At 38.5% G+C, this 72,089-nt stretch overlaps 1 protein-coding gene across 1 annotated transcript; it reads right to left on the reverse strand.

Annotated features, from left to right (window-relative positions):
• Nucleotides 1-7,282: 7,282 nt before the first annotated feature.
• LOC140233901 (scavenger receptor cysteine-rich domain superfamily protein-like) lies at nt 7,283-40,644 on the reverse strand. Its single transcript, XM_072313988.1, has 21 exons — nt 40,632-40,644; nt 39,835-39,964; nt 37,861-38,045; nt 33,920-34,228; nt 30,155-30,278; nt 29,524-29,753; nt 28,240-28,545; nt 27,043-27,155; nt 26,087-26,282; nt 25,444-25,573; nt 24,849-25,015; nt 24,154-24,266; nt 23,320-23,515; nt 22,439-22,602; nt 20,553-20,700; nt 18,791-18,808; nt 11,520-11,828; nt 9,935-10,111; nt 9,237-9,296; nt 8,213-8,324; nt 7,283-7,601 (listed from the first exon to the last, which is right to left on the reverse strand). Exons 1-21 carry the CDS (start codon nt 40,642-40,644, stop codon nt 7,484-7,486), a joined length of 3,318 nt encoding a protein of 1,105 aa, XP_072170089.1. The 3' UTR covers nt 7,283-7,483.
• Nucleotides 40,645-72,089: the final 31,445 nt, after the last annotated feature.

The raw sequence follows: 72,089 nt of genomic DNA on the forward strand, positions 1-72,089 counted from the left end.
ACAAAATCACTAGACAGAGGACAGGGTGCCCGAATATTTTGTGTGTTCTTTAAATTAATTGTTGGCGTTGACATCATGATACATTTCTGGAGTTCTGCTCTATTGCTGAAAATTTTATTTGACCAACACGTGGACAGCGAATTACTTAGCACACACACAAACACACACACACACACACACATATATATATATATATATATATATATATATATATATATATATATATATATATAGTATATAGTATATATCTAAAAACACATGTATAGATTCTTGCCATCTGATTGGATGAATGCGGGTCACAGGACATTCGGAAGGATCAGTCGTCCCACGCTCGGGTGATCACTCTCAATATGCAGTGCAATATAGATCGTAGACATGCCAACTTGATGCATACGCGCACCCATTTCAAGACCTAGAGCAAGATCTAGATCTATAGGCCTAACTGTTAGTCCTCCTCCTAGATAGGATTAACTTTAGATCTATTTTGGTTTACGCCAGGCATATATCGTGTGTGGTAATAACACAAATATTCAAGGTCTTATCATTCATGCGACGGTTTGAATATTACATTCAGTGCAATTTTACCAATTCTATATTCAACCCCGCTTCGCGTCGCCGAATAGAACGATTAAACTTGCACGCTCATGTAATATTCGGAACCAGCGCACTCACAAACACTGAATATTTGTAAAATATAAAACATACATCTAATCGAAAAATATTACAACTGAATATATAGAAGATAAAGCAACAACATTCTTCTCCCGCTACAACCCATCAATGCGAGGTTATCATACCAAAGCAAGAAGAAAAACAGTGTTCTTGTGCATGTTTTTTTCTATATATTAGGTATATAAGGAAAATAAATGGAGACATTGATTGTTCGTCAGCTACAAACTTTTGAGGCCGTGAAACATCATGTAGTCGGCATGTGTGCTTACTACTATCTAAATATCACCGTTTTGTGAAAACATGTAAAACTGAAATTCAGTAACTTTTTGTTATCTCCTGTCCCATTTCAAACAACTTCTGCTTGATCTGTTGATATATCACTCCATTAAATATCTTATAAAGCCAACTTGGGGATAGCAACGAATTGGAATTTGAGAAATGAAAGACACCCAAACAATTCAAAGTGGTTAAGATGTGCCAATAGAAATATCGAAACGTTTTATTTGAAGAACAAAAAAGCTGAACATACATATACATCTGCGATTCGAAGGTAATACAAATAGATAATATATACAAAATATAATTTGACATCGTCATAAGAGACATTATTATTAATGGTGTATATCAATCCATTATCAAGTACAATTAATGTTGCTTCCTCAGTATACTTTAATGTATCAATCATTTCCTAAATTGTTAATTTCTCCATCCTTCATTTAAATGCAAAAAAAAAAACAATACATTCACAATGAAAAGTAGTAAAAAAAGGACACACAAGTGGCGCTCCATTGTGGTAATCCGCCATTAACCCTGTCGATATAACCTCCAAACCTCCGCATATTCTCGCAGACTATTATCCAAAGAGAAACTAGCATATTTGGGGAACATACACAATCAGTGTCATCTGTTCTAATTGGCTTTTATGCATAGATAGCCAATCAACATGATTGTGATATTCATAACGTGTCTCTCACAATTTGAATCCATTTACAATTAATCTACTTACCAATCTACCAACTACGTCACTTCAACTTTCTCTCTAGTCGTCTATCGGGTTATCTAATGGACTCTCCTTTCTTGCTATGTCTACAATAGAGTAGCCTTAAGATGCGTCTAATCATGGTTTATTTACACCGTATGTCGTTTTGTTCTTACGCTTGCAAGCGAATAATACTGTAGTCATGGAATTCAAAGCACGAATATCATTCTGAAAGCATTCCCAGCTCGTTGACATTGACGTCATAGCAATGTGATAATCTGCACAAAATGAAAGACCGCACAGTATTGAAAGGCCATTATAACAGAAAACAAAACAAAACAAAACAACAAACATGAGATGCAGATGGCTCATATTTCCTTTAAACAGAAACCAAAACAAAACAAAAGTAACTGCATCAATACATCAACAAGTAATTTCACTACAGGAAGATGTCATAATAATCAGTCCACATGTCTTTCTTGCCACATTTCCATATTTGCCCTAGGCCCGGGCCGATACTGCAACACTCCAACCTAACAATGAATCTAATCTCGTTCAATCTACTCTGATTTTATCGAATCTAGTCACTCTAATGTAAATCCTTTTCAGAGTGGAGCCTTTAAAGGAGACCTCCGGATGATTTTCAGATTTTTACATTTGAATAACTATAAATTAGTTATACTGAGGACAGAGTTTCTGAATTTGTGATGATTGGGATGAAGAATAAGAATATTTTCAAAATTTAGAAGAAATTGCAATGAACAAGCATGATGACATGGCAGAGTCACCAAAAGAATGCATGAGTTGGGGCTCAAGGAAGCAGAACAAAAGAAGAAGGCATGCATAGATTATACACAGGTGAACTCGCAAGCAAGCGGTATTGTAATGGAATTACACTGCTACATTTCTGAAATATGTGAACCTCCTATGTCATCATCCTTGTTCAGTGTAATTTGTTTGAGATTTTTCAAAATATTGTTTCTCTGTTCAAGAACCAAAATGAATTCCAGAGATTTATGCATGGAGTTGTCGATTTTTGTACTACATGATGTGAAATTATGAAAATCGTCTGGAATGTCCCTTTAATCCTAAAAGGGCCGGGAGGGGGGAGGAATCCGCCCCCCCCCCCCTCGACGTTTCGCGCTATAATTCTGTAACGCGAGAAGGCCTCATCGCGAGGCTTCTTGACTTTCTTCGTTCAAGTCTCGCGCAACTTTTGAGACCAAATTTGCAACGTCCGCGCATACTTTTGCGAAGCCACGCCCATTTTTGTAACGGAATGTCGCTCCAAAACGGGCACAATTTTGTGATTTTGTGTACATTTCCTATGGAAAACAGTGCTCTGTCATGAAAGGCATAAAAACCTGATTATTTTTACAATTAATCACTTTCATTGATTAATTTTGTGCTAATTATGGTAGAAAAGTGGTCAGTGACAATTTCCAATGAAAAAACAAAGAAAAAACAAAAGTTGAAAAACAAAGAAATACATAAGAAATTCTGAAAACAATAAAATACATAAGAATTGAAATGAGTTTTGGAAGTTTTTGTGATGTACAATTGTTGAATATGCTAAAACAGATTTACAGATCAAAAATTAGACTCTCAATGCTTTTAATTAAGCTAAAATATCACCTTGAGCTTAATTTGCATAATTAATTAATTAAAATTAGAAATTGATTGTTTCAAAAAATCTTATGACACAATCTTGTAGATTATGACGCGGGTCTCACGCATGCAAAATTTCATCGCGATCGCACCACCGATGGCCGAGATCTCAGGGGGGGGGGGGCGGAATCCGCCCCCCCCCCCCCCCCCCCCCCCGGTCTGAGCATAGCCAAAAAAGCCCGGCCCCTTTAGGGTTAATATTACTGCAGCACTCACAATACATTCCTTCAGTATACAAAGTGCAGCCATGATACCCGACAGGGTCTTAAATACTGTTTAAATTCGATCCTTTCCCTTTTTTTTTCACCTCCGTACTTCCGCCTTATCTTATTTATCATTGTTGTTGTTGTTGGCAGTATAGTTTCCTACATTCAGATTTTAAAATGTGCATCATACAGGCAACTCCCCTTATAACGAAGTCCTCCAGACAGGCAGTTCTCTTTCATTGTATCGAAATTCCGTTACAGACGCACAATAAACTTATTCTCCATTGATCATAATATGGAGACCTGAATTTGCACTTTGTTGTAACAAGATTTTCGTTATGACAGTGTTCGTTATAACAGGAGTGCACTCAATAAATTGGTTGGCACCAATAATGTTATGCAACAAATCTACCTTCGAGACATTATTTTCGATTTGAAAATAACATTTAGTCTGATCTGCATGCTTCTACTTGGTAACAAGGTCTCTGATTCGAAAGTCTTTACCCGACGAAGAATAACAGAGTAAATCTTGATAAAAGAGTGAAGTCTGAATCAAGAGCATGATGATTATCAGATCCAGAAACTTTTTGAACAGCATACCTGCACATACACATATCAAAATGTATTAAAATGAGCCATTTTAACCTGAAAACAAACAACAAAAAAACAAAACAAAACATAGACACCTGCACTCCATCATTTTAAATGAATGATGAATGACTTTCAAATCACTATACAAAGGAACCTCAATAAAACGAGGCACTAAAAACTACAAAATTTTACATCAGAGGGCTTAGTTATATCCAAACTCTTCATAACGAGGTTAATGCTCAGTGAGTGTTTGATTAGCTTACACTGGAGTACAAATTGTGTCCACTACAAATGCAACTCAAATTTAAAAAAAAAAATGACAAAAAAAATACACTGAAGAAATAATATTCTAATGGCATACTTGCAAAAATTTGCCTTACTGAAATACAGGTAGGTCTCAAACATATACACATCTCTCGATTAAGAAAAAAAAAATATCTCCAGTTAAGTACAGATATAATCTGGCCATAAATACAGTAATTTGTCTCCATAGTCTACAATTGCTTTGGTGTTCCACTTATATAGTGCATTCAGCTAATACTTTTTAATGGTGTGTTGCTCTATAAACTGACTGCATGTGAAGATTTCATTCATTACAGAAATCAAAACAAAGGCACATACACCTCCTACTTGACTGCCCATAAAATGTACTGATAATCTTCAGAAATATATATATATATACAGTGTAATGTATAAATATATGATTTACTTGGTTGTGCTGGCAAACTAGGCAGCATATTTGAACATTGTATTACACAAAATCTTATCACCTAGCCACATGAGGAAAGCTGCATGTCATGACCGAGATATGCTATGGTCCATTCAAACACATGCACTCACATTTGTATGTGGCTGAGGCAAATAGTATTATACTGCAAGGTTGAAGTGACTACTACCCAGCTAAAGTTTCATCGTGTCTGCAATTCCTTCTGCCATTGTCACCACGTACTAGCTCCATCCCCCCCCCCCCCCTCACAAAAAGGTGAAAATGTACTAGACATTCTCAAATATCATAGTGTATTCTAAATGGAACTCACACATGCATGCACAAACACACACACACACACACAACAAATCTTTAAATGCCTGTAACAAATGCAAACTCAACATTTCCATGGTTACATAACAAATTAAGTCGGAACATTAGGATTTTCTCTGCCACATACTGATAACAGAGTAACAGCAAAAACTATAAAGTGAGGTATATAAAATGAAGTACCAGGTATATGAAAAATGGGTGAAACACAAACCTAAAATACACTGAACAAACGAGAAAAGAAAACTTGTTGAGTTGAAATTGTGTACACATACTCACGATATGAGCACTGTAAATCAATCTGTAGCATCTTCATAATTGATTTAACATCCATTATTAAATAGCAATATCATCGAGTTAGTCAAAACAGCTGGCTGCAAATTAAAAATGTACAGGCTTAGTCATCCGATCTACCACTGCTTTGAGACTACAAAATCTGTGAAACACATATAAACATAGAAATGCACACACAGACTCACATTTAAAGGCACACTCTGGCAAAGACAAAATGACACGCAGACTCACAAACAATGATTAATCTATTTAGAGTTATCTCATACAGAGGTAATAACAGGGGGTGCACTAATCATATGTTTGGAGTAACAATGGCAGCTTTCAGTAGCTAAGCGGACGGGCAGGAGCGCTGTGAATGGTTTATGTTGTGCTTCCCAGCGGCAAGTTTGCAGCACACCCAATTTACAACATGACACATCATGATACAAAACATGTGTAACTTTTGTTCTAAAGATTACACCATACAGTCTGATGACGCTGTTTGTTGGGAGGAGTCACAGCGAATCTTTGAGCTGAAGTCTGGTGCGCAGTTGTAGGATGCCTGCCACGCCCAACAGACCAGTCACTACCCCTGAACGAGATTCCTCCACCGAGCGCTGGTGCCAGACTCCACGGCCTTCTACCAAGCTCTGTCTTCTGTCCAAACTCTGACAACTGAAGTGATGAAGTATGCACATGTTGGAGAAGTGTCATTCAAGTATCTCAACACTCATGCAATGCCTCTACGCTTCTTTCATGCAGCAACATGTTGCACAGGGATGCCAGCCTGATGGCTATGCTGTTCACACTGATATTCCTCTCTGTGCAATTTTTTACGTTGTCGCAACTGCTAGCTGGCGGTGAGATGATTCCATTCGCTGCTATGAGGGAAAAAGTGTCACTTAACCTGTTGAGGATGAGTCCCAAGTATACTCAGGCAAGTGTCTATGGGAAATGTGTGTTGTAGCAAAATCAGTCCGTCCTAAATGGGTTAGGGGCATTGAGCTCAAAAAACTTGGCCTCCAGGGTACCAGTGACACAACTACACTACAGTAGTACATCTTTCACCGGACAAATTTGAACTCACTCTGAAGTTAACACTCAAATTGTCCACCCCCAGAGGTTTATCACTTTTCTCTTTGGCTCTCCTTCTTCCCTTTTCTCTTGTTATTTTGTTTGTTTGCTGGATTTGTTTGTTGTTATTATCTCTTTTTTTTTTCCTGTGCACCATTTGCATCCAAAGCATTCTTAACAACTATGTTTAACAAGTAAATCTTATGCCCCAGAGGTCTTCACATTTTAATTCTTTTTTTTTTAGAGTTCAGAGATAAAAGTGGCACATTACACAAACTGCAGCTGATAGAGAAATCATTGCATCACATACATTATGCAGAAAATGAAAGGAGAATAAAAAAAAATTGAAATATGTTATTACAAATCCACAAGAACAGCAAAAACGTAATTTACAATAATTGAGGATTGCATACAATGCACGCCAGCCATGATCATCAACCTCTCCTCCATGGATCCTTGTAGTTTTCACTATGACAGACAGCAACCTCACATCGAGGGTCATCTGTCTGCTTCAGTCCAAACACTGTGCACCATCGAGAAGGCAGTGAAATCAATCCAAAGTCGACAATCAGAAAAACACATCTGTCGGGTCTCTTTCGTAGTTTGATCATGGTTCCTTGAATCCAGATGATTCGCTTTTTGGTTCTACCCTCGTCCTATTAGCACATCAATCCTCTTGGCTGCAGAAGCCCTTTGTCCAATCTAAGCATCACACACACACACACACACACACACACACACACACACACACACACACACATCCAAAACAGAGCACCCCTGGTGTAGCAAAAACGTAATTCTGCACATATTCAGTTCACCACAGGACAAAATCCCAACCAGCATAATATTGCAGGTGTTTTCGCCGTGTCCACATCTTGATCGGCAATACATCGAGTCTACCACGAGCAGGTGCAGGAGAGAGGAGCTCTTCCAATTCCAATTTGGGGCGGGGTCCAGTTTCTCCTGCACCGCATCACCGCTGCATCACATGGCCTCACCCATCTCCTCATGGTCATTGTTCATGGAGGAGAAAAGAACTGGTTGTTCCATCTCGTCATTTTTGCCGCGTGGCCTGAAGATGTTACCCGCTCTCAATTGTGTCCTGTGCACAGAATGCAAACACACACACACACACACACACAAAGAAAATACACATAATGATAAGGACAGGCTCAAATTTTTATGTTTGATATTCAAAATTGAGTTAGGAAGTCTTTTACCCATTGAGGACGAGTCCCGAGCATACTCGGGCAAGTGTCTATGGAAAGTGCGTGTTGTAGCAAAATCAGCCCATCCTCAACGGCTTAATACAACTTTGAATATGGCCATTGAGATAAGAGGTCTTGCCATCCCAGGGACAATATATGTGTGAATTTACATTAAGTGAATATTTTCTGTAGCTTTCGAGAAAAAGACAGGTGGAAAAGGCAACAAGATTACCTGCCCATCTATCATCGTTTTTTGTTTGTATCCTTTCATTAAAGAAAAATGGTGTGACACTCCTCGATTTAGTGTTCCAGCAGAAACAACAATATTCATTAGGGAACACTTCACATCAATCAAGCAGAATTTTTGAAGGTGCAGGAGGTCGTTGCCTTCTAACCACCAAATCTAGTGAGCGTTTCATTACTGCCTCTTATTCAATACATAGATGACATCCATGGCAGTGACAGTATTGGGACAGATAATACAGTGATGACCACTTGAACGTACCCATTTTTGTGACCGGACTCCCGCTTGATGCACCAAATTAATCCCCCAGCGATTACCACGACGAGAACGCCTACCAGCAGGCCGATGAAGAAAATACCAGCTGGATGGATGCCTGCAAATAGAGTCACATATCAACAACTGATTATAAAGTCCTGTGCAATATTTTCAAAGGAAAGCAATGAGGAATTACTCCAAGAAACCATTTTAGCTGTAGAAATTATTAAACTCTCTGTGTGCTTATTCTATTTCCTGCCCATAGCTATGTGCGTGAAATTCATGCACATTATTTTTTTCATTGGCACAGAAAGGGCTAAAGTCTCTTCGTTGCTAAATACTGTAAAACGCAATATTTTCACGGCATGAAATTTTTATGCATTGGAGCAGACAGCCTTTTTTTTGTGGCATGAATTTTTCGCAAGTTGCCTCTAACATTCAATGCATATAGTGTAGACAAGATCTTTAGCATGCATTTTAATTTCGCAAAACTCGGCTCTCGGGAAATTCATGAAAATAAAATGCACACGAATATTCCTCGTTTTACAGTATTGACAAACAGAAATAACACAGAATAGAATAGACTCGAATAAGATGAAATACAAAAGAATAGAATAGAATAGAATAGAATAGAATAGAATAGAATAGAATAGAATAGAATGTCAACGTTTCTGCAGACCCTTATTAATTTATTTTCATAGAAAGAAAACCATAGACTTTGTGATTTTTCTAGTCACATCTACTCTCTCTCTCTCTCTCTCTCTCTCTGCAACATCGGATATATGTGATAGAAGTATATAATTGTATTGAAATTTAGGCATAGAATAAGAATCCACTTGATAACTGAAGTCAGAGACATATTTTTTTCTGTCAAATGGATGTTCATTTCCTTATAAGAGTAAAAGAAAAAATTAAAGGAAAAGCTGCATTTATCTTAAAACACAGACTGGCAAAAGCATAGTTGGTGTTGAAAGGGGCCAAACATGACAGCCTGACAAGTAAAAACCACACAAAAGAGGGAATTTCTTACCACTGCCAGGACTGCCTCCCGTGTGCTCATCAGTTGTTCCACCTCCTGTGTTTGAAGACTCTGAGGTAAATAAAGAGAAGGAAACATGATGCTTTAAGGTAGAAGATTTCCCTCTTTAAAACATCCCCCAGAATTACATAATGTAGTTAAGAACAATACTTATCTCCACCAAGGAGCTTATGTTTTTACAGGCATTGGTTTGTCTATCTGTCTGGGTTTGTTTGTTTTTTCTGTTATTGTTGTTTTGCAAAATAACTCAGAAAGTTGTGAATGGCTTTGGATGAAATTGAGAAGACAAGTTGATAATGGCACAAGAAATCAGATGATTAAATTTTGGTAGTGATCCGGATCACCATCTGGATCCAAAATTTGCTTAAAATTCTATGAACTCAGACGTGCTGTGCAGAAGTACTGACAAAATGTATTCTATTTCCCAGTGAGAGCAGTGCATGTCCAAAATAATTGGTTCTGAAAAACTACTAATATCTCAATAGCGGTTCTGTTTTAAGCCGGCAAATTTTGACAGTACGGTAGAAAAAAAAAAAGAATATTACTCTCCCAGGTAAGTCAAACTTTACAAATTTTGAGTTCACCAACCCAAATGACTTAATTGGGTCCACTACAGAGAATTCGAATCTGCAACTTTTTTGTGGGTTTTGAGGTGGGCAGTCACATAATTATAAAACCTTTTCACGTACTTTCACACTTTGGCTCGGCAGATCCCCACTCGCAGACACTGAGGCAGCTCAGCGTGCGGGAACCGTTGAGCTCGTAGCCCTCGTCACAGCGGAATGTGATCTTGCTGCCGAGTTCGTACTGCGACCTCCGAGGGGACCACGTTCCGTGCGAGATGAAGTCAGGAGGATCACACCAATCTTTGAACAAGAGATGTTATGACATTTACACAAGTCAATTCACACAAATACAGATATCACAAGATACATAATTATACACTGTACAAACTAAATATCTGTATATAGATCATCACTAAGTACGAATATTGTTTGTAGACAAGGATATAGTAATTTAATGATGAAAGGTCTTTATTAATTAGGGTGGCTTCTTCAGTGTTGTTACTGTTCTACCAGAGGGCCCTGCCATTATTATTACCCTAGCATTACCAGGTACATGTACCTATTTATACACCTGGGTCAAGAGCTACATGGTGGGTAAAAACATCTTGTCCACGGACGTATATATGGGCACTGGGTGGGAGTCAAACTTAGGAGTTGGGAGTCTTATCCACTATGCCACAGCATTCCACTCCCCACCCTCTTTTACCGCTTGGGTTTGTACATAACTGTACAAATAAACCATGACAATATGTTTGGCTTAAAAAAAATCTAGCTAGTGGCTACAACCCATTTCTACACTCATTAATGCTGTGTTATTGCACCATCACCAAAAAACTGCAAAGCTCACATTTTTTTTTCCTTTTTACTTCATGTCACTAGGAAAATGAGTGAAAGTAAAGATAAGTGAAGATTAAATGTAGATCACTGGGGAACTACAAGTAAGCCATGACATCATCACTTCATCTGATTTGCATAGATGCATTGCAACTAAGACTTGCACTTTGAGAGGTGTCTTGAAACCTTTTCTTTTTTTGCTAGTTACAACTTCATGTCACTAGGAAAATGAATGAAGATAAGATTAAATGTAGATCACTGGGGGAACTACAAGTAAGCCATGACATCATCAGTTCATCTGATTTGCATAGATGCATTGCAACTTAGACTTGCAGCTTCTTTGAGAGGTGTCTTGAAACCTTGAAACCTTTTCTTTTTTTATTTGCTAGTTACTACATCTACATAGCAGCAGAGTAAAAAGGAACTGTTAGTAGACCCAATTTACACACTCAGGGACATCTTGAACAAAAATGGGTCTGTGGTTGCACAACATAAACCAAAGCAGTCGTCAAAGTGTCCACGAATGCAATCCTCCATCTCTTGCAGGTTAATGTAAATGAACGATGCCCATAGAATTCATCAACACTGACAGAATATAAGAAAAAAGAGATATCCATGTTCACATTAAAATTTCAGATATAGATGAAAGCTGAAATGAGGGATATCAAACGCATGACATTAACATAATCATGTACCATTTCCACCACTGGAGATGAATTTTGTGTAGATACTAGGAGACTTACTTGATCTTCAGGACTATATGGAGAGATGAGCTCTCAACTCTCTTCCATTTTCTGTTTTTTTAAATCATGGTAGAGGAAGGATTTTGCACGTCATTAGATCATTCTAAACCTCGCCTGAGGTGCAAGCTCACTTTTACATCTGACGGCACCCTCAAAGTTGTAACCGCTGCAGGGGAACGACCCCCATTCTTTGGGGCAGTCGCGGAGGCGCTCTTCTCTGCCTGTGCAGTTGAGCGAGTGCCAGTGCATCAGGTTGCGCTCGTCGATGGGGTCGTTCCAGCCCCGCATCGTCTCGATGACGCTGCAGAAGCCCAGCTGGCGACAGGCCACTGCCCCGTCCGACAGGTCCCACCCCAGACCGCAGATCAGCCCCCAGTCGCCATCCACTAGAGTCTCCACCACACCCTCGCTTGGCCTCGAACCGCCAACCAGCCTGATGTCTGCTCAGGACCAGGGGTAGATGGGGAGGGAGTTAGTAGAGTGAGAGAGAAGGGCACATGTACATTTGGATTGGAAGGGAATTACGTACAAGCTGTATACGCATGAACGGCAGGCAATGCTAGTCTAGCTTCAAGGCTGACACCCAAAGTTCTTGTAGCACCTAATTTTACTTTAAAAATGTGCACAAGTCTTGAGTAAAGGCTATTCTTATTTGTCTAAATAATGTGTAATGGAGGGCTAAAGCATACACAGATAGAACGTCTCTTTCTGCAGAAGAGTGTGAGGAGCAAAACTGAACATTTCTGTATGTTGCATGAGATTTTGCACCAGCTCCACACTCATTTTTGTCATGTAATTTCTACTTTCCACAATGTACCTCACTGCCTTTCCTGTTTTGCCTAGTCTGCATTTCCAAAAAGCCTTTCTATTTCTGTGCTAATAAATATCATCTGTATATCAAAGTACACATGCAGGACATTGCTCCTGCAGGAATAGCATTGAATCACTGTTTACAATCATTGTACATTTTACAAATATTGACTGCTCTCGGGTGCAATATAACATTTATTGACTAAACTAGGATACATTGCAGCAAAGTCAAATACAAGCTTAGGACTTTTTGATACTGGCTGAGGATATAAATGGTGTATCACCAGGAAAAGAGCAGCCAAATATCTTCATCAACAACAAATCAAGCGGAAGGTTGATTGTTTATTATTTTGTTTTCATTTTTGTTTGACTGCTTGTTTGGTTGTTTTATTTTCAAATAAGAAACAACCTATATCAATTCATCCCCCATCACCACCACCATCCTAAAAAAAGGAAATGACGATAAAGAGGAAATAAAGAAATATCCCATTGTGCAGCAAACCATGCAAGCAAACAGCTGCTAACTATAGATGTGAACCTCCAAGAACTTTTACTCAGATGCTAAAGTATGGTGCCACAATTTCCATTTTGTCTTTGTCCCTAGAGATCTGGGATTTGAGCATATGAAGAGTACAATTTGCCCTTGACACTGCATGCAAACATCAATAGGCTCGTGTACAATGTAGATCAGTGATGACGTACAAAAAATATTGCACAGCATTATGCCTGTTAAAGGGGATGGCTAGTAACTGATCATTGGGAATCAGTGGGAATGCTGGGGGATGATTGTTCCAATTCTTGTGGGATTCATTCAAGAGTACATTATACTGTACGAGCTGAAATTTTCGCTTACAGATATTTTCGCGAATTGCTACTTGGAGGACATTTTCGCGTGTTGTTAATTTCACCGTTGCGAGGGTCTAACTGAATTTTTATTTGTGCGTACTCACGAAAATATAACCACCGCGAAAATTTCAGCTCTTACAGTATACCTATTGTTGTGTGAATATTATTTGCTTCAGAATGGTCTCATATTCGAGTAATGTGCAGTTTAATGGTTCCAGGCTAGCATGCCTGTACAGTGACGGGGCATTAAACTGCACATTGCTTGGATATGAGACCATTCTGAAGCAATTAATTTTCACACAACAATAGATGTACGATGTACTCTTAAATGAATCCCACAAGAACTGGAACAATCATCCCGCAGCATTCCCACTGATTCCCACTGATCAGTTACTAGCCATCCCCTTTAAGCCTTCCTGAAGAAAATAACCTTAAAATAAATGAATAAATGAATACATAGATATATAGATAGATAGACAGACAGATAGATAAATGAATGAATAAATAACAACTTGTACATGAATAAATAAATAAATAAATAAATAAATAAATAAATAAATAAATAAACAAATGAATAAACAATAAATAAATAAATAAATAAATAAAATAAGTCAGCAGGGCAGTAACATTTACCACAGTATAACATTTCACAAAATCCTACCAGCTTTCAATCTTTCTGACACCTTACATGTACACCGAGCTTCTATCCAGCAAATAACTAACATTGGTCTGTGCTCTGTGCCAGTTTAACATTTCCGTCTTTACTGAATAAAATGTACGAATCTACATATCGTAACACCAGAGTTACTCATCTTACTCATCATGACGCTGAATGAATATTTGGTGATGTGTGCCAATCATACTCATGCAGTTTGAACTTGGGTTCGCATTCATTACAAGTTTAAAGATTAAGAAACTTGAAATACTGGATGCTTTTGACTGATTGCATTAGTGCATGATCTACTGAGACACATTATTGAACAAACATGTACACTGTCTTTCGGACTTCAAAGTTTAATGAATTATCCACAGTTTTGTGAGGGGATTGAATTGAACCATCAGGAACCATCAGTCGATAAAGGGGAGAGTGAACCCACAAATTTAGCTTGCAAATAGCAGAAACCAACTTTAAGGTGAATACGAAGTAAAAATGAGGATAAGGGAGAGAAGAAAGCAGAACAGATATGAACATCATATAAACTTTATGAATATGTGAAAGGACTTGAATTTCTCAATTTACATACCAAATTGCTAAATGAACATACAATTTTGCAATACTGAAATATTCACAGTGACATACACTATGACATATAGACATTAAGTAAAAATATATCACAAAACCAATTAATCAAGAAATAACTTGGTACATTTTAGTAACAATCTTAAATTGGTAATGGCAAACTGCACCAGAAACAATTCACATTATCAAAGGGGAAACACACAAAAATAATACTATTTAGTGCAAGAAATAAACAGAGAAATAATCTAATTGGTACTAGAGTATTTTTGATTTCCATTTGTATGCACTTTCTAGATGTCTTGCTTTGAAGGCATCTCTTGTGTTTGATTTGAGCACACAGATGTAATATGATAGTCTGACCCAACTACTAAGTGCTGTCATTCATTGGATACTGAAAAAAATGAATGTCAAGGCTTGAACAAAGACTAACTTTCCTTTATCTCATTTCTCAACATCTCCCAGAAGCACAGAAGAAAGGAACACATAGGCACCATCTTTCCTGGTATATAAACATCCTTTACAATGTGCACAACGTGTGCCAAGGTACTTGAGCAAAATCAAACACAACACTTTTTTCAGAGAAGAGATCAATAAAGTCATGACTAGCAGAGTTCAAACTAAAAAGGTTATTGCTGTAGCTACTTTTGCTTTTCTTCCAGATCTTTTACGATCACATTTTTCACGCTGCAATTTCTTTCTAGGCTACTGCCCCTTTTTAATGATAAAAACATGCATTGTGGCAAGGTGGGTGTATAATTAAAAGCTGCAGCTAAGTTTGTTTTGTTTTGTTTTTGTTTTTTTTCGGGGGGGGGGGGTTGTAAGCAAGCAGGAGGGAAGAGAGACTATACATGGGGATGGAACGCTAGCTATTGGAAGACAATGCATGAGCCCAAGTTGATAGCAAGCTGAAAGTTCATCCAAGTTAATAACTCTAATCCCAGATATATTCCATCAGATGGCTTATACATGACAAATAGTTACATTTTCCCCAATGATGCAATTCTCTCCAAGTATAATGGAACTGTAACACATAGAACTGTATTCATATACACACAAATTTCACTTGTTTATCTGGGTAATTTGAAAGAGATTATTTGAAAGCAAGGTATTTGACAATATTTTGGGGCTGGTCTAAAAACCTGATGGATCCCAAGTGGGTTGAGGTGAAAGCTTATGCCATCTACACCGAAAATGGAGCAACACTCTAAAATGACTGAGTTTAATGGATTTACTTGATGTTAGGGGGATGGATACATCCATGTAGATAGATAGATAGACAGATAGAGAAACAGACAGACAGACAGACAAATAGACAGTTAGACAGATAGATACAGATAGAGAGTAGGAGAAAAGAGAGTACAAGACAAAAAGACAGACGGACAAACAAACAGACAGATTCTGACAGAAAAGCAGAAAAAGTGGGTTTGCTGTCGTGGTTATTTTGTAGTGAAACTTGGAAAGAACAAGAGGTTCACCATTCCAACAGTCAAATTTAAAAGTTTCTCAAAGTTTTCCTGACGGCACATTCGTTTGAGCAACATGCAAGAAATAATATATGACATGACTGCCATGCAGAGCTTGTTTGGAACAGTCTGGCAAATTGTTTTCTAAAATGCTTTCCAATGCCTGCTAATCTTTCCCAAACAAATCACATGCAACTCTTCCTATAGAAGGAAGCACAACCACAACGGAATTCAAGCTTGGAAGATGTGACCGGATCAGTACACAAGTTAGGGTGTGATACATTTCAGAATGGCAGAGACTCTGAAAACTGAGCAAGGAGATATGTTTTTCAACATGACACAGCCTACCCAGGTGCTAAAGGTGCTTTAACTACATTAAGTATCATGCTCTTTACCATCTACTCACAAACAAACAAAGGATACAGAATTGTAGAGTGACAAAAGATTAAGTGTTTTCAGACAAGATGGATTACAACATCCATTTAAAGCAAACTTGGTAACACAGAAACATATCATCAAAACTAATATTTGAGTAAAGTGGGTATTTCCAAAAGGAAGACACATACCATTCACAGCGACTTGATAACATGAATAGAAAGCACCAAGCAAATATGTGGGGAAAAAAATAACTACAATCAATCAAAAAAAAAAATATAGTCTTAGAAGTAAGCACTTTTCGATGAAAATAAGCATCTTCAGTAAAGTGATCATCTTCTGGTACACAAAAGAGTTGAGAGTGTAAACTTACACTGTGCATGTTTGTTTTGGGGAGGTTTCCCACATGAAGGAACACTATACAATCAAAACTTTGGTATGTATTGATATGCTGGATTTCATATGCTGCACTTTGAAAGAAAAATACTAGATAAAGGCCTAACACAAATTAAATTTTGATCAAGCATTTAAGTCATCTGCCCCTCTCCCCCTCCCCTGCAAAAAAGGGGGATGGATGTGACGTAATATTTATCATAGTCAATACTTCAAATGCAATGATGGAGTTGTTGTTTAAAAACTTTAAATACTAGAATAATATTGCAGACAAATGCATTTTTTTACTTTGCTAATCTAAAGCCATTTATTAGAGAAGTACTTTCAACCTCTACCACCCATTAAAGTTAGACAATCATATCAAGAGGGGAGATTAGACTATTACAAGGCAGTGAGGGCTTGGTTGTTTAGGGGTGTTTTTCTTTTCGTCACAGGAAAATGTTATGGCCCAAGAATAGTTCTGGTAATGAAAACTAATTTTGAGGGGAAAATGCTTAGTACCTGTCACAGAAAGTTGGCAATGAAACTTGACACCATACATTTCATCATGTGGCCTTTATACAATAAACATGAAATGAATAAAACAAAATAAAAAAAAAAAAACTTTTCTCTGTCTGAGATAACAGCAAAGTACCAACATGAATATGGGTGCATGGAGCTGGTGGCATAATTTTGCATTATAGTATACCACCTGAGAAAAGTATTGAAATACTTGAATTGAAAATACAATGTATTTTGATGGTGATAAAACTTTCAGGCATGATGTTTTACTGGCACACACCATGTGAGAAAAAAACAACAACAAAAAATGCCAATCCATGTTCAAGTTGAGATTAAAAAAAAAAAGTAAAAAAAAACTTTAAGCAAACAGAATGGCAAATGATTTCATTCAATCTGCTAGCAAGATTGCACTTGAGTTTAATAGAAATCCCGAGTCTTAAAGAAAAATCACAAAACAATGAAACAGATCACAATCATACATATGCAAATTTGATGAGGTGAAGACGTCATGCCCTCACAGCTCTCTCATTGACCTGAACGGAAAATACTTTATTTCCTTTTGAAATAAGACAAAAAAGAATTCACATCTTTAAGCACTGAAAGGAAAAAAAAAATGAAAAGTTGTAGTGATTTTACCTTCATATAAGGAGGAGAAATTGCAGTCACTACATCATCAATCAAAACCATGACTTTAATCAGTTTTCTTTCTATAAAGAGGCTGAGAAAGAGCTGTGAGGTGTTGTCACTCATATCCCATCTACCTAACTCGTATCTCAGCGACCTAATTCGAGATTTGATGGAACTTGAAATTTTCCCATTCTTGTTCGTCTGGTTTTACTCTGTCTGCTATAACAGTCAACTTTGAACATGGAGTGACACATCATTTATAATTTCTGGAGTGTCTTTTCTGGTGTTTTTATTTTGTTTTGTATTGTTTTGTTTTGTTGGATTTTTTTTTCAGAACTACACTTGGGCTGTGGGGGGGGGCAAGAACAGATTCAGTCTTGGCAGTACACAAGTTAGAGAAGGCTCATGACAACACATTTAAGACAAACAAACAAAACACATGACAGGCAGAACCAACAAGAGTGCTGCTTCTAGATGGATCTTTCACATTTAGATAAACATTTTCTATCAGTTTTGAAGGTTTTAATTTCAGGTGTTTTGTTCTGTGGTTTTTATTTTTTATGTTTCTCTGTTCACGCTCTGGCAGTCATTGACTAAGAACATTTTGTAGATTTTAGGAAAAAATTCTAGATTGTTCTTTCACAATCTCTTAACTTTACCAACAGAGTTTAGACTGTGATCTCAACAGCCCAGCCAGATGTCACCCAGGAATTTTTAATCAGCACCATGCAACACCAATGCACTGAATTTCCACACACATCAGTGGCAGAGTTCACAGCTAGGAGAATTCAAATTCATAGACCTTTCAAGGGACTGTCAAGAACTATTATATATACAGCACAAAGCCACAGAAATGTGGTTTCAGGCTCTGCATGGGTTTAAAGACTATCAGAATCAGCTAGGTTTCATAATTATGGGCATATAAATCATATCTGAGTTCAGTAGTACTGCATATCTGATGTGGAATTCAAACCAATCAGGTACAGTACATCAGCACAAATACAACTTGCCACCATTTATTCCGGAATCTGAAAAAATGGGAATACTGCTCTAACAGGTCAATATAATCATGTGGTTCATAAAAAAAATTGACGCAATAAGAAACAGCACTCTGATTGGTCTTCTGATGGTGGACACATTCCATTACCTGATTCCTGTTTGGAATCTGTTGATAGGTAAAAAAAAAAAATGATACAAAAGATAGATAACAGGTTGAAGATGAGATAAGAGTAAAGCACATTTGTCAATCGATATACATGTAACACCTATCAATACTTTCTACTAGAGTTTTGACTGAGATTTGTTTTGACTGGATTAACCCTGATACACAATCGCATCTCTTATTCTTGAACTGCAAGCTTGAGAACACATACACAAAAGTGCAAAAACAACAATTCTGCAATGAATTTGTTGTTGCTCATCGGACTGTTTTTTTACTCCTTGAACGAGAAGATGAAATGAAATACAAGTATGTGATTCAATGACAGTATTCATGATGAATACTTACCACTTTCACTTTGACAGGGAACTAGTCAAAAGCATTCATGTACAAGTATATTAAAACAGATAAGTCCCACTTCTTCAAATTTAAGTGGTGTATTATAAGGATTGAATAATATATCCTTTAAATACATTGTACGAACAACTTAGTCACAATATGATGCTAACATTTTCATTATGGTTTTTCTTTTCTTTTTTTTTTTTGTAACATGCTCTATACATGCATAGATGCACTCGTGCTTGTGATATGTCTATATAGATCATGATTTCATTTTTTTTTTTTTGCACATCCCTTGAATGCTACAACATTTGTAATTTGACACATGCATACACAAATAAATATATATGATGACGTATGATGTATTGCTGACAAATACGCATACTATACCACAATGTTATCATGCTGCAGTTGGCCATTGAACTTCAGTTCCGAAGGAAATTATGAGTAGGCATATAATACCTTATCACATCTTTTTTAGATAATAGCTCTGCAATATATTCAAATTACACTAACTTATTTTCTGCAAGCAGGACTTCTGGTATAGCCAAAAAACCCTGTCAAACAAATCAGATGGTAATGTACTGCTCTTTGTTTACTTTTAACCTTCACATTCACGGCGTACAAATACTGAAGAAAACAAGCTCTCATCTACTATATGTTCTTCTTTCTATTTCAGATTAAACTAAGAAATGAATGCACGGTAATCTGAAAGAGATCATAGGAGGAATATTTTCCTCTTATGCCAATAAAAAAATGGATGGGGAGAAAGCTGCAGTTCATTTAATAGTCTCTCTGTGCAACCTAATAAAATCGTCAATATCATGAGAAAAGTTTCCTGATTATATGAGAATATTCAAAACTGTTGCACGACTTTTTTAGGTGTTTTGCTCCCTATTTCTCTTTTACAATACACTAGTAAATTAGACAATTTGAGAATTGTTAATTACAGCTCACTAATGTGTGCATTTCAAAACAAAAACAAAAAAAGGATAAGAGAACTGATACTCAAGTGCTCGAAATGCAAAATTGTTTGCTGCTGGTATGAATTACATTCATAGTATGCAAACAACACACACACAAACACACATAGACATATATAATGTATGTGCATAAATGAAGGTAAGAGTGCAGATCATGGACACCCAAAGCTGTTATCAGCAGTGCACAGAGCCATCTACACACAGAGTTTGGCCGACACAGTTTCAGCATGTCATAGCATGGTGTAAATTCCTTGCAAACATGCTTGCCTAACAAAGCACCAAGCTGCCATAGTGCTACCATAGTGCTACCATAGTGCTACCATAGTGCTACCATAGTGCTACCATAGTGCTACCAAGTAGAGCAGAGTTGTATGGCCAGACTTTACGTGTAGATGGCACTGGAAGAACACACGGAATGCTGCCCTCACCTTTGCAATGCACACCCGCTCTCCACTTTGATGTGCAGACGACGCCAGACGTCGTGCTCGGACAGGCAGACAGCATGGACTCGTTGCCACGGCAACGGACGTCCGTCATACCTGTGTGCTTGCCTTGCAGGGCAGGGTAGAATGTCACCTGGGGTTAGGGAAAGCAAGAAGGGGCAAGTGAAAAAATTTTAAATGTTCTTCAAAATGTAATTACTCCTTGATCTTTAGACATTGAAAGATTGTCAATCAATGTGAGATCTTTTCACAAAATGATCTTTAGCCACTGGAAAATCTTCAGTCACTCTTTAGTCACTCTTTAGTCACCAGAAGATCTTTAGTCACTAGTCACTGTAAGATCTTTAGTCACTCTTTAGTCACCAGAAGATCTTTAGTCACTCTTAGTCACTCTTTAGTCACCAGATCTTTAGTCACTGGCAGATCTTTAGTCACTCTTTAGTCACCAGAAGATCTTTAGTCACTTGAAGATCTTTAGTCACTAGTCACTGTAAGATCTTAAGTCACTCTTTAGTCACCAGAAGATCTTTAGTCACTGGCAGATGACGTTCCTCCTCCTACCCCTAGCAACTCTAGTTCTTCCATTTCCACAGAATGTACATTGTATGACGATTGTGCACAGATTGTACATTGTATGACGATTGTGCACAGGTTGTTTGGTGTATGCTTGTTTCATATTCAAAGTCATACAAGAAAGTTGCAGATGTGTTGGTTGCAACTTTGTCTGGCTGCACTTGTGTATGTCTTTTCTAAAACCCACACAAAAAACACATATACACACACTCACAGGGAAAACAAAAGTTTTCCTTATACAGATGCCACGACAAGGCTTCAAAGGCTTGTATAGCAACAATGCAGAAAAATCACGCTCTCAACAAAAGGAGACTTGAATTGGCAAAAGTTCAAATTAAAGAAAAATTTTGGATGGCACTCTGAAATGAAGACTTGCACAGTGGCAATTTGATTCAGTACAAATTCCATTGATTCTGTTACATAACAAATGAAGAGAATTTGTGTCATCAAATAAACCAAAATCATGTAATGATAGATCATGGAGAGTCAATCATTTACAAAGAGAATTGCCCAAGAACCAGCACAATTTGGTCAAATTAGGTAGGGGAGAGGACTAATTATTAAATACAATGTAACAATTAAAATGGACTAAAATCCTGTAAAGTTTTTACCTATTGTTGTCCCTTTAATCACTCGGGCCATTACAACCAAGCACACTTGCAATCTTGCGATAAATTTGGTAGCCTCAAGAGTTATTGCCACTTTCAGTTTCCTTTTAGACTTGGAAAAAACTCTCAGAGTTGAACTCTGAAGAAATGACACTGTGCCAAGTAAAGCATGCGTTTCCTTCCCTCTGAAAACAAACAAATTGCCCCTTTCCTCTCATGGGATCTAATGGATTTCATAATGGAGAGACATTTGGCCACGTGAATACTTATACACATACAGTATGCATGTCCATGTGTCTGATTACGCACAAAATGTCAGAGAACCTGTCTATAGCAGCCACCTGTGTATAAAGGCCACAATTTTTGTCTCTCTTGGGTGGCCACTCCTGTAAAAGTGGATATGTTTGCGTGAGTAATTTTTCGCGCTCGCCCGAGTACGAGGAGTTTCGCATGAAATTTTTGCATCATACATGAAACCTTCACAAATTTTAAGACGAGCCCAGATTAAAGAACATGAAATGCACACGAATGTTCTTGTCTATACAATGGATTGAATGCAAGTAGCAATTCGCAAAACTCTCTTGCCGCAAACAGAGGCTGTCAGCTCCAATTCTCCATGCCATGAATGTTTCCGGATCTGTGGTATTTGCATAGATGAGTAACCCGGCCAATCAGGATTGTGGTACGTACGTTTTTGACGTCGGTGTCGAAGAGCTGCCTGCAGACTACTTGCGCCTCAGCTTCGTCCCAATCCTTGTTGCATATGGACTGCCACTCGTTGTCGATGAGGATCTCCACCCGCCCTCCCAGCAGGCTGGTCGATGTTGTGCCATTGGGGTACGACAGTTTGATATCTGGAGTTGTGCAGATCACATGATAAACTGAGCTAGAGATTACGGAGGAGCCGATCACAAGTCAAACATACAAACGAGTGGATATGAACTGTAAATGCATTAACATACAGTTATGACTAACTTTATGACACGAATGCAGCAGTTACATTGTACAATGTGTCGGTTAATATTACATTTCAACTATACTTCACCACTACATTTGTCACTAACTGGCAAGACCACACAGATGAGCGCATGATGGGGGGGGGGGGGGGTGTGGTGAGGGAGGGCTATGGGAGGGGTGGTCAATATTTCAAAAAGGGGTCAATATATGACCATGGGGATTCAGATGGCTATGGGTGAAATAACATTCTGTACAATTTAAACGCTCTAACTTTAGTTATTTTGTGAACTACTTTTGTGTTTGTTTGTTGCTGTTTTTTGTTGTTGTTGTTGTTGTCTCGGGTGGATAGAAGAAAAGATGTTGTTCTGCGAATATTGCAGCATTTAAATTCATATTGCATGCTACAACAATGACCACAATTCAAAACCAAACATTCATTAGCTCAGTGACCGTTACTGGTTTAACAACAAAATCAGTTTTAAGAACAAATGGTACATAAAGCATGACTTCTCTCTCTGTTCAGGCCCTAGTTGTTAGCTCCACTCCACACAGAATGGGATGGAAGACTCTCAGATAATACAAATTGTAGATAAAGATTTTCCCCATCCACCAACCTGTGCACACCACGGAGGCGTCTTCGTAATGCTGGCAGTTGTGGGAGAGCCAACCCTCATGTGGGCAGTTCTCCAGAATGCTCTCCGACCCGTCACAGTCCACCCCGTCCATGAGGATGGGCCCCGCCCCAGGCCCGTAGGCCTGGCAGCATTTGGCCGTCAGGGCGGCATAGTTACCCAGCTGCCTGCATACAACCTGTCATAGATGGCACATGTTTTGCTTGTTCTTTTTTTGTTTGTTTATATAATCCATCAAATCCCAGAAATTACATATTTCAGAGAACTGTAGTTTTGCTTCACCAGGTGGGGTTTGTCAAACTTAAAACATACAGCTGTAGCTCAGTTAAGGCAAAAATAAATGAATGCTTTATATGAAATACTTAAGCAAGTTACAGTAAAGTGTATAAGTGCTATTAAATGGCGGGGATATACCACAACATTGTGGCCATGCTGCTATGAAAGTATCATGCATTACATCTTGCTAACAGAAGATGGGGGTAATTGGGAGAAGGGAGGGGAAACTCTTCAACAACATTTTATCATCAGTCCCACAATCTAGAGCATTCTACTCCATTGGAGTACGGTTAAAAAAGCAGGGAGCAAATGAATTACAACAACGAACATTAAGCACACTTAGATCTACACTACAAGACAATGAATACATAGTTTGGAATTGTCCATGCACACTATGGAAACATGACCCACTCTGTTTGTCGCAATACCAATATTCAGTCGGGGTCAACATGATCATGCGAGGACAAAATGTATAATGTCTCTGGCGACACTTTGTGGTGGAGGCATAAAATGCATCAGATCCACAGAGGTGCATCTTACCATGGCGTCGTTTAAATCCCAGCTGTCATCACAGACGGTTCCCCACTGGCCGTCGTGGAAAATCTCCACTCTGCCCTCCAGGGGCGTTCTTCCACCAACAAGCCTCAGACCCCCTGCAAATGAACGCATTGCAAGGAATGCAATGAAAAGTATTACAACTAAGCAAGGGACAGGTACATTACGATTCACTTTTTTTTTTTCCATTTTCCCTCCATCAAACAGAAAACTGCTCCAATCAACTGGGACTGCTAACAATTTGAAGAATAACTGCAGATACAAAGGGTGAAAGAAACACCTAAATACACATCAGCATTGTAGATTTTGATATTGTTGTGACAATTATGATACTATCATCATTAGTGGTAGCTGTAGTATTTCGATCATGTATCACAATAGTCAAAATCATTATCATAAATATGATTATGTTAACCAAAATCATTCACTGTACCATTATAATCATCACCATTATCAACCTTTATACCGTAATAATCATAACTGTGGCTACACTGTATCACTATCATTATCATTATCATCACTACAATATCTATACTAACTGCTGCTGCTACTACTATCTATTATCTACTATCTACTACCAACACTACTACCAATACAATGAAGTGTTGTTTGAGTCTGAAAACAAAGAATAAACAGGTATTGATAACAAGCGTGGTGGCGCCAGAAACTCATCTTCTCACCTCGGCAGATGACGGTGGCGTCAGTCTCGCAGTCTCTCTCGATGGCCGTGTAGGAGCAATTCTGCAGCATCGTCTCCGTGCCGGTGCAGCCCAAGTTGGTCATGAAGCCGACTCCTGTTCCCGCCTGAAACGAGCCCAGCGCCTCGGCTGTGCTGTTGTACAGTTGCCTGCCTCATCGTTGGAGCAGCAATGGAAAAGATGGGGTTATGGTTGAGATACACATGTATGACAGTAGTCCTATGTACATGACATGACTAATTTTATACATAATTTCTATAATTAAAAAGTTGAGTAATGGTTTATGGTAAATGATAAGACCAAAAAAAAAATTAATAAACAAGAAATAACTATATAACTTAATTTGATTAATTGATAATCAGCTTTTCATAAAATACCCATTTACACATATGGGCAGAGGAGGAGTGGTGTGAAAGCATGTACAGTGTATGTCTTGCCTGCAGACACAAGTGCCATGGCAGGAATTTGAACCCTGGACCCTCCTCTTGGTAACGCAGTGACCAATCCACTAAATCATGGTAACGCTATAAAAGAAACATACACACAGACACACTCACACAACAAACAATCTTCTCACCTGCAGAGTACATTTGCGTCTTTGATGTCCCAGTTATCACCGCACACCCGCCCCCATCGACCATTGTGCACAACTTCCACTCGACCTTTGGGACTCGAGGCGCTGATGTCTTCGGAGACAAGACGAAGATCTGTCGCAAAATCAGAAATATCGTCATAAAATTCAAATCTTCTCACAATAAAATTAAATGAGACACCATAATCTCAGCAAAGCAAACTCTCACAGTGTCATACTAATTTACTATATGTTTCACGAACCACATAGTTTAAATGTACATGCCATATATTTAGTGAGTCTAATTGAGTCTAATCTTGAATCCAGACTTCCTGAAAATTTCACATGTGCTAAAATGAGCACAAATTAGCCTGTATTAAGTAAATAAATGAAAATGTAAAAAGTTTACACACGACCCATGACAGACGATGGATAAAGAGTGATCGCAATAGCTCACTTCGGCTCAGGCGAGCTAATAACATATATATGAACAAACTGCACACACATCTGCATAACAGCTCTAGACGTGCTCAGCAAATATTTCATCCCAAGCTCTCATGAATCAGATGTGTGACATTCAAAATCTCAGAATCTCAAAAATAACAAGGTCAACAAACTTTAAAAAACGAAAACAATCTTCAAGACTCACTTCGACACGACACACCGGCAGCTTCGCTGGTGCCACAGTTGTGCGTGCCCCAGTCGCTATGGTAACAGTCCTCCAGCCTGCTCTCGGTGCCGCTGCAGCCGACGTCGTCGAGGTGATAGGAGCGGGTGGGAGGGGCATGCTTGCTGCAGCAGGAATGGGAGACAACCTCATAGTTGCCCAGCTGACGACAGACAACCTGCAGAAATAGGATACCACACGAGATGTCTGTATGATTTTCTGAGCATTTGAGGTCTCCACAGTACAAATGGTTCAGAGGGGACAAATACTACCTACTGTCATATTTCTGGGAGAATTTACAAAAAGATTACCAAAAATGAAAGCTTGTGTGTCCTGCTCGAAATCTATGTACCTTCCACCGTTTGGAATTTGCTTGCAATATAGTGAAAGGGTGTACCAAGAAACAATGTCTTGCTGATGCAATTTGCCAGGATAATGATTTGCTTTGGAGTATTTTGAGATCAAATGCATAAAATACTGTAGTTTTGATCATAGCACACAACTTTTATTCCTGAAGTCCATCCCCTGTTCAGCAGTAGAATGGTAAAATGTCCCTAGATCTAGTTCCTATACATGATGATCAATTCATGCCCTAGCAGTACTAACAAACCGCATGCAGCTACACAAGCTCTGTATGTTATTTTACTCTTGCACAACGGATACTGCCACAGCTTGATCTATTGTAATCAATGCAATCAAATTCAAAACATCAAGTAGCAATCTACATCACACTTGGGTATGCTCTGAGATTGCAATATGTCTGGCGTACGTTACCATTTGGGCAATATTTCGCATTTTCATCGTTATCCAACTAAATTTGTGCTTTTACAGCGTTACTTCACACATTTCTCATGAATATGTCTCCATTCTAGAGTAAATTCAACAGCTCCTGCAAGCAGATGAGAACTTTGTTTCGCCTTTAACCAATGACCTCTCACCTTTGCATCCTCCAGCCCCCAGTTATCATCACATATGTTGCCCCATTCTCCATTGTGGATGATCTCGACGTTTCCCTCGAGACTGTGCCGCCCACCGATCAGACGCACCGTTACTATACAGGAAGGAGGAGGAGGAAGAGGAGGGGGTGAGTGGATTGTGAGGGTCATGTGACAGTCACAGGATGCAGAGGGTATCAGGTGACAATCTTGGATATCATGTGACAGTTTTGAATATCATGTCATAGTCTTAGATATCATATGACAGACTTTAGAGTGGTGTGACATTCTGGCATAGGGTGTAGTACTGACAGTCCAAAGTGTCATGTGAGAGTTGGGGCTATATTTTCATCTTTCTCCTGTGAAAGATTTTCATCAGACCTGCTCTTACTATAAACTTTAAGTATGCGAATCATCCTCAGCATGTAATATCTGTCTACTCCAAAATATATAAGAAAAATTAAATTTGTGAAATTTTGTGAACAAAATGAATGGAGAGCTGATCAGTAGCAGTATCATATAGAGCTACCAACTTGCCTTATCCTCTAAACTGTCACAATTTACATACATGGTATAACTTTGCATAACGCGGTAAGTGTCTGATTCTTCTAAATCATTCCCTAGATCTACTTTTCCAAATTGCTACTTTCATATCAATTATTAACCATACTAGGTTGGACTTGCCCTTCAAAAGATGAAGAAAGGTACTGACCATTTTAGTGTCATGGACTTTGTACAGTGTGTGTGTACAATGCTATGAGGTTTTCTGTGCCAATCAGCACTCAAAGCACACAAAGTACACTCAACCAAAATAGAAAGTATACTAAACACTTTTCCAGTTAATATTTCTCATAGAATATTTGGCTGAAAATTTAAGTATTATATACCATATTACAGGTAATTTAATTGGCTATCAACTTGGTAGGTCAATGAACAGGAGAAATTTACGCATGAGTGAACACATTAGTTTTTCTCTTCCAAGACACAAAAGTAAAATTGCAAAAATGAACAAGTTGTTATTCATGCATAAGTGATCTACCATGTGACAATGAGAACAAAATACAAATTCAAATTTATCACAATAAGAAACATGAATTAATTTCTGAAAGTAGACCTATAATTTCTTTGATGCCTTCATAGCCCCAAAGACAAAGAAAGGCTAAAAATGATCGAGGAAAATGAAGAATGCCAGCTACGTACCTTGACACTTTGCAGTGGCTGCTAGACACCCCATGGGCAGCGTCTGGGAGGAGAGTGGGCAGTCCTGGAGGCGAGACTCCGTACCGAGGCAGCCCAGGCCGGCCATGACGGGGTTATTCACCGTCTTGCTGGACGCCTTGCAGCAGCTGTTGGCCAGCGGGTATTCGCCGAGCTGGCGGCACACCACGGCGGCGTCCTGCTTGTCCCACTGGTCGGCGCACACGTAGCCCCACGCACCATCCACGTACACCTGCACGGCCCCCTCTAGGAATGAGGAGTTGCTGTTCCCGACCAGACGTACCGCAGCTGTCCACAGAGGAAACGATAAACATAAAAATGGGTTCACACTTATTGTTATTCTGAGCCTCATTTTAATGAATGCATAGCCCCTTTCATTATGCTGTAGTAGGGCATACGACAAAAACAAAAATAGGCTGTTGTGATATCCCCATTTGGGTCAAATTTTTACACTTACTTAGTAACTTTCTAAACTTTCCTCCAACAGAGATACTGTAAGTGTGGAAATTTTCATGGTGTTGAAATTTTCACGCATTTGTTGTTGCATGTAACCAAAATAAAATTATGCATATACATGTTCCAGTAGCTAACGTCTTGATTCCACAGAATTAAAAACACACATAAAACTCATCTCACCCGGCCGAGTGCCAAAAATTACTCACATAAAAATATCAATTTCTACAGTATGGAGGGAATTATGTTCATCAAAGCACACACAGACACACAAACATAAATACTGTAAAACGAGGAATGTTTGCATGCATTCTAATTTCACGAATTTTGGCAACATTGCCGCAACATTCACGAAATTAAAATGCACACGAAAGTTCTTGCCTACACGATATGCATTGGAAGCCAGTGGTAAGTCGCGAAAATTTCATGCTGCAAGAAAGGCCATCGGCTCTAGTTAACAAAATTTTCATGCCGCGAATATGTTTTACAATACTCTGCAGATTTTATATCCATTCATTCAACGCCCATATCACAACAGTATGCGCACCACAACAACAAGCGCGCGCATCCCACCACTGTGATGCACAAGAACAAAAGGGTAAAGAGAGGCGCATTCAGTGAAGCGCACTGTGTACAACAGTTTGGCAGATTTCATGTATGCACAGATTTGCTGGCAAATGCTCATGATCGGCCATTAGCGGTATATTTCTGACAGTGTGAACATTTGCAAAAGAATCTAGAGATTTGGATTGCAATCGTTGGCATGCTACTTTGGAGGTGTGAACGTGGCTACTGACTACAGCATGTACTTACGAGAGCACCTTACACCTGCCAAGTTGCTCTGGTTGTTGAGCAGCGTCGAGTCGCCTCCGACGGCCGGCGCGAATCTCTGGCAGTCCGCGTCCCCGGTGTCCGTGAACGGGCACTCGTCGAGGGCCGCCTCCTGGCCCGTGCAGCCGACGTTGGACATCAGGTAGCTCGCGGACGACTGGCCGAAGCGCATCCCATCCGTCGCCTCAATAGCAGCCAGATCTCCTATTTGACTGGACGAAACAAGATGCCGAGGAGGAATTTTCATCCCGAGGGAAATAACAAGGGCAAAGTTTACGACCTCATCCAATTTTGAGTATGCAACGTTACCCTCGACATCTCCATTGAATGTGTAAGAAAATTTGCGTCATTTCCATTCATACATGTGACATAAACCATCACTTACAGTGTATGCATTTCTCTGATGTGTAAAATACATGCATTTTACTTTATCTACATTTTTTTTTTCTTTCTTACACCTTTTTTACATCAGGAGTTCATTATCAAATCTTTCAGTCTGGACTTGATTCAAATAGGAAGTAATCACTTGCAGCTCCTTATCAACAAAAACATAGAGGTCCTTGAATCTAGATCACTTGAAATGCTGGAGAATAAGAAGCAGCTAGAGACTGACCTGCAGACTACACGGGCATCAGCAATGTCCCAGTTTTGGGCACAGATGGGCCTCCAGCGAAAACCGTCGTACACCTCCACGTACCCCTCCATGGGACTCCTCCCATTAGTAAGACGCAGGGATTCTGTACACCAGGGGGGAAAGATGACGGAAATGAAAAGAGACATACGTATTAGAGGGGGAGGGGGGAGATGAATGATTGCCATGGAAACGGGATGAAAGAAATATCCTTGGTAAGTGAATTTTTTCAGCTGAAAACATTTTCACCCAGTCATCATTAAATTGACACTTCCAGATATTAGTGTGTGTTGTGTATTGGAGAAAAATTACATAAGGGAGGAATAAATATATGAAATCTGCACTAAATAAGAAAAAAAAAATGTTTACAAAAAATGTACCAAATTGACAGAAAATAATAGAACTTCAATCTTTTGTAACACATTGTAAATCTAAGAATCACTTATAACTTAACAAACAATGAAGAATTTAGAGGCTGGCAAAATGCTGCACGGCCTCAAAAGATTACATCTATTCACAAACAATGGGCTCTTTTGGAACAAAGTTTATCTATTCTACCAAACAAAACATTAATAATGAGCAGTAAAACACAATCATAAAAAGAACATCACACCAAACAACACAAGTGTGGCTTCCAGTACTTGATAAGTTAACTCTCATCAGAGGCAACACATTCTATGTTACCTTGGTATATTACATTTGTAGTAGGAGGAATACAGTTCGGCCGTGATCTGGCAAGACTGTGTATCTCATTTGAAGCGATTTCGAGATATTCATGTTTAAAGTTTAAACGTTTAACATAAAGTGACTTACATAACCTAGAATTGTGCTCTATAACAAAAAGGAACTTTTTATGTTTTATCTAACTCAAAATGCAAGCTCATTGCCACATATTTAAGTTTATTAAAAGAGACATAGTTCTGCCTGATCATAGGATTCCCATAGATTGTGTACAAATACGACAAGCGCGTACGCATTGGAACTTGAGATACGTAGTTCTGCCAGCCGCTCAAGCTGCCTCAATGAAGGGAGTACAATCAGGCAAAACTATAGACAACTGTATCTATAGCAGTTACGTAGTTCGGCCAGCTCAATGACGTCATTTTTACCCCCAAACCTTGATATTTGAGAATTTTATTTTAAAAATGACAAAGAGTTTTAACATCATATTCTAACATATTAAGCATGATTTTATGAAAAACTCAATAAGCAAAAAAAAAACAAAAAATGTCAAAAAAAAAATCGGGATAAGTAGTTCTGCCAAATCACGGCCGAGTTGCCACTGTCTATACTCTTTACTGTGCTTTGTTTGCCTATCAAACTGGCATGGATACTGGAACACTCTCTTCAAATAGCTGATTGGCATCTAGACTTGTGGAAATTAATTATCATTGAAAGAGATTGCCTAATCCCCTAATCCCTACTGTGTCAGCATGGTCTTCCTGTTAGACTAAGGAACATTGCTACATCTGAGGGAAATTTCATTGAAGTGTTTTGTCAGTGATTCTCATTGGGGAATTTGCTCTCAGCCTGTCAGATGCAAGGATTTCAGTAGCTTAAAACAGTTGTCAGTGAGTGACAAGTTCCATGAAATGCTGCCTCGAGTGGGTCTGCTTGTCAACAACTGCGTCAAGTTTGAATGGATTACTGAATGAAACTTACAAGATTGGCAAGTTCATTCCCTATAATGTACAAGGGCGAATACATGGTCAAGGGTAATGGCATCTCATTTGCCATTATTCGTATTTGTGCAAGTCACTCTCTGTTACAGGTTTATTTTCATAACAAAATTTGCTGTTACAACTGGAACGTTAACCCTCCACTCATATAAAACTAGAAAAGCACTCTGAGAGCGCAGACCTCCGCCAAGCATGCAGCTCATTTCCTCCACCACTGATCCTCCATAGAGATAGATCAGTGATTTCCACATATACGTACTTTTAGCATTGTGTGCTGAAAGTCGTCCGATTTCCCAATATAGAAGCCTTACATCATAAATCCTCAGCTGCACGGTGCGCCTCACCCTCGCAGAAACTAGAGCACGCACTTTAGTGCGCGCATGCAAACCTCAAATATGCACAGCCTGAACTCCAAGTTCATTGACCCTACCTGCCAAAACATCAAAAATCCTTCATAAATTCTCCCAAAATTCTTGGATCACTTCCAAAATTTAATCGTTTGTTACTTGTATCATTCTAAAGCTTTCCTGCAAGTTTCATCCAAATCCGTTTACAACTTTTTGAGTTATTTTGCACAAGGACAAACACACAAACCAACGGTAACGAGAGGTAATGAGTAAGTTTTAAGCAGAGATTGAAAGTTTTGATGATGGGGTGGGGCATGTTGGGTTTGAGAATGTAGCTAACTTCACAGATAAATTAGAGCTGCACATACAATGGTAAAAGCTTAATGACCATTATATCTAATAACTAATACTGATGAGAAGCATGGTCCATGGGGGAGGTGAAAAGAATGCTTCAGGCTTGCCAGATCAACCTAGGTTTCAAAACATTTGGCGGACAATCTGTCTACACAATCATCTACAGCATCTGGACACATTGTTACATACACTGTATCTACATGATGTATAATAAAATGCAAACATCATGTCATGTTATCATCCAAAGCCCTGGGATTCACCTAGATGAAGTCTAGTTCTTTCCTTCTTTTGATCAAGTGACACAACACAACACACATGATGTAGACACCAACTGCTTTTCTGTGTCAAACACACAATGCACTGATGCACATCAACATGGCATCTTGACATGAAAGATGGCCAAATAATTTAATATGACTCCAACCTTTCCAGAAACCTCCCAAGTGAGAGCCCAACATACAGACAAGCACACCCACACATACACACACATGCACATACTTATTCGGCTTTGGTATGATAATTCAGCTTTGGCATCAGTTACACTAATGTACAACACTTGTCCAATTGTGTGACACAACTGCTCAAATGTGGCTGATAAAACAACACAAGTGTTCCTCTGTTAATCCCTTTTAACCATAACAGTGTTTTGTTGTTGTTGTTGTTTTTCAGCTCAAAACTGTCAATCTCACACACAAGGGTGCCAGTGATGACCATGGGTTATGAAAAGCCGTGATTAGGATGCCCCGGCCTTGCCACAGCTTGTAATCCCTTGAAACGACTTTGAGTATGTTTGTGATCCTTGCAGATGACTCTATAGACTCTTATCAGGTTGTTTTGATGAGAATGGCTTCCCTTTCACATTACAGATGAATACACTTTACACATTATTGGGTGACAGCTAGGATTATGATCAAGTTTGACTGTTACTCTACTGCCATATATTTGGATGGGTTTTTTTTTTTTTTTTTTTTTTTTTTGGGGGGGGGGTTGCATTTTGGTGACATACTTCTTGAAAAATCCATACACTGTACACACAAAAATTATTGGAACTGCAATTTCTTGTGACATAAATACGCACAATATCTCTACAACCATAACCCCTAGTTTTCGCAAAATATAAGGTCTTGAAAAATGAAAGAAAAGAGTTACACAAATTTCTGTGAGAGATCTTTTTGCACTTTATCTATTATCCTCATTATCAGGCTTCTACATTCTCTTCTTACAATGTGGACAATAGTTGCCTTCAGTATCAATGTTATAAACATATCAAAGTAAACCAGAGATGTATTTTACACTCTGGTGTAGTTTAATTCATTATGGGTTGAATGCAGCCATTCTCGCAAGAAGGAACAAGGAGACAAACTCACTTCGGCATTTCACAGATGCATCTCGTGAGTGATTGCAGGTGGGCGGTGGCGGGGTCGTCATCGTGCAGTTGAAAAATTCGGTCTCGTCGGGGTCGCACTGCACATTGCTCAGTAAAACGGGCCCTGTCCCCGGCCCGTAGCGGGCCCCCGCATACGTCTCATTGGCCCCTGGGAAGCCCAGCTGCCGACAGACCACGTCGCCGTCCAGCTTGTCCCAGCCCTCGTCGCAGATGGTGACCCAATTAGAGTCCTTGTAGACCTCGACTCTCCCCTCAAGTGTGCTGTTGCTACCGGCCAGTCGGATGTTGCCTGGAGTAGAATAGGAGAAGTAGTTTTGAGAGTTATGATGACAAACAAAATGACACTGCAATGGGTCATTTCAAGTTCGGTACTACGATTGTAGGCGCAGGTGTTGCATTGCATCTTAACACTAGCACTGGTGATAACCCCAAACTACATATAGAAAACAGTCGGTGTTAGCAGGTTGACCTCAAAAAAGTATGACGTAGGTCTGGGAGCTACATTGTAGTGTTAGGCCTGGGGTTGAATGTCATCTGCTGATCCGAGCTCAAACTATTCTTGTAGGCAATTTACATGCTCTTTCTCCAATGGCTAAGACTAGCCCCTCAGGACTATCAAATACCTATATCAGTCAGTGTTTTTGAGTTTGGTGTTAGTGTTGAATGGCATTGCTACAGATTGTATGTGCAAAACCCACATTCACAAAACGCTTGATCCTGATATTCTTTTATCATACATGTACCACCTTTAAACTTCATTTGGCAGGTGTATTTATACATTTCTAAACTACTTTATTTCTAACCCTTTGTTTGCTTGGAGTGCTGATAGGCACAAAAAGAAAGCATTGTATACGTTATCGAAAGTCCCTAGAACAGAAGGGGTTAAGCAATCAGTACATCAATGTAATTTCACATCACACCTCTAAAAATTGTCTACCTGTTTCCCTCTCTCTCTGTCTGTCTTTCTGTCTCACACACACACACACACACACACACACTTCCTGGGAGGAGTTATACCAGTGAAATTGACCTGACCTTCAGCCAATTAGATGTCGTATGGCTTTGAGAATTGCAGGAAGTGTGAAATTTCTTTGTCCACGAGCTCTAACACTGTTTCATAGAATTTAATGTGTCGCATTGTGTCTCAAATGTCTTAATACGACTTCCTGGATTGCTGGATTTCAGCCCTTGAACTCAAAATGCCCCTAACTATCAAGAATCATAGTGAAATATGTGTGTGTGTGTGTGTGTGTGAGTACGTAAAATATGACTGTGTGTGTTTTACTTCAATGAGCAGACCATCACTTTGGTACTCTGAACATTAAGCTAACAAAATAACAATCTGCAGCACTTAAATATATCAACCCTGATCACTTTTGAACACATGAAGTATTACACTACATTTAGACTTATTTTTTTTAATTCCTTTAGAGGACTTAACTTCCACCCTTGTACTGCTTGAGTTGCACAATGAACAAACTTAATGGATTTTGTGATATCATCAAAGATATTAAAGGCTGTTCAATTTCAAATTAGAGGCAGGCATTTAATTATCATAACCATGCAAACTGTAAAATTTAGGAAAGGTTGTCTAATGACTAAAAAGCTGGGGCTTTTAGGTCTCAAATGAGAACCATCTCAGATGATTCATTGGCAAATACTCGTTACCATTTTTGCATGAAAGCTGGCAAAAAAAAAATGGTCTGATATGTTATTCCTCAATACAAAACAACCTTCTCTTTTGCAAATACCATCTACTTCATGTGAAAAGACACTATTCATTACTAGTCAAACGCTACACCATCAAACAGACCTAATAATCATGATCCTACAAAAACACAGCATGATTGTTTGAACCTTGTTGGAGGCTATTGATGAAACACATATGAAAGTAAGAAATAAAACATGCATTCTAACTAACAACTATTATACACTGTGGGAGCACTGTAGTCTTGATGCTTGAATGCAAGTTTCTGGATTCAAACCCCTGCCTGGCATACATATGTATGCATCCTTTAACAAGATGTTTATCATGTCCCTCTTTATTAGCAAAGGGATACAAACTGAAAAGCTGGTATGGGGGGAGAGGGAGTGGGAACAAAAAAAGACTGAAAGGGCCATCTACGAGAGCAGGACTTATATTGGAGAGGTTACAATGTGTTAACAGGAACATTGTTGTGTCATCATTACTGATTGATATACATGTATGTGCTGACTTCACTACACTAGTTTCTTTCTCCACCAGGGTAGGCACTTCTTCTTTGGGCTAAATGTACACCAGTAGGTTCAGAGTGGCTGCCTGAGCATCAAATGTGGGTGGGGTGAACAGACCCTCACTCTAAGTGCAGATGTTACAGAAATTACTGAGTGTAAGCAGGAAGGATGAGGTTTTCCGACAGTCAAGTGTAAATAACCGCCAAAACGGAAATAGAAGTAGCAAGGTCTTACAAGTGGCAGAACTCTGTACAGCTCAGCGTGCAATTACAAGAACAGAAAAGAAAAAAAAACAGCAAGGAAACTGTGATTTTGAATCGTTTTATTTATACTTTCGGTTCTTTCTTTGTTTCCAGGGGAGGGTAAGGTTATAAGCTTCATCCAGGCAAGGTCAAATGGTGTTTGGATTCGTTATCAATGATTTTATTTCAACCTTAACCTCCTTTTGTCGTCACAAATATACGTTTACATCTCATGCCAGGAAACATGGTATAGAATCTACTGGGTCATTACAATAACATTTCCATAATGCAAAACAGAAAAGACAGTGTACAAAACACTTAGGCCCTAAAGTCACGACGGTGATAATCTTGTCTATGGTTTAACCATGGACAAGATTGTATCACTTTCATGAATTCAGGCCTAAGGGGAGGGGGGGGGGGCGGCGATGGTTTTGCAGACACCTCACAGCAACATTTCAAGACAAGAACGACCATTTTTCTATGCACTTGTTTCAGTTTCTATGTGGTAATGACAAGTCATCATCGGGTTTTATTTCTTTCCTTCATTCTTTCTTATCTATTTGTACCACTGACAGAGAATTTTCGCAAACAATTCTCCCCCAAAAATATTTTCCTTCGCCTTTGTTCTTAGTATACAACATGTCTAGCGTGTCCTCCTAGGCGGATATTAAAGTTCTTTCTGTGGCAAAACATTTGAGAAATCTTGAAATTCATGAGTTTTGAGTGAAAACAGAACGGAGAGCTCTAAACACCTAGTTGCCAATTTGTCTTACTCTTTTAACATCCAATTATATGAACTTTTTTACATCTTCAGTTTTTCCCCAAAATCAGACTGATCTAATCCCCTATTTGTTCTGTTTCAATACCAAGCAGTATGCATCAAATGGGATTATTCTTTAACCGCACGTGGAGTCTCACTTTAATCTAGTCACAGAAAATACATTTCCATTTGTGTTGTATTTTTTTTTTTTTTGGGGGGGGGGTCATAAATTGATTATCTACTGTCAGTGTTCTATAAGTGAAAAATATTGTTTGAATTAAGCCCTTTATTGGTTTTACTGTACATAAATGTTTTGGGTTGCAAAATTTAAAAAACCTTATTTTGTTTATTCTTTTTGATTTTGTGTCCATGTTTTATCTGATCATTTTCCAATCCTGTAAAAACAAGACATTTTCGTGGGGCATCAAACTTTTCCACATTTTGCAAGGAGCCAAGATTCGCAAAAGGTAAATGCACAAGAAAGTGTTTGTCTACACAATGCATCAAATGCCACTTAATATTTTGCAAAAGTTTTGCACTTCAACAAAGGCTGTCAGCTCCAATTTGCTAAAGTGTCATGCCGCAAATGTTTCTGTTTTTTTCAGAAGATATATTGCACTTCAGATGTGTCAGTTTAGAGATGACAAAATAATTACTTCTTCCCTGGACCTGAATGGGTACTAAGAGAGTAACTGTATCACTCACCATTACATGTTACACTTGCATCCTCTGTGTGGGCGCAGTTGTGCTCGCCCCAACCCCTGTGTGGACAATCGCTCAGTCTCGCCTCTGTGCCGACGCAGGCCAGGTCGTCCAAAGCGATGACCCCCGACCCGTGGGAGAAGTGTGCGCAGCAGTGCGAAGCGTTTGCCGATGGGAAACCAAGTTGTCTGTGCATTTGGGGGGGAGAAATGACAGAGATTGTAGAAGCTGACCCCGTGATGCCATCCAGGGCACATCATAGAGTTACTTTATGTATCTACTTCCTAATTTTGTGGTAGATACACTCTTAAAACCACTTGTACTCTTAACCATGACCACTCATGTATGTCATATTCTACTTGATTGCCATCTCAAGAATTGTTAATGTTGTTACATATGACATCACACCACATAACGACCACCAAAAGGTATATTTCAATTTCAGTCAAAATTTTGAGGTTTTAGACTTCAGTTAAGGTCAAAATTTTGAGGTTTAGAATGAATTTCTACCCTTGAGGATAGTTTATCAAAAGTCAATGTTTCAAACAATAAATCTAATCTGAAGTAAAATCCCTTGTGAGAAAAAGGAGCAGTAAAGTTTTTGATCTACTGGAACTCACTAACTTACTCTCTATTGTACACACACCCAAACACACACACACACACACACATACATACAAAGCTTTAAAACTCCATCATAGTGACCACATTGACAGAATTATAAAAAATTCCTGAAACTCAGGTCTCATTAGGAACATTTTATTCAAAATCTAAAAATAGAATTTCTACTACTGACTGTCTTAAAAAGTTTTTCTTTTCTTTTCTTTCATGTGAGGAAAACAGGAGAAAAAGGAATGTCAATTGCCAAAGCAACTTGTATTTTATGAAAAAAAAAGCTGCGAGAACCACAAATCTGTCAAAATTTCATGATTCCACACTTTAAAGGGTGTGTACAGTTCTGGTCGAGGTGAGGATTTAGCTTTTAACGTTTTGCGAGATATTCAGAAACCACTCTATGAGATGTCAAAGAACATGCAATTCTTAAGGGTATCAAAAGTTTATATGATGAAAATCGGTTTTGAAATGGCTGAGATATCCAAAAACAAGGTGAAACAAAGAGATCCTAATAAAGTTGTGGCCTGTCGCCTTTCATCATTATCACTTTTTTGGATATCTCAGCCATTTAAAAACAAATTTTCATCAAATAAATGTTGAATCCTTCTTAAAATTACATGCTCTTTCATATTTCATAAGAGGTTTCTCATTATCTCACTTAAGAATGTTCAAAACATGAATCCCCACCTCAACCAGTACTGTACAGTCCCTTTAAATCTAAACTGAAAGACACCTCAAGGAAACAAGAAAAAAAGAAAACTTTCAAATCTAACTCTGTTGACCTAGATGCTAAAATACCAACTCTATGATGCAAGGTCACATTTCATGCAATTTGTGGTGTGTCTCCCTTTTCATCCAGACACCCAAATCATGACGAAAAGGGGAAGGGCATTGAGATATGCATCTCTTTAAATTACGAGGGTCATCACCTGGGATTAGGATCTGGGGGTTTAATATAGATTTGGATTAAGTTACACGTTTGAGGATATAATTTCAGCATGACATGTGGGGAAAATAACACACACACACACACACACACACACACACACACACACACACACACACACACAACACACAAAATAAAATGACAAATTTAGAGATGTATTACTCATGTCTCTTAAATGGTTGCCTAATCTTTTTGATAAATTCTGACCAGTGTAACTGGATATATGAATCAGAGACCCCAAACTTCGGCAGGGAAAGTTCGTTACAAATCTTTCCTCTGGATGTTATTAAACACCACTAAGTAAACAAAAACAAGAAGTACAGAGTGGATGTCAATGTCAGCTGGGATGACTGGTTATGTACCCCTCTGTATTGTGTTTGCAAGTTGTCCACTTCTATCATGTCACCTGCAAATACCTGCAAATAACGTTGGCATCTGCGAGATCGAATCCGTCATCGCAGACCGTGCCCCATGCCCCGGAATGGTACACTTCCACACGGCCCTCGGCCCTGTTGGCACCATCCTGTAGCCTCACGTCACCATCCTCTGTTCGGAAGACACATCAACAAGTGGCAATATAAATGCTTCATTGGCAGTTTCATCACAGCTGGACTTGGTTGGAATACACTAGTAGAGCATGTTAGACATGTAACTCAAAACCAGCAAGACAAATGGCTACTCTCATTATGAACATTGTTTTAAATCTGTGGCACAAAAAGAATTATAAACACTAAATCATTCAGTGAGGATAGTGATGTGGTTTTTCCCCAAATCCAACACCAATGACTACTTAATCCCAGTGCCATATCAGCTTAAATAAGCTTTAAAATGGTCATATCAGCCTGAAAAACAACATTTTACAAAATAGAGATTTCAAAATGCAGTTTACTTTGCTGCCTAACAGAGCTGATGGGACATAGCACTATAGTACCGTAAGTATGGTCATTTATGACACACTGTTAGTCGAATTGCACGATCTTGACCTTTAACCTAAGTATTGACCTTCTCCCTTTTGCACAGGGAATATTTTCCAATTCATATTTATCCTTCCTTTCAATTTACCATGAATTACAGTAGAGACTGCAAGCTGGATGCTCAGGCCACACAATTAGACGTTTTTAGCTGGAGTTTAATGACTCTTGACCTCAAAGCTTGACCCTTCATTCTGCCTTTTTGTTTAAATAACTGGCTCTCTTGTTTTTCTCCCACTTACTAGACTGCATCATCACTGGACATTCTGAGATAAAGCTACCAGTTAAGGCTTGACACTGAGGTAATACAGCCAGTGATAGATGCTTCAGTGACCTTTGACATCTGACATCAGGGATTTTTTTCTAAATTCAATCACATCTTCACCTAATGTGCCATACCTACTCGACTGTACTAGTATACCAAAGGTTAAAAGTACAATGTATTAATGAAATCCATCAAAGAGTTTTTCTTCAGAGATCAGTGATGTATAGACAGGCATAACATCAAAAAAGTTCAAGAAAGTGCACTGATCTTTGAATTTGAAAATTGATCTCATTTATTCATTGCACGGAAACATTTCTTTGCTAAATATTTCATTTCCCGTCATGCTAAAATTAATATGATTAAAACTTATACCAGCAGAGAAAGTGCATGTGACATTGTCCAAAGTTATTTCACTTTGGGCCTCATAGAACTTTGTAAAAAAGTAACCAATTCTGTTTTTAATGCATCAAAGTATTTCAGCTACAGTAAAAATGATCAAAGACTGCATAAAAACCTTCAACATGGCATTCTGGCTATCATAATACTTCAAAGTAGAGCAAACAAGTATAAGGAGAGGGGATAGAATCCCCACCCCCCATCCAAGAAAAAACAAACAATGCAATGCCAAAGCGATGTCTCACCAACCCACCTGCTAGTAATGCGATTTGTGATTACAGCGTTTTCAATGTGTAAGTTCATTGACCTTTTGACCTTTGACCTTGTCTGACTTAACCAATATTCCAACCTGACCTACATCTTTATGTGATGTATCTATGGTGTGAGTTTTGTGGCCATAGTCCAAAGCTGTGGAAAGTTATTGAGAGCACACAACTTATGGCACTTAAATCAGGGAAAATTCATTGACATTTTGACCTTTGACATTGTCAGATTTCACCGATATTTGAACTCGACTAGCATCATTATGTGGTGTAAATGTGGTATGAATTTGGCGGTCATAGCAACAAGTTGTGGAAAGTTATTGAGAGTACATCACTATACTACGACTACGTGTACATACAGGCTTATCAGGTGAAGTTTATTGACCATTTGACCTTTGACCTTGTTGGAATTCAACCAATATTCATACTTGACCAGCATAATCTAGGTGTTGTACTTGTTATATGAATTTGGTGGCCATTGCTCAAAGCTGTTGAAAGTTGAGAGTATGTTAAAATACCATGAGTACAGAGTAACTTTTATTTACCATTTCACCTTTGAACTCATCAGACTTCACCCATATATTTCGAACTTGACTTTCACCTGTATAGACTTTATATATCTGTAATGTGAATTTTGTGGCCAAATCCAAATCTGTGGAAAGTTATTCGGAGTACACAACACTGTAATTGCAGTGCTTATCACAGCAAGTTCATGACCTTCTAACCTCTGACACTGTCGGACTGCATCAATATTCGATCTTGAGCAGTATTTTTAGGTTATGTACCTTTGGCGTGAGTTTGGTGGTCATAGCTCAAAGATGTGGAAAGTTATTGAGAGTACACTACAATACTGAGAATTATAGAAAGTTCATCAATTGACATTTGGCCTTTGACCTCGTCAGACTACACCCATGTAATTCGAACCTGACCGACATTAAGGTTCGGTACAGTGGCGTACATTTGGTGGTCGTAGCCCAAAGCTGTGGAAAGTTATATTAGAGAGAGTGCACCAAGTTGTTGCATGACAACGACGGAGAAGTGATGCCTATGTCTCGGTTTCGCTACACACGCGAAGACACACACACAAAAAAGAAAAACTAGAAATGTCACTATGGTGACTGGTATGCCTCCGCCATAATGCATGGTTCTCCTAATGGGTGTCTAGTACAATGTCTTGACAATGTGTGATGACAGTTTCACATAACTGGCAAAAAATAAAAATGACAGGTTTGTCACAAACGTGCTGAATGTTCACTTTCCTTGAACTAGGTTTAATTGGATGAATGACTAAATTGTCAGAGTGCAGGACAGGTATTTGGGGATTTGAGGATTTTTACTTGACTTCTGACCCTTTTACAAGTTATGCACTGAGTAATTAACAAGGTATGGAGAAAAGGTGTAATTACAGTATGGTAATATATTTGTATTTAAACCTGGCCTTTGACCCTTGACCTTTGACCTTGAAGTTCCAAAGAGAATACTGTTAGGTACAACATGCATAAATATGTAATAACTTTCAAGATGATACCTTGAGTTATTTTTGAGATATGGAGGAAGGGAAATTTAGCACTTTCACTTGACCGTTGACCTTTTGGCAAGAAACTTCCTACAGAATATCTATTGGGTAATACGTATATGGCAAGTTTCACAAAAAATCCTGGAGGCATTGCATAAATATGAAGTAGTCACATTTTGAGGAGCTGACCTTGACCTTTGACCCATGACCCCTCAATTCCCTAGATAATCGCTTCCAGTCAGTACATGCATATATACTAAGTTCCATGAAGATACCTTGAACCATTTGCGAGATATGGAGAAAAGCGTATAATTTCAACATTTTGACTTGACCTTTGACCCTTGACCTTTGACCTCATGACATAAAACTCTCTCTGGAGAATCTCTATTTGTTAGTTCATATATACACTAAGTTTCAAGAAAATACCTTCAGCCATTGCATGGATATGGGGAAATAGTAAAATTTTGAGCATTTGACCTTGACTTTTTGACCTTTGACCTTAAGCATGTGCACCTAAAAGTTGGTAGGCACAACTTCGCCCACTTATACACGTATATGCCAAGTTTCATTAGGATATCTCAAATGTTTTTTTATCTACGCTGTCCACAAAATTGATTACGGACGGAAGGACAGAAGGACGGACAGAAGGATGGCCGGAAGAACGGACAACCGGAAAACATAATGCCTCCGGCACCACTTCGTGGCGGAGGCATTAAAACGATAAACAAATACATGAAAAATATGAATTCATAATGAACAGAACATTATTGATGATTAAACAAAAAGTACTATGTACATTTATACCTAAATCTGTTCAAAATTTTAGCTATGTAGTCGACTGTTGTCAGAAGCTTAAAGAAATACTAAAGTATCCTCAAGTTCAGATCTTTGACCTTATGATCTGAGAACAAAGTGGAACGATCAGCCAGCTTTGAGAATATTATGGTATTTACAAAATACAGGATTCTTTTTCGGTTATACTAAATACTAAGTATTTAATAACTATCTAGGCTGCACATGGAATTTATAGGGATATATAGATATATCCAGGAAAGCTGTATTGATTGCCTAGCTCGATCTGTTCCTTTTTTTTTTTCTTGTTCTTTTTTTTTTTGTGTGTGTGGGGGGGGGGGGCAGCGGCTATCTGTAAATGTATCCGTGACGGTATAATTACAATGAAAATCCGCCCAGGAATTCGTTTAGGAGGAATACTGGCATGCAACAAAAAGACAAAAACAAAAACAAAAACAAATAAACAAACAACTAGAAATGTCGCTACGGCAACTGGTATGCCTCCGCCATAATGCATGATTTTCCTAATATGTCTATAGTTCGTGTGGACGATGTGTAATGACAGTTTCACATAACTGCCAAAATATACAAGGCAAGTGCCAAATTGTGTCTCGCCCATTCGCGTACAAGGAATTAATATTTTTTATAACTCCCAGAAGTTAATTGACCTGCTTATGACCTTTGACCTTGTGGTGACCTTCAACACCCCAAGCTACATTTACCATCCAGGTTTGGTCACAAACGGACATAGGGATCAAAAGTTATGAGCCACAATCAAAATGCGCCCTAAAAACATAACATTGGGCCCTAAAAGTTTGTTGACCCCTGTCTGTGACCTTTGACCTTGTGACGACCTTCACCTCCCCAAGGGACATCTTCCATCCAAGTTTGGTCACAAACGGACAAAGGGATCAAAAGTTACGAGCCATAAACGAAATGCGCCCTAAAAACTTAACATTGGGCCCTAAAAGTTCGTTGACCCGTCTGTGACCTTTGACCTTGTGGTTACCTTCAACTTCCAAAGAGACATCTACCATCACCCAAGTTTGATTGCCATTGTAGCAACATGTGCTGAGTTACGTGTGATAAGAGAGTCTTGCAAGTAAACTTTAACGTTGACCTCAAATGACCTTTGACCTTATCATGTGACCTCTTACGGCACCATAACATGAAGGTACCCCCAGTGCATCCATCACCCAAGTTTGATTGCCATTATAGCAACATGTGTCGAGTTACGTGTGATAAGAGAGTCTTGCCAGTAAACTTTAACGTATGACCTCAAATGACCTTTGACCTTATCCTGTGACCTCCAACGGCACCATAACATGAAGGTACCCCCAGTGCATCTATGACCCAAGTTAGGTTGTAATCCAAGCAACTTATGTGAAGTTATTTGTCAAAAGAGAGTCTTGCAGGTAAACTTTAACATAGAAAAGAGAGTCTTGCACATACTCTTTAATATATGACCTCAAATGACCTTTGACATCATCACATGACTTCCGACAACACCATAACATGAAGATACCCCTAGTGCTTCTATCACCCAAGTTTGGCTGCCATTGCTGTAACAGTTGCCAAGTTATGCATCATAAGAGAGTCTTGCAGGTAAACTTTAACATTTGTGACGGACGACGGACGGACGACGGACGGACGACATTTGGATCCCTTAGTCTCGCCTTCACCTCCGGTGGGCGAGACAAAAATGACATGTTTGTCACAAATGTTTTGAGTGTTCACCTTCCTTGGCCTAGGTTTAATTGGTTGAATGGGAGAGCATGTATTTGGGGATTCGAGGACTTTTACTTGATTTTGACACTCCGATAGGTTTATGCATTGAGTGATTTTCAAGGTATGGAGAAAAGTGCAATTTCTGTATAGAATAGTGAATTGTAACCATTTTTACCCGGCCTTTGACCCTTGACCTTTGACCCTGAATTTCATAAGAAAATCACTGTCAGGCAGAACATGCATAAATATGTACTAAGTTTCGAGTAACATGTAACTTGAGCCACTTCTGAGATACTGAGGAAGAAGTTCAGCACTTTCACTAGATCTTTGACCTTTTGACCTTTGAGACAAAAAAAAAATTCCCGAGAATCTCTATTGAGTAATACATGTATACACAGTTTATAAAACAATCTTGCAGACATTGCATAAATGAGGAAAACAGTAAAAAAAAAAAAAGTTGGCCTTGACCTTTGACCCCATGATCCCCAAATTTCCTAGATAATCACTGCCAGTCAGTATATGTATATACATGTATACTTTGTTCCATGTATGAAGACACCTTGAACCATTTCCAATATACATGTATGGAAAAAAGTGAAATTTTAACATTTTCACTTGACCTTGACATCTGACCTCATGACCCGAAACTCTCGCCAGATAATCTTAGTTGGATAGTACATGTACATGTATACACTAAGTTTCAAGAAAATATCTTCAGGCATTGCATAGATATGGGCGAATAGTGACATTTCGAGCATTTGACCTTCACCTTTTGACCTTTGACCTTGAGCATGTGCACTGAAAAGTTGATAGCACAATTTCACCCCCTGATACACATATATGCCAAGTTTCATTAGGATACCTAAAAGGTTTTTTAGTTACACTGTCCACAAAATTTATTACGGACGGACAACCCAAAAACATAATACCTCCGGCACCACTTCGTGGCGGAGGCATAAAAACAAAACATAACATAATATAACAAAACAAAATAAAATAAAAGTAAACAAAACAAAACAAACAAACAAAAAACACAAACAAGAGAAATCTCGGACTTGTATTGGCGGAGAGAGGGAGAATCGGCGCTGGAGAGCCCGGGGAATAAAATATCGCGTTTCATATAAAATGCAAAAAAAAAACTAGAAATGTCGCTATGGTGACTGATGCCTCCGCCATAATGCATGATTCTCCCAATAGGCGTATAGTACGATGTCTTCACAATGTGTGATCCATGACAGTTTCACATAACTGGCAAAATATTGAAATGACAGGTTTGTCAGAAATGTCTTGAACTGGGTTTGCTATAATTTTCTAAGAGTGCAGGTACACATATTTGGGGAATTTGGGGAAGTTTATGCATTGAGTAATTTCCAAGGTACGAAGAAAGAGTGTGATGACGGTACAAAATAGACCCTTTTTTTGGGGGGGGGCATTGAAACCTGGCCTTTGACCCTTAACCTTTGACCTTTGACCTTCGACCTTCTGGCTGGAAATTTCCCGGAGAATCTCCATTAGGTAATGCATGTATTAAGTTTTTAAACTAATAATGCAAGCATTGCATATACTAGTATATGAGGGAAATAGTAAAATTTTGAGGAGTTGACCTTGACCTTTGACCCCTGACTATTGACCCATGACCCCTAAATTCCCTAGATAATCCCTGCCAGACAGTACATGCACATGTACCAAGTTCCACGAAGATACATTGAACCATTTGCGGGAAAATATTGCAACATTTTCACCTAACCTTTGACCTTTTGACCTTTGTCCTTATGACATGAATCTCTCTCTGGAGAATCTTTACGCAGTAGTACATGTCCACACCAAGTTTCAAGAAAATACCATCGGGCATTGCATAGATATGGGGGAAATTGCAACATTTGTAGCATTTGACCATGACCTTTTGACCTTTGACCTCTTACCAATGTCACTAGAATCTACTCAATTGTCCCATCATACATCATCCTTGGACCAAGTTTGGTGAAAGCTGCTTCATCCAGTTTTGAGTTATCACGTAAACAGATAAATTTTTAATAGGATTTGACCTTGATCTTTGACCTTTGACCTCTGCCCGATTTCACTGAAAACTAATCAAGTAACTGTCCCATCATACATCATCCTCCAACAAAGTTTGGTAAAATTTGCTCCACCCAGTCTTGAGTTATCGCGTAAACGGATATAATTTCATGATTTGACCTTGACCTTTGACCTTGACCTTTAGCCGATTTCACCCAAAATCTAATCAAATAATTGCCCCATCATACTTCATACTTGGACCAAGTTTGGTAAAATTCCAGTAAATATTACTCAAGTTATCGCGTAAACGAAAGCGGACGGACGGACGTACGGACGTACGGACGGACGGACAACCTGAAAACATAATGCCTCCGGCACTTCGTGGCGGAGGCATAAAAAAGTATTCGTCCTTGAGTGCAGTCCTTAGTAAGATCAGTATCGTCTGATACTAATCTCACGTTTGATAGAGATGTCCTCTGTTTAATTTTTAAGACATCGCAGAGTAAGGTAAAGCCAAGATCATAATGATCTTGACTTTACCTTATAGTGCGATGTTGTTGTTGTTGTTGTTGTTTGAAAGAACGAAAGGAGAGAGAGAGAAAATGGGGCCCTATACAAATAATTTGCCCCATATTGCCCCCTAGTGCGATGTCTTAAGAATGATAAGAAGGGGCACACAGAAACGTTAGCTACAATCGGACGTAATTTCAAATGAGCTTTCCGCAGGTTTTCGACAATTCATATTTCAATATCAGAGGGTGTACCACAAAGACATAATCCTGAAAGTTTTTTCTCCGTGGATTTAAGAATTGCCCTACAGCTAAATGCATGATCATTCTCCTGTCAATTTATAGAGAATTATTTATGACTACAACCATTTATTGAACTTTCACATGGGCGTAGAACATTACATGCCGAGCTACAGAGAAACATCAGGGAATAAAAAGTGCTCATCAATATTATTACGGACGGACAAACATCATGTGCGGGCTTTTTCTGTATTTTGTAAGCCATTGTTCGGGCAAAGGTTTAACATAAAATGATTATCTAAAAAGAAAGGAATCTAACAACAACAACAACAAACAGAAAGGAGGAAGAATGAACTTAGAGACAGTTCGCCCAATATGACAAATCTAACATATTTGATGAAGAAATTTGGACCATGTCGGTGTATGTTTTATATTTACTGCCTATATAATCCACGATTAATCGCTTCCGACGGCAACTCGGGTTTCATTTGAACTCAGAGGGGAAGTGCCACTTGTGAGAACTCGCGTCCTGTGGCTTTGGCCAAAACGACACTGAAATCCAACTTTTGAGCGAGTTTACAGAGAAGACTTGATCTGACATTGCATCAGAACCTTTTGGATTTAACGGTTTCGTGCGATACTACGTGATATTCTATCATTGTCTCTCATTAATATAAATCTATATGATTGGGGCCTTTCTCGATCTTACCGTATCTCTCCCTCTCTCTCTATCTTTTTTCTTACATATAGCAAGGAATAAGTTATGATCGCGTATCGTATTATGGCACTGCCGCAGTCCCATTGTGTAAAACAAGGCGAGTACCGAGCGCTGCGATTATGGAAACAAAGAGGGGACGTTTTACAACCGAGTTCACTTCCCGTGGTGTCTTCTAAATTTTCGCTGGCGGAAATCCGACTTGCTATCTACAGCTGGTGCCAAGTCACGTAGGGGACGATGACCGTTTCGTCACGCTGTATCCACACATTATGCTTTACACGTGTATACACGCTATTGTAGACATTATTGAGCAACAACTTGTGGTAACTCCATGACTACATAATATCAGCTTTTTGTAAGGGGCCATTAGCCCGAGCTCCAGGACGATTTTTTTTTTCGTATACTTAACACTTCGGACGCTACAAAATCTTTAAAAAAAAATAAACAAATGAATGAATAAAGTAAGTAATATCGGTACAGAAGATTGAGTGGTATAATAATTGTTAAAGGAGTGAACAAAATCGGATGTAAAATATATTAACATGAAACGACCATGAATCCGCGCTAGAGCTTTAAGTTTTGAGATGCGGATATGATTAAAAGTCAGTAGAGATGTTTAAGGCCTCTAAATTGGCCTTCTACTTGTAAACTTCCTCGTATACAATACTTACTAGCAGAAAAACGAGAGATAGTTTTCCATGTATGGTATGCATATACAACTTTGTAATAAAAAAAAAATAAAAAAAAATAAAAACTTGTAATAACGCCAAAGAGAAAAGTATGCTTTCTTTACATTAAAAGTTGTCTTTCTTTGAGAGCGCGCGGGGCTTATACGATATATAAATCGAAGCCTTTCCTGCAATCTGGCTAGGTTCCTCTCGCAGCTTTTCCTGTCGTTGCAATCACTACAATGATAATGATATAATCGAGAGGTCGAAACACTGAAAAGAAAGATGTTATGAAGCCACAAACTTCAAGGATTTGAATGGTTATACATGCTGAATTAGCGACACGGCGGGGAATTATAGGCATCTGACTGGAAAATATATGAATGCACGATCAAAGTACAACGAAAAAAATACTCGGAACTAAGATTCATAAGCATAATAAAAAGCATTATTACCTATACGAGGTAGTTTTGCGAGGCAATTACAGTTGTTATTTTGCAGGGTCGGGAGTTCAGCGGGCGATATTAGAGCATATTACGAGCATCCGGGGTTTTACATATACAGTGGGCTCCCGTTATAACGAAATCCTCGTGACCGGCAGTTATTCTTTCGTCATATCGGAATTTTGTTATAACCGAACAAATAAACGATAGAAATACATAGAGTGGATGACATTGCAGCTCAAATTTTTACTTCGTTATAACCAGAATTTTGTTATAACCGCGTGTTCGTTCTAACGGGAGTGCACTGTAAAACAGGGGGTGGGAAGAGAGATTCCACTCCTTCTCTTCCCACCTCATGTAAACATTCCGATCGACCGCGAAGAGCAAACATTCAAGGACGTCGCTGCGTGTCGATTACACGCACCGCAGAAGAACGCCGATAAATCAACTCATACAAGGTCGACCACTTCCACTAGTTCCAGCAGCACGACGCGTCAAACATCTAACTGCACAGTGACCATCAGTTATTACAACTCTCCAAATTGAAACAGAAGCAAAAATAAAGTGTAAAAGCGTGCAGATGTTTGAAGTTCGCCCGTTACAACTACATATGTATCTTTGAAGTTGGAGTTGAATGATATACATTGATGAACAATTTTTCAATTATTCGACATGTTGGTGATGATCTACAGGTAGTCAAATGTGGCTTGATCTATATCATAGTGTATAGCTGTATTCACATATTTTCTTAATTTACCTAGGGGATAGGTAATAATTATGATATTGACTGGCCTTGAGGGAGATACCAGATAAATATTGCCCGCACTGAAAGAATATTGCCCTCGTCTTCGACTCGGGCAATATTCTTTCAGTTTGGGCAATATTTCTGGTATCTCCCTCGAGGCCAGTCAATATTATATAAATATCTTTTCGTATACCACAATAACACTGGTGAAGAAAACCTCGAGAATTCACAATTGTAAATACATGATCATCACAAATATCAGTACATCTATGTATTATGGATTTGATATTCATTTAATATCTATCATCTAAATTGATTTAGAAAAGAGCAACAAAATAGCACCAAGGCGCTTTTGCAGAGCATTGTAGAATATACATAGCTTCTGCGTTAAGCAAATGGTTAATTATTATCATATTATTATCATACCGTATTTACATCAACATTATTATTATCATCATTATTATTATACTTTTTCTTTTTCTTACCGTAACTTCTTGCCAGAACCAGCACGGAAAAAAGGATTGTGAGGACTGTTATGCAATTCCGCTGCGCTTCCATCTTCTACAATATCCTTTTTAAAGATATTTCTCATGTGTCTCTTTCCCCCCTTCAGAAAACCCAAACGGTCAAGTTCTCAACGAGTCTGTCATTTGTAGCACGGGGATTTCGGAAAGCAAACGCCTCTGAGGTGTGCGGATTGCAAAAATGAACGCTCTTGTACCGTTTCCCGCACGGCGCAGAGTACCTCCGACATCCAGTTGCTATGGAAAACGTTCGCTTTTATATGTATCTCCACGTTTGCCGGAGAGGAAGAGAAATGTGTTTTGTTTCCTTGTTATCTTTTTGTTCGTTTGTTGTTTCTATTTGTTGTTGTTCCGTTTTCTGGTGTGTGTTTTTTTTTTTCCAGCACGATTGTAATCCTGAAGAGAAAGTCCGGATTATCCCGCGATTAGCCGGATCGTGAGAAGCTCGGTTCAGGTTGATAGCCGCTTCAGATGACCTCCACGTCTGCAAAAACAAGGATAAAGAAATTTTATGAAATTGATTGGTATCGTTATAACGGAGTAAACAGTTACTGCTGATGTGGTTCAGTGCACTTCAGAAATCAAAACGGTATCGTGCAATCATTACGGAATAACACTAACACAAAACACTATTTTGGCCAATATTCTCTTCCTTAGACCTGGAGTCCAAAGAGGTATATGTAGGCCTATATATATAACGCGAAGTGAAAATGGTACAGTTCCCTGTCTTTGTTCTTTCCGTTGTTAATTTTTGTTGTTCATTAAAATATCAGCAAAATTTAGCATCTTTCTTCTCATGGCTGGTTTGTCTTCTTCTATTATGTGTATGAAATGCATTCAACCTTTAGGAATCGACTAGTACTTGCAAGCATTGCTTTTTCGTTGGTTCCATCATATTTCACACTTTTCTTCGTAACGGACCTAAGCTTTGGCTCCGTAATTTACAAACAGCTAACCTTATGGTGTTTTCAATTCGCCCTGATATCACTGCATTTTGTTTTGTAGCAATACGTTTTTTCCTTCCGTTTTGAATTGCCATCTCATGATTTTGATTTTTTTTTTTTTTTTTTTTTTTTGGTCTAGTGATATGGATCGTTTTCAGTTTTGTGGTGAAATATGAAAATCAATTCAATTCAATTCAATTCAAAATACGTAACACGAATGAGGGCCGTTAGAAAGTAAGCCTTTCCCATTCATCCAACTGCGTGGGCAACACGGCAAGAGCCCACATGCAATAGGCGAGTGTCCATTCACATCACTTGGCAAACGCTGTTTGTTTTTAATTCCTCGCTTTGCCCTGATCATTGCCTTGTTGCCCCATTTCGTCCTTTGACGTCTCGGCCCGCCGAGACATCGCGCGCGGCCCACTCGGACTTGACGTGACACTTTACATGCGTGTGTAGGAGCAGGAAGCTCAAGTTAGATGGTTACAGATATAACGATCTGTTCGTATTTATATTATGTCGATTTATCGCCACCATCAGTATATCGGCATCCAGTGCCAATGACTTAAACGCTGCAATCTGCATTAATTTTGTGATCGCTGTAGTACGGGCGGACACCGATATCTTTAAAACCGACACATTTTGGTGGCTCGGAAGATCACTGTTTTGATACAGATAGGCCTATCAGCAAAATTTGAAAGCTTAAATCCACTTGCACACGATTGGTTCCCTTATGCAGAGTGTACCGTGTAAAGGACAAAATAATGAACTGCGTTCAAGATTAGCACCAGTACAAGGGTGGCGATACGCAGTCCCGAAACTGATACAAGATGGCCATACAATATATATGGAATTTTCAGTTTCGTCCGAAGATGGCCGCGAACTTGGTTAAAAGCCAATCAAGAGCCGAAGCAAATACGATGCACACAAAAGGCTACACGAAGATGTGAATCTTTATCATTGATGAACCTTCGCAAGATCTGCGGGCTATTCTTTATTCTTTCTTTCTTTCTTTTTTTACTTTTTAAAGATTTTGCCGCTGCTCACGAAGTAGTTGCCGGAGCCTGAGAAACTCCATCGGCGGTCATACAATTGATTATCACAAAAGGTGTCCTCGCGAATAGAATGATAGGTAGTTTATACAATCAGAGCCGAATTTGAAAATTTCCTTTGTCGTGCGTCCATCTCTGCTCAATTTCGCGACGGTGTGACGCCTCCATAACCAATATTCAAGTTCCAGCCAATATAGGGAATTTGTATATGCACACTGGTTACCATGTGAGACACGTATCTGCAAAAGTGGAATATTCCATGCATCTCAATTCGGATATCAAATTGCTCATACTTCCTCGCACATGAAACAGAGATGCACGTGACTCAGCTTATAGCTGATTACGCAACGCAGCTGGAATAACATGCTACCAGTATAAATCAGGCCATGGCCCCATTTCATAAAAGATGCTAGGATGGCAACTCTTGCTGGAATGACAACTTCCAATAGCAACAGCCAATCAGGAAGCCGGATTCTCATCGTTACCATGACAATTGCCATTCTAGCAAGAGTTGCTATCTTATCAATGTTTTATGAAACGGGGCACATTATTTAGGGATACCAAGGAGGCGCCTACCTCTTTAGTAATACCCACGGTAGGTGACCCCTCTGCGTGATAGTGCGAGTCAACGAATGTCACGTGATATGCGGTGACCAATCACGCAACGAGGATAATTTGTTGCGTAAAGTAAGACATTTATCGCGATAAGGTGTGAACCACTGATTTCTATGGATCTACATATTATAGAGATCAGCGATCGGAACCCATGAAGGCGGCGCACGGTTTGGAAGCTCGCCATTTTCATGTCGTTTTCTAAGAACAGCGAAGTAATGTTTGAGGATCCAAATCCTCAATGCATATCCGCAACATAGATTTCACAAACGTTTCCATGTGGAAATCGTTTTGGAAGCAAAAAAAAAAAAAAAAAAAAAAAGTTTTCGTAAAATAACAAAGTATACAAATTGAACGGTTTAAACAATTAAGGCCAAGGACATTTCCATGTGGATCTTTTTGTGTGTGTGCGTGTGTGGTGAAAAAAAATAATAACAAGTTTTCATAAAAAGTACTTTTTAAAGATCGAACTGGTAAACACAATGAGGCCAAGGACCACAAGAAATGAATGTTTAGTCGCATGCGATTCAGTGACCATGGGCCAATCCCCCTTCCTTTTATTAACATAGGTATTTGAAAACGAGTAAGACTAGCGCATGAACAGCGTCTGATAATTCTCAACACTTCGATGTTCATGATCTTGTGCAGCAACCAGTAAAATGCAAGCGTTTGTAAGACTATATAGTTCGTTTCAGTACCACACAAATACTCATAGTTTCAGGAACAAAATTTTGTACACACTAGTTACTTTCAGACGGTGATCTTTAACTTCGGCTATAGCTAGCCTCGATGATAAGTTGTATGGGGCGCCGAGTGTCGCACGGTCGATTTCGTTACGAAATGGGTGATTTCTTAACGATATCGACCGTGCAACACTTGGCGCCCCATAGAACTTATCCTCGGGGTTCATGCTTTCCTCGAGGTTCAGGATTATCGTCTGAACGTAATGTCTATCAAATCACTGGTCAGGCCGATAAGGTAAATAACAATGTAGCATACGGCGGCTGTAGGATGACTAAACCAAGTTACCAAGCTCCAAGTTACCAAACTTGATGAAGTCCACGAGTCCATACCATCTCACACAGCTCTTAGAAATGAAGTGGGTGCACTTGGGTTTGTTTGTTTGTGTGTGCGTGTGTGTGTGTGTGTGTGTGTGTGTGTGTGTGTGTGTGTGTGTAAGAGAGTGTGAGAAAGTGTGCGCGTGGGAGAAAGAGTTGGGTTATCAAGAAATCTTTGATGGAAACTTGCCATCACGTGAGTATCATTTATGCTTTTACGACTTTCATGAAATAGAGGAGAACTTGTAAACAGCTTGGCATCGATTTCATACATTCAAATGGTTAACGGGGAAAGCCAACCGAGCTCAAGAAGTGGAACAGGGTTATGGGTGTACCGGATCACAGTTGGAACATATTGATGTGCTGCAGCTTCTCCCTACATGATGATCATGCAAACGACTTGATTAATTTTAATGACTGTTGAATTCAGCTGCATTCCTTTGGGGTTAAATGGATTCTTCCTAATGCCCTGGTCCGCAGCTCGATGCGTGTGCACATACACTGTCTAGGCACAAAATGTATCGAAGTGACAAATCCACTTCACGTTAAAGCTGAATTTATTGACTGGCGTAAATTCACGCAAACAGACCAGTTTGAAATTTGAAAATTTTACGGAATAGAGCATATATCAAACGTTTGGAGATGAACATGTGACATGGGCAAAAGTCGATGTCACGAGTGCATCCATGCAAGTCAGGGGATATGACGTAATGGGCTCACGAGTCTCGTACTCGTTTTACACACCCATTTTTCACTAACATGACTAAATTTTGCTGTCTTAACATGATTTCGACACAAATCAGAAATTACTTACATTAAATGGTTCTTTATACATAATTGAAATAATCTTGCAACGAACACTTCGCCATAATTCTGAATTGCAGAATTGACCCTCTCCCCACCCCCACCCCTCCCCCCCCCCCCAAAAAAAAAAAAATAAATAAATAAAAAAAAATACAGAATAATTATTCACCTAAAGCCAATGGGAGAATGTTCGGTTTCTTATATATGTATATAAATTGCCATACGTGACAAAATATCCGCGTTACGCAAACTTCAAGTTCAAACGTCCAGTTTTCTATTTGGCCCAATTTTACTGAAACTTTCGTCTTTGATTGTCTGATTCAAATGCGTCTAATAACGGAAACTTCATAATGGGTGAGCTTTCAACTATAAACAGCCTTCCGACAAATCTAAAAGTTAACGTTGGACAAACGCGAGAGAAACACATATTACTTGAATTCCGATATGTTTACCCGCTGCTGCATGGCACGTTATCGTATTGGTACCATGCCAGCGAGCTGGCATCATATATACTTCTTTTTCACCATGATTATCAATCTCTTCATCAAATTTGGCAGCAGCAGTGTCCCACCATTTCTATTAGTCATATCCACAGACACTGTCCCAGGTTCCAAAACATCTTTTTTTTTTTCTTCCTTTCAAGCGAGGAACTCCTAACTGTATATACATATATCATTACAAAACTAGCTGTCACTGATATCAATTTTCGCTTCCTCTAAGATCGTTCTTCAAAATTTCAAATGAATGCCCACTGAAACGAACGTATAGAACACCCGCACAGGGTATACACACATCACACATACCTATACTCGTCAACAAAGAACAAAACAAAGATATCAGTGATATCAGTGATTATTTTCCTACAATCAAAACTCTTCCACATTGGATAATTTAATACTCTATTCGTTTTCTTTTTCGCAAATAAATAACCCACGCCTAGTTTCCGAAAAAGGATGAAAGGACCCCTCCTATTGGTCTCATTAAAGCTGGAGTGAGCTCGAAGTGGTGCAGCTTGTGTTGAGGTTTTCTTCAAACTGGCACTCTTACACCTTTAGCTCATTGGAACCTGGTCCCTGAGAAAACTCACGAAGAAGTCTTCCTCGGATTTTTTCCCGTCTGTTTGTTTGTTGGTGGGGATTGACTCCGTGAACTGCAATATTCCCTATTTAGGCTAAAACGATTACATCCGATAGCTATCTCGAAAATGGCAAGTGAATGTCAGAGCAACGACAACGACGAAGTCATACATTACACGTAAACTGGAATGAAATGTATGCGTATAGGTGTGCATCCAGCGAGACGAAACGCACACGTAGACTTGCCATTATACACACGATTATCAACGTGAAATAACGTAAAATAGAAATATGAAAAGTGATCAGAGAAACATACCTGAAAATATATTCCCAATCAATTCCGTTTTGACAGTAATGCACACAAAGTAGGGACAAGTGGTATGCTGAGGTGCTTGGAAATAAAAACAAAAAGAATAATGTTTCTCACAGAAGAAGTAAATCCACAGTTGGCGAATAGTGCATATGCGTAACTTCCAAAATCCACTGAGGCAGCCAGTCGATATAAGTTATATAGAACTCGCGACAAGGGATATGCGACGCGATTTGTTAACATCACTCATGATCACAGATATGCGATCAAACCGTGTTACATCTGTAGACCATCGTTCACACCAACGCTGACACAACGGGCAGATCGATGAGAGATGCGTACGTGAACAGAGAATGGGGTTTAACGTTCGTCTCAAATTTATAGTAACATTATGGTTTTCTTTCTTTGAAAATCTTGAATCAATTTCATGGCAGTCTCGGTCCTTTGCAGCGCTTAAAGGGGATGGATAGTACCTGATCAGTGGGAATCAGTGGGAATGCTGGGGGATGATTGTTCCAATCCTTGTGGGATTCATTTAAGAGTACATTATATATCTATTGTTGTGTGGAAATCATTTGCTTCAGAATGGTCTCATATTCAAGTAATGTGCAGTTTAATGTTTCCAGGTTAGCATGCCTGTACAGTGATGGGGCGATCGTTAACGGGCCATTAACGATCGCCCCGTCACTGTACAGGCACGCTAACCTGTAAACATTAAACTGCACATTACTTGAATAACATGAGACCATTCTGAAGCAAATAATTTTCACACAATCTAATGTACTCTTAAATGAATCCCACAAGGATTGCAACAATCATCCCCCCCCCAGCATTCCCATTAATTCCCACTGATCAGTTACTAGCCATCCCCTTTAAGACCACGTCACATTCGCAGGTTGAAATGTAACTGAATAATCACTACCTACTCATGCAAGTCTAAGCATAAAAACAAGCTCAGCAAAGTAATGGCATGAGCCAGCAATGGAACAATCGTACACCACAGTAATGCGGTCTACGATTAAAAAAAAAAAAAAAAGGAATTTTTGATGTTGAACTTCGTTCATACAACTGCTTTCATCACCGTTTTAAGTTGCAGCTACTATAGTCCCCGTTAGAACCACCATTACAGTTGCTCAATCACCGACAAAATTTACACAGTTCAGTGGGGTTTTTTTTTTTCGTTTACATGGTATGCCAGCATGGTAAAATAGACCCCTCGTGTCCGAATTCATATTGTTTATGAATAGTACGCGCAGATTGATTAATTGATTGATTGATTGATTGATTGATTGATTGATTGATTGATTGATTGATTGATTGGTTGGTTGATTGATTGATTATTTGCGGCTATAACACTTCCATAGATGAAAAACGGGCATTACACGCAGTAAGACAAAAAGCATGAAAATCACAACAATATTTACAAGAAATGCGGAAAACAAGTTAATTGGAAGGTTACTTATTACGCGACATGAAGGAAGGCGAAGCATTACATTGTTATAGCAAAGCCTGTCTCCAAATAAAAGAAGTCTGATGCAGGGCAAACAAGGGGAAAGTCCTACACAATTCCGTTCTTTTTTTAGTTATATTTGTCACGATATATTGTTATATGATCACGTCCATACCCGTACCACCTGAACTTGAAATTGTTTGGGTGCAACTACGCCCTCACGCACTTTTTTTTTTTTTTATAGCGATGAATAATTTGAAAATTGTAAATACTTTCTTTTATAATCAAATTTGTATTGTAGTATTATGTTTTTTGTGAACAAATGTTGCAATTCAGCCTTTTGGCTGCGAGAACATTTTATCTAATAAACCATATCATACCATACCATATTTCTTATCTTATAATTACTTTTTTCTTTTATCATCGTTTCATTTGAATTCAATTATCTATACATTAAATGATTTATTCATTTATATACTTACCTATTTATTTCTTTTTTGTGCTAATTTTCGCACTCATGCAAAAATATTACAGGTGACGTCAGCGTGACCCTATCACGTGATGGGCTCATGTCACAAAACATGCATGTACAAATCAGCACCAAGAACTCATTATTGAAATCTCAACGTGATATACGCGGTACTTGATTACATGGTCGCTCTTTGCTCGCGATGTCCTTCGCATATTATCATCAAAGTCAAATTTCTTTCTCTTTGCTAGATATTGAATGTTTGTAACGACATAACTTGTGATGAGATTTCAAGAAAGTTCCACTGGATTTTTACTTAAAAGGTTTACTATTCCTTTAAAGCAGAGGAAGTGCGACCCCCGAAAATGGCGGGAACACTTAGGCTTATCAGGCGGAAGCGGGATGGGAAGTTAGACCTCCTTTTAAACAGAGGTCTCTTCACGTCCTAACAATACATTACCTTATACAAGCCGGTGCCTGTACTGGTCACTTTGGACACCATGTGACTCTAATGCCACAACCTGCAAACGATACATCCGTAGCTACATTTCTGTGGGGTCTTTTTTTCTGTCCTTTTGAACTATTCATTCACAAAAAGGATATACTTTTCTTATCTCTCCACCCTTTGTATTCAAAATGAAATCACTTCCAGATGGAGAGAACCATGCAAAAGGTCAATGTCGAAACTAAGTGGTCAGCAAAAATAAGGACACAAGCGCTGACCGCCGTGATGTGTAAACAGTTATACCGAATGATGGCTATCACAATATATCAGAACTAAAAGGGAAACTCTTCCAAAATGTTTGAATTAACGTTACAAAAGAGAGTATAAGTTTAAAAGAAATTAAAGTTCCATTAATACAGTGTATTCTTGATAAGGACGATAGGGAATCTTCAATTTGCTGTTTATAAACATTGTTTCAAGTGAATTGTAACGGGTGATTTTATCGCATCCTGATACTCCCATGATTTTGTTTTCTTTTTGTACATGAAAAGTTCTGAAATTCATGGGATGATATTGTTTAGCAATCGTTCTTCTATGAATCTCTCTGTGTCAGCTCAGGGAGGTCTTCTCACCTCCTGGTCAGCTTCAACATTCACGTGCTACCTTCAGAATGCTCACGGTGACTGGTCACGAGCAACAGAAAAGTGGGCAACACTACATGAAGATATCTGTATAGCATCACTAGTTTATTCTGATCAATGACAACAGTCCCTGATCTATGGATATGAGAGAATGTGTCAAAAAAAGACAAACTTCATAGCGTTTTTCTTCGTCAACCAATACAGAATATTATTTTACATAAGTTACATAACGTTCAGTATTTTCGTATGGAGAACACATTTCCATTCTTTGCATCCGAAATATCCAGGGTTTCGACCTTGACGTGAAGCAATATTGATACTGATCGTATACATAGCCTTTTTTTTAAGGCCACAACGCTGCTTTTAACCCTTTGTACGCTTTGAATGCCGATTGCCACACACGCCCACACATAAACCTAGCCTTGCACACGCTGTTCAATATCCCTCTATACATGCTATAGCATGTCTGGCAAGTAAAGGGTTAGGCACCGACAACCGTGAAAGAACCTGTCGAGAACCGAAGCCGAGCATGTCGCTGGTCTTAACTGGTGAATTAACTTGTCTAGAGTAAGACTCTCTGATTCCTCCTCTTGAAATGGGTGATTTTCGTTGTTCCGACGGTTCGTTAATCAGACAATGAAATAAGATCGTTACTCTGAAGGTTTGTTATTAAAACACAAACACAAACAAACAAACTCCCTTCAACTAGATGGTCGTCAACCCGAGAAAGAATAAGAGTTCGTTAATCCGAAAGTAACGAACCTTCAATTTCATTTTCGGATTAACGAACCTTTACAATAACGACCCTTATTTCATTTTCGGGTTAACAAATATTCGGAACAACGATCTGTAACCTTTGAAATTCGTGATTCCACTAGATAGGAATGCTCATTGTTTTGTTATTGTTTTTTTCTTCCAGCCGGTACGTTGTATTTTGTTTTGGTTTGTTTTGTTTTTTACTTCTTTACTTTGTTTGGTATCATGCTTGCTTCATAGTATATAGAGTAGATTTTGCGGTCTTATAAGGACACCGAACATGTTTGAAAGAGGGCAACTTGCAATGCATGATAACCTCTGAGCGAATTGCTGCGCATGCGTATAAATGGCAGTCTGCTCGAAGTCGTCCCAATCTGCAAATCTAAATTTAATCTTCTTTTGTGGCATGTGTGGCAAAACAGAAAACAGAAACAAATTTTACAATATAATTATGTATATAACATCGTCTTGCTTGGTGAAACGACATTGCTCCCATCTTATTCTCTCAAAGGACTTACGGTTACAGGCTTAAGGTTGTAATAGGGTTTTGGGTTTAGTTTGATGTGATGATTAGGATTAAGGTGAGAGTAATGTTTCTGGGTAGAATAACATTCATGTTTGGCTTAGCGCGCAGATATTCCATGGGAGCAATTGTCACAGGAGCAAAATATCATGGAACCTCTTGCTATAACTTATCAATGACGACCTCGGGAAACGGGTTCGAGTCAGTTTATTCATTTAATTCTGGTTACATATTCATAAAAGCGAGAGCTGCTTCATTCAGTTATTTTTGAAAAATGGTGGAAATAACCCTAAAAATCACACATTCACGCCTAGAATGAACAAAAAAGTAATAATACTAATTCCAGAGGAAAAGTCCATCTGCATGACTTCCTGAAACTTGACACGTCTGAAACACTTCCTGAATCTCACCGCAAGTTTTTCTTGAATTGCACTGCAATGGTACAAGGCCTTTTTATATCAAATATATATATATATATATATATATATATATATATATATATATGCATAATGTACAATATGTGTATAATATATAATATACAATATATAATATATAGTTATCTCTTTGTTTTTTGCGAAACAGATAAAGCGTTTCTTTTCTCAGTCAAAGTCTATAAATACATAATTTCGACTTCAAATGAGAAGATGGGCATAGACGTGTACCAAATTGCCTCCTGAAGTGTCACTTCTCGCACATTTTCAGATATTCAAGATGATTATTGATACTCTATTTACCTGTAATATGTTTCTACAAAAATGAAGATATCAATTTGCTAATAGCAAATCTCGAAGAGTAGAGCTCATGTAATGAGCCCCCTGTCAAGACAAACAATCATGAAAAAGACAGGAACAAAATGCAAAAATGATGTCCCTTCCTATATGCCGAATACAATTTTAGCAGCTATTCTTAAAGAACCTGACGACACAGTACGACATTCACTAGAGATGGATATGTGACATTAATTTTTATGATTGCATTTGTTTCGAGGGAGAAAAAAATCTGTCGCAATATCAGCCGATTTTTAACGGGGAAATCACTACGAAATGGATTACATGAACGAAGAATTAATCCATGAATTTTGAGGAAAACGGAGCTATCGCTTCAAAAGTTACGAATTTTTAAATATTCGACAAATCCGTTATGTGCCATTATTGATGGATTAGAAGACTACGCCAGAGTGTGATGTCACGATAGAAGAACGACACAAGGAAAATGTAACTAACTTCTCAAAATTTCATGTTTTCTGATAATTATACACATCGTTTTGTCTGGTCACTGAAATGTTTGAGGGTAATATTCTTCAAGCATTCTGAAGAAGAGAAGTCAATCGCTCTATTACAATACGCAACAAAAATGAAAGTATGTGGAATTCAATTCTCAATCATTTATTTTCTTTACAGCTTCACTGCTTTGACATCATTAATTTTCATTTTCGGTTTAACAGTGATTAACGAACCTAATTTGATTTTTGGATTAACAAACCTTACAACAATAACGAACCCTATTTCATTCTCGGATTAACGAACGTTCGGAATAACAAACCTTATTTCACTTTAGATATTAAGAACCTTCGGAATAAAGAAAAACATCGGAATAATGCCCAAAATGTTCAGAAACTATTAACGAACGCTCTTTCCGATTTATTTTCAGGATTAACGAACATTTAGGTACACGAAATTCGTGTGTTTCGGAAAAACGAATCGCCGGAATAACATTTTCGGATCAATGAACCTTCGGGGTATCGGATATTACCCGATCCAACAACCACACAATAACAATGCTGAGCTTGGCTTGGATTATTTTGATACAGGACCGCCGTGGCACAATGGCAAAAGGAGTTCAGTTCTTGAATGGTGACCAAACCCTGACCGCCAAAGTACGGTGTAGAGTTGGATTCCTCGGGCTTTCATGTCCTATGAATGTATTCATATTCTTTTATTATACGTTTTTGTTTCAAGGTTCACATTTCCCTCTCACTCTGGAAAGTGTTTGACAGTTTGTACTTTGTGATGAAGTATGACAACGACATTATTTGCCACACCATATCATCATACATTCTATTGCGCATTGTAGAAAGCAGAAGTGATCATCGAGTCTATCAAGAAGACTTGCCCTTCCTTACTATCCCCATACAATTAGTTACATTTCCAAATCAAAACATGTTCACGAACATCCTTTGTTTGATTATTGATATCTTTGTTTCCATTTTAGAATGTGAGAAGATGAACTAGAAGATCTGAAAAACAGTATGGATGTTGCCGAGTTTCACAGGCCACGCAAACACAAAGAAAGAATTGGATATCACTGCAGAGAAGTCGTGTGGTGATTGTATCTGAGTAAAGGCACGGATAAGTTCTTTTGAGTGAGAGAACGTTGGATGTTACTGTTATAAGGACAATGAACTAGGTATCAAAGGAGCAAAGTCAAACGAATACTGTCATTGTGAAGGTCGTCTCGAAGAAGTTATTCCTATACAAATGGTATAATGTATGGCTGGACCTGTTGTCCTCTACTGGCTTTACAACATCTTATTATTTGGCATCGCCTTCAAATGCGCTAGCTATACCCTACTTCAGTCTACTGGGATGATGGTCGTTATTCCGAAAGTTCGTTACGTCGAAAATGAATAAGGTTCGTCATTCCGAAACACACAGAGTAGTCCTACACATTATGTAGACGTCTGTTAATCCAAAAATAAAATAGGGTTCATTACTTCAAACACTCGTGGCGTTATTCTGAAGGTTCGTTGATCCGAAAATTAAATAAGGTTCGTTATTCGGAACGTTTGTTATTCCGAAGGTTTGATAACTCGAAAATGAATAAGATTTGTTCACCTGAAATGGAAAAAAAAAAAAAATGATGCGTACACCTTCGGAATTAGAACCTTACATCGTTTTCAGAATAACGAACCTTCGGAATAATGAACCTTCGTAATCACGGACGTTTTTATTTTCATTTTCGGATTAACGAACTTTCGGGAAACGACTCATATTTTATTTTTCGGATCAACGAGCCTTCGGCATTGCAACCCTTCCAACAATAACGAAATGCTAAAGGTTAAACCATGGTAAAAGAACTTAAATCCATTTCCTAAGAGCTTAGGTTATGATATTCCACTTGCTGTGTGAACAGGACAGCAACAATGTTTCTGGTAATAAGTGTGGTGTTTTAATAACCATGATAGACAGGAGTCAGGCACGATAATTAAAATGTTGAGAAATAGTGAGAAAGTGGACAAGACTGCCAGGAGGGAAAAAGCGGCAACGCAAAATGTAACTTTGTCAACTGTTTTGTAGGCCTCATCGTACATAAAGCAAATCTGGTTTTTGAGCAACGTCCTTGATATCCTGAGCAAAATATGGCTAGCAAGAATGGTAAGATGTTTTTCTCATGTCTTCAGAGAAAAAGAATATGTCCAAAGAATAAGCATGCATGCAATAGACTAAATCAATGCAAAGGACACAATTGGTCAGATGTGAGTATGTAAGTTGTTGATGCAGTAACCGTTATCAATTGCAAGAATCTTTAAGAACAATGTCTCTGGTGCCATGCACTGTGGTTTACATACGTGTCAATACGCCATCACGCAGGCAGAAGTCAACTGAGAAGTTTTTGACATGCATTATTGGCGCCAAAGTACTGGGCCTCTACAGAAGAATGGAATGTGTTTCAAAGCTCTGCAAGTATCAAACAACAACAGTGCTGACAATGTGTGTTACGGAAAGATGGCCTATCCCTGACCTGTGGCGCCCCACATACCTGCGTTCTCGATCGGCACCGCGCGTTGGTGGCCGTGCACGTTGGCATGGAGCGACGGCTCTGTGATCGCTCGGGGGCAGCAGACAGGAACAAAATGGATAGACGCACGTCTGCTCAGTGCCGAAAGAACAACACTGGTCACTCCCATTTGTCCTCACCGTGCAGGAAGAGGAAAGTCAAGACTTTCGGTGATATCTGACCTTATCTAGACCTATATGTCTATGGCACACACATCTAAATCCTCCAGGCATTTTGTGAACATGTATCTTGATTGTTCCTCAATATTACATTATAGAATATGCCAACCTCAGCATCCATTGGTTGAAGAAATCCCTCTACATTTTGTACAAATGACTTCTGACATTGTGACCCCAATTAGTTTTACACAAAACTGACTTGCTCTTGTTCAATACGAGCTTCTAAGAAAAATGAGCTGCATGTGCCATCGCATACAGGGAACAAAGGATATAGTAAAGGTTGCCACTATCTCCACATTGATCATTAAAAAAAGAATGAATTCTGATGGAAAGTTAAGATAAAGATATTAAAATGGGATACTTTTTGTTGTTGTATAAGAATGGGAAAAATGCGATATAGCTTGCTGTATCAACATACCCTTGTATATTGGATGGAGAAAAAAAAATGGCATTGTAAAACATGCTATATGCCATGGTAGCTGTGTGAATAGTGACTCTCATTTCTAACTTTCTTTCATACTAAAACACTTTGATTCTCCCAATTTAATAAAAATAATAATCAAAGCCCTGTAGAGAGGGCAGTGTTTACATGGAAGAAGCCACACCTGGCTAATGTCATACTATAAGGTATTGACATTGACATGATTATCTGTATATCTGTATTAAGTCTATTTTCATTATTGTATCAACATCAAAATCACTAATGATGATCACGGAGGTAGTCATAGTAGTAGTACTAGTAGTAGTAGCAGTACAGTTTAGTAACAGTATTATTTTCATCATCATTGTTTCCATGTTTGTAGTTATCATTTTCAACATGACAATTATTCCGTCAGTTTATAGGCCTTTGACTCCTGGGGGGCATTTCATGAAGGAACTTGTCAGATAAAATGTCCGACAAGTCAATTATATCCGACAAGTTTTGAGAAATTCTTTAGTCTGATTGGCTGATTTCTCTGAACTTGTCGGATATAATTGACTTGTCGGACATTTTATCCGACAAGTTCCTTCATGAAATGCCCCCCAGGTTATGAGTGTTAACATGATGGATAATTTAGCCTGTATCTCACTGCAGTTGAGCACTGACTATCAAAGGTCATGTGTAATACACTTCAAACAGACTTGAAGATCACACATGGCTACAGAGAGAGTCAAGAACATCACGTCTCAAACACCGGCAGGTGTGAAGACAAAAGAGCAAGTTTCACAAATCTACCAATCCCTTTGATATTTAAGTAGAGTTTACTCTGATAACAATATTGATTTATCTCACTTTGACTATCAGCGTTAGATGACTCGTGTGAACCCATGCAGCTGTTCTCAACACCGGTCGGGGTTGTTTCATAAAGCTGTTCGTAAAGTTACGAACGACTTAAGAGTGACTGGTGATCAGTTCTTGTGTTGAATTATGGAAATTCTGATAAGTATAGCACTTCAGAACTGATCACCAGTCGCTCGTAAGTTGTTCGTAACTTTACGAACAGCTTTATGAAACAGGGCCCAGGCAGCTGGTTACATACAGGTACTTCTGCAGACAATACTGTTACCTCCTTGGTTCTCCTGCACAACATGCACTGCATTATAGGCCAGTCTACCAATCTATTAAAGCTTGCTAATACCATTAAAACAAAGATCATTCCCAACAACCAGAAAACTTGCCCTAAGTTTGTCGGACATTGCAAGAACTTGGAAAGTAAGTGCAAACTGGCTTTCACATATATTGAAATACAAGTGCACACTGAATATATAAAGGAGGATGGTAGGCCCTTAGCATGTTAGCACAGGTCCCCAGAGGGAAAAAAAAATGCCCATAAGATTGTCATTGTTGATAAACTGGCATAGATTGTTCTTGTTTGGTCTTCAGAAACAAAGAGATAACAACACATGCATCACCTGTCGTGCAGTAGGCATATATCATAAAGCAATCAATAGCTTTGAATGTCACAAAAGTTTACACGAGTATGCCTACCAAGTGGGGGGGGGGGGGGGGGAAATGCATCTGACAAGGGTGTGTCAATAGCAGCACAGAATTTTGTTCATGTTTACACAGTGAATGCCATTATTCCTTACACTCAACATAACACAGAAATACACACACACACATGCACACACAGAGTAAGCACACACTCTACTAGGGCATTCCACTCACAAAAGGTGTCAACCAATTGGATACTAGTGCTCCAATTTCACCATAGAACCAGAGAATACAAAGGTGAATACAAAGATTCTGAGCACACGGGGAAAAAAGGTGACTTTGCATTTCTGAAGTCAAAATGGAAGCCCCTCATTTGCATACAAATTTCACCTGTCTGTGAAATTTTTTTCATCATGAAAAAACTTTTCAAAACTTGTATTACAAGACTGTCACAATGCCTCAAACATCACACACATGATCCAAAACAAAGGTTACCCTTAAGAACCCCAAAGTTTGTCAGAGGCTTGCCCAACCATGCAGCAACTAATGTAAGCAAATGTCCACTAATAAATTTAGACATGAGGACTTCAACTGCACGTAATAGGCAAAGAAAAAAGTGATTTGCCCAGTTGTCAGAATGGTAAAATGCTATCAACATATCAAAGATGCAGCTTATAACATACTGAATGTCTGACATACTTAGCAGTGTTTTCATTTGTGCACATTTGAAGTTAACTAATGTACTTGCAAAATCAACAACTTGCAAAAACATTGCCTCCCATACTACAAATATGCTGGACATCGTCTCCAGGGAGGTAAAAATCCCCATCAAAACATTCTGTAACTGGTGGTTCTTGAATACAACATTGTCTTATATGTCCCACTTGGCAGAACATTTTTATGTCATATCAAGTATTCCCCTAACAGTGAGACAGTATGCAAAGTAAATCAATTGTGGCATCTTCTCCTTGCTAATAAAAAAGGGAGGACAAAACTGTTCATAATGTGTGATTCACTGGTATCATTCAAGGTATAAAACATTATGCCATAATCTCTTTTGTTTTATAGCAGTGGTGCTGTTCCTCAAAAGAAAATACAGAAAAGTGTTGGCTCTTTATGTGACAAACTAAAAATACATATCATATATACATTTATATCATAGCTCGACACTGATTGTGGCCTGGTGGTTAAAAGCCACTAAGAATTGATGTCATCAAATTTCCACCAAATATTAGAAAAGGCTATACTTTTTGTGGACTATTCAGGCACTAAAGATTCAAAATGGATCATTATGTTTCTGTTTATTTTGGGTCACTACATCTCTCTTTTTTTTTTTTCGGGTAAACCAAAATTTCAGAATTACAGACTTTAGTTGCCCGAATCGGCCACCACAGAAAAAAAAAAAAGTGGAGCCCTGTATATATATAAGGGTGTGCATATATAGCTGGGCAAATGCTTCTGCTTCTGCTGAAAGCTTCTCTCTGCTTCTCCACTTGTAATTCTTAATGGCGCATCTCATAATACACCTCACGTATAGCATACGAGGACAAATCCATCAAGTTGTTTTTCTTAAGAATTGAGATGTTGAATTGTGGGACAGGAGCAGAAATGATGAAAATACCCCCTTCGGAGCAGAGGCATAAAACAAAATGATCTCACCATTGATAATATTCACGAGTATTAAAGGACAAGTTCAACTTCATAAACATAAGGATTGAGAGAATGCAGCAATATTAGTAGAACACATCAGTGAAAGTTTGAGGAAAATTAGACAATCGATGCAAAAGTTATGAATTTTTAAAATGTTTGTGTTGGAACTGCTGGATGAGGACACTACTACAGCTTGTGATGTCATATGCGAACAACAGTATAAAGAAAATGTAAAGAAAATTCAACATATTTTCACTTTTTTCGCATAATAAAAGAGCTCTTGACTTGCCTCTTTCTAAAGGCAGGGGGAATAATATCACCAATAACATATGTCAGTAACAAGTCAAGGGAATTTGCACTTTTTTCAAAAGATGAAATTTTGTGATATTCTCTTTATATCTTCCTTATATTGTTGTACTCATGTGACATCATACTCTGCAGTAGTCTTTTCATCCAGCGGTGACTGCACAAAAACTTCAAAAATTCATAATTTTTGAACGGATTGTCTGATTTTCCTCAAACTTTCAATGATGTATTCTACATTGTTACATTCTCTCAATCCTTATGTTTATGAAGGTGAACTTGTCCTTTAAAGAAAAGAGAGAATACAATATCATGCAATTTAAGAGTGCACTACAGTTTTGTGTTGTTACCTCCGCCGAAGGAGGAGGTTATGTTTTCATTACCGTTGCTTTGTTTGTTTGTTTGTTTGTTTGTTTGTCTGTGCGCAAAATAACTCAAATAATTGTGCACGGATTTAGATGAAACTTAATTAGTGTTGAATAGCACAGCTCAGCCAGGAACTACTGTATACGCCGAATATTTCGCGAGGTTTTTATTTTCGCGAATTTCGCGAGTCGGGTGCTATTCGCGAAATTAAAGACACACGAAAATATCAACTCTGATCTCGATGTGAATGTGACGTACACATGTACATTTGTCCGTTCAGTACAGGACTACAAGATCGCGAATTTAACAACTCGCGAAATCGTTGGGAGTGTCCGATTCGCGAAAATTTAGACTCGCTAAACATATGGCGTATACAGTAGACACCAGATTTAGAATGTCATTCCATGAAACGTTTATTTCCTGCTATTCTTCCTTTTAGCAGACAACAAGCAAATAAATCATAGTCACCTAATTTCCATGATGTAATGTTTCTTTTTTTAATCTTTTATTCAGAGCACATTAACTGCTAGATCTCATTTCCTCTTGAAATGGAAACAAATGAGAAATTTCAAATTTGTAATACATGTATCACACACAGTGTTGAATATTATTTTATAATGTTTTTTTTTACTTTTATTACCTCTTTTAGACACTTCCTCCAGAGTAAATTAGCATTGAATAGCATACTGTACGAGCTGAAATTTTCGCGGTGGTTTTATTTTCGCGAATTTCGCGAATTTCGCGAATCGCCTTTGAACCGCGAAAATAACAACACGCGAAAAAAAACAACGTGCGAACAGATAAGCACAGTAATTAGACCTCGCAACCGCGAAATTAACAACACGTGAAAATGTTCTCCTAGTAGCAATTCGAGAAAATATCTGTGCGCGAAAATTTCAGCTCGTACAGTATCTGGGCCAGAAACTACACTCTGGGTCTAGAATGGCATTCCAAGAAATGTTTACCTTTTCTGCCAGTTTTCATGTTAGCAAAGAACAAGCAAATAATCGTTATTTACTCATTTTCGATGTCCTATTGTATCAGGGTGTTTTTGTTTTTGTTGTTGTTTGTTTTTGTTTTGTTTTTTGTTTTTGTTTTTTGGTGTTTGTCTTTTTATACAAAGTATACTAACTGCTGGATCTCATTCCCTCTTAAGCAAACAAAAAATGAGCTATTTTAAACTGACTTGATTATACAAGGTGTCGAATATTATTCCATTATTTGTTGTTATACAACACCTATTTAGAATGTAGCTATCCGATTGGTCGATTGCCCATCACGCGACATTTAGTGAAAAGTTCCATTGCACGCTCTGGCTGTCTCAGCAGTGCAATTTTGTTTGACCAAAATGTTCCATTGCACGCGCTCTGATGTCACAATAAACAAACATGTGCCGCACGCACTCAACAATTACAAGCGTGCTTACAAGCGCGTATTTTTGTCACTCATTTTTGTAAACAATTTCGTTTCGCATACGTACGTACACATGTACATACACGGTGACTGCAACTATGAGGCTACTCATTCATCTTTCACGGAAATGGTTGCCATTTCTGTGCTAAATTCAAGAATCTGTGAGTACCAAATCTGTTGACATTTGAGGTGTTGTATAAAACAAATAGTGTATGGTCTTCACTTGTGCAATGGAACCAGATTTCGCACTCGGTGAAAGATGAGGCGCACTATTCAACTCGGCTTCGCCTTGTTGAATAGAGCGACTCTATCTTTCACCTCGTGCGAAATCATGTACCATTGCACTCGTGACCATTCACTATTTGTATATTGTTTTTTTCTGTCATTTTCTTTTTTTCTTTTCATTTCTTATAAACGCTTCATTCAGAGTAAATTAGAAATGAATTTGCATACCTGGGAAAGAAACTACCACACCATGCTTAATGTCCCTAATCTTTCCTGCTATTTTTTTCTATTTTTTGTGTCAGCATATACCAAACACATGTTTATATAGATTTCAGTCAACAATAATTACCCATTTTCCATGTCCTCAGGTAAAATGTCCAGCGGTGCCCCTGCAAGACACAGACAATACAAACAAAAATAATCAAAAGTTACATGAAAGATGTACATACATGTCTCAAGACTAGATAAAGTGATCCTAATCTAAAAAATACTGAATAGATGCCTTGGCTGTTGCACTATCATTGTCACAGCAAAACAAAAGTATTCAGATGTAATGTAAGTTCTATGCTAGCAGATGATGAATGTCAACAAAAGGACTGTATTGATCTGCTGGAAGCACAGAACAATGGACAGATACCACGGTCCCACCCTACTCTGATGTATTAAAAGCATAATTTACGATTTGCAGCTGAAACCAAAAAAAAAAAAAAACAAACAAAACAGCATTAGTGTTTTAAAATAGTTCTAAAATGTGAGTTACTGAAACAACCACAGTAAAAATCTGAATCGGTAAAATCGAGGTCAAGTATTGTTGAATATACAAAATGTGAACAATAGTTATAATAAAAATATTTCCAGACTTAACCATCTACAGTCACTGTGGTTTTTTTTTTGAGAAAAATACAGATA

Source organism: Diadema setosum, chromosome 10, assembly GCF_964275005.1.
Source record: "Diadema setosum chromosome 10, eeDiaSeto1, whole genome shotgun sequence".
NCBI classification, from domain to species: domain Eukaryota; kingdom Metazoa; phylum Echinodermata; class Echinoidea; order Diadematoida; family Diadematidae; genus Diadema; species Diadema setosum.

Bases quoted from the DNA above. Each gene is read 5' to 3' on its own strand.
- LOC140233901 (XM_072313988.1), bottom strand. The intron at 38,046-39,834 runs GTATTTGCAGGT...CCAAATGCACAG, and splicing joins GATGCCAACGTTATTTGCAG to ACAACTTGGTTTCCCATCGG. The intron at 22,603-23,319 runs GTTGGTGGATGG...GCACAACTCCAG, and splicing joins CGCCTCCGTGGTGTGCACAG to ATATCAAACTGTCGTACCCC.